This window comes from Silene latifolia, chromosome 5 (assembly GCF_048544455.1).
Source record: "Silene latifolia isolate original U9 population chromosome 5, ASM4854445v1, whole genome shotgun sequence".
Lineage (NCBI taxonomy): Eukaryota > Viridiplantae > Streptophyta > Magnoliopsida > Caryophyllales > Caryophyllaceae > Silene > Silene latifolia.
In genome coordinates, this window is record NC_133530.1 from 7,068,942 (window position 1) to 7,126,889 (window position 57,948).

The 57,948-nt window shown below is 40.5% G+C and overlaps 6 protein-coding genes and 1 non-coding gene across 7 annotated transcripts; 5 read left to right on the top strand and 2 right to left on the bottom strand.

The window, feature by feature from the left end:
* The first annotated feature begins 2,812 nt into the window (after nt 1-2,812).
* LOC141655851 (putative 3-beta-hydroxysteroid-Delta(8),Delta(7)-isomerase) lies at nt 2,813-4,446 on the top strand. Its single transcript, XM_074462876.1, has 5 exons — nt 2,813-3,011; nt 3,095-3,247; nt 3,509-3,655; nt 3,831-3,939; nt 4,014-4,446. Exons 2-5 carry the CDS (start codon nt 3,112-3,114, stop codon nt 4,276-4,278), a joined length of 657 nt encoding a protein of 218 aa, XP_074318977.1. The 5' UTR covers nt 2,813-3,011; nt 3,095-3,111; the 3' UTR covers nt 4,279-4,446.
* A 5,877-nt stretch (nt 4,447-10,323) lies between these two features.
* On the top strand, nt 10,324-13,916 carry LOC141656574 (xyloglucan galactosyltransferase XLT2-like). The gene is made up of 2 exons (XM_074463523.1): nt 10,324-10,982; nt 12,565-13,916. Exons 1-2 carry the CDS (start codon nt 10,501-10,503, stop codon nt 13,538-13,540), a joined length of 1,458 nt encoding a protein of 485 aa, XP_074319624.1. The 5' UTR covers nt 10,324-10,500; the 3' UTR covers nt 13,541-13,916.
* A 14,934-nt stretch (nt 13,917-28,850) lies between these two features.
* On the top strand, nt 28,851-34,159 carry LOC141656573 (DEAD-box ATP-dependent RNA helicase 7-like). Its single transcript, XM_074463522.1, has 14 exons — nt 28,851-29,589; nt 30,380-30,514; nt 30,628-30,768; nt 30,878-30,989; nt 31,265-31,335; nt 31,647-31,801; nt 31,892-32,003; nt 32,106-32,207; nt 32,317-32,377; nt 32,458-32,626; nt 32,712-32,808; nt 32,910-33,004; nt 33,351-33,484; nt 33,591-34,159. Exons 1-14 carry the CDS (start codon nt 29,059-29,061, stop codon nt 33,812-33,814), a joined length of 2,139 nt encoding a protein of 712 aa, XP_074319623.1. The 5' UTR covers nt 28,851-29,058; the 3' UTR covers nt 33,815-34,159.
* A 1,795-nt stretch (nt 34,160-35,954) lies between these two features.
* On the bottom strand, nt 35,955-40,238 carry LOC141656575 (mitochondrial metalloendopeptidase OMA1). Its single transcript, XM_074463524.1, has 3 exons — nt 38,919-40,238; nt 38,428-38,576; nt 35,955-36,456 (listed from the first exon to the last, which is right to left on the bottom strand). Exons 1-3 carry the CDS (start codon nt 39,864-39,866, stop codon nt 36,207-36,209), a joined length of 1,347 nt encoding a protein of 448 aa, XP_074319625.1. The 5' UTR covers nt 39,867-40,238; the 3' UTR covers nt 35,955-36,206.
* Nucleotides 40,239-44,466: 4,228 nt separating this feature from the next.
* LOC141655852 (3-ketoacyl-CoA synthase 5-like) lies at nt 44,467-46,178 on the bottom strand. Its single transcript, XM_074462877.1, has one exon. The coding sequence runs from the start codon at nt 46,131-46,133 to the stop codon at nt 44,673-44,675; it is 1,461 nt and encodes a 486-aa protein (XP_074318978.1). The 5' UTR covers nt 46,134-46,178; the 3' UTR covers nt 44,467-44,672.
* Nucleotides 46,179-47,984: 1,806 nt separating this feature from the next.
* Nucleotides 47,985-48,066, top strand: TRNAS-UGA (transfer RNA serine (anticodon UGA)). The gene has a single exon. It is a non-coding gene; the product is annotated as a tRNA-Ser (tRNA).
* A 3,931-nt stretch (nt 48,067-51,997) lies between these two features.
* Nucleotides 51,998-55,476, top strand: LOC141656576 (subtilisin-like protease SBT1.3). Its single transcript, XM_074463525.1, has 3 exons — nt 51,998-53,369; nt 53,797-54,249; nt 54,616-55,476. The coding sequence occupies exons 1-3, from the start codon at nt 52,145-52,147 to the stop codon at nt 55,287-55,289; spliced, it is 2,352 nt and encodes a 783-aa protein (XP_074319626.1). The 5' UTR covers nt 51,998-52,144; the 3' UTR covers nt 55,290-55,476.
* Nucleotides 55,477-57,948: the final 2,472 nt, after the last annotated feature.

Sequence of the window (57,948 nt, forward strand, 5' to 3'; positions counted from 1 at the left end):
CCATTGAACACATTTACATGCCCAATTAAATTTTCATCCTTGTCCATACTCAACCGATATAACCGCCGCTTCAAAAGCAACTTGTTGGTCAAACTCTTCGCCATGTAGAGTTTCTCCAACTTTTCCCCATATCACTGATGGAGAGTCGTCATCAAGAACACAGTTGATGACAGAATCCGAGATGCACAACCTAATATTACTTGCACACTTAGTGCAAACCTCTTCCCAATTGGCATCAGTCATCTTTTCCGTCTTACCGTCAACTCCTTTCAAGGCTCTAGCCAAGCCATGATGAACCAGGAGATACTTCATCCTTCTTTGCCAAAGGGTGAAACTACTTTGACCATCAAATTTTGGTACTACAAATTGAAACCCCATATTTGACATCCTTGCCAATTAAACCAGCCACCAGACCGAGCCCAGTGGCTCTGATACCACTGTTGAGAAATTAGCGCATATCTCCCACGCGCAACGGAAGCAACCAATCGACAAGTAAACCGTAAAAGTAAATAAATGTAAGCAATAATAAGACGAGACGATATTTTAGGGTCAAACCCAGGGCAAAACCTTCTAAAGCCGAAAGTAAAACTCACTAGCCAAATCGGCTAAAATCCACTATAATAATATAGTACCAGTACAACGTAACCGTCCCGAATTAATACCAATTCGAAACCCACAATAATGTAAGATAACAACCTCTAGCCCTCCAGTAATATTAGTTAATGCCACTAATATCACCCCTAGAGTAACCTCCTAAATTATTGTATAAAAACACCCGTTGTACTCCACCTCACCCTCAAACCCCGACTTTTTAGTCAATTTGTTTGATTATATTTTGTGAGATACATTTTTCCAAAGGATTTCAATCCTTTATATAGCATTGTGAAAAGACGTTAGATTTTATAATAATAAAATCACTTCTCACGTTACCCTTAAATGAATTAATCACATTCATATGTTTTATGCAATTGTAAAAACAAATTGAATCACATTCATTTAACTCACCTATGTTACATGTGCAACATTATTACATGTAACACTAGTTTTATCCCGTGCAAAAATTGCACGGTTTTGCTTATTAAACAATTGATATCATCATAATTTTACAAATAGATAAATATTCAAATTTAAATACATAAAATTATAGTCTAAAATACCAATTACGTACATGCAATTAGTGTAAAGATATAATGTAGGTGAAGAAGCTAATAACATTATAAATTTTGGAAATTTTCGTTATAAACTACGTCAGATATTATAAACTTTTGTCCCTTTCACCTATATAAGATGATATTGACCCGTTTTACACTTAGACGAATAAATTTTAAAGAAAACCAAACTACTAAAAACTCGTGTTATAAGTTCTTATTTAAGATAACCTTATTCAAAAACTTATAGGAAATAATGGGCTAAATAATTCGAAAATGCACATAAAATATCTTTTATCAATTTTTAAATTCATAGAATGTCTTTGATAACACAACCTCTCTATTTTGAACTAAAGACTAAAACTCCGGGTCAATATCCCAACACTATAACCCACTAATCTTACCGTGCCGCTTTGGCTTCCATTTTCTATCTTCAAAATCATAATAATTAATAAGAAAATCATATAGACAAATCTTACATAAAAAAGAAACCAAAAATCAGTCCTTAAATTTTCCTCAAAAAAAAAAAAAAAAAAAAAAAAAATCAGTCCTTAAATGAATACCTCAATATTTCGAAAGGATGACATTTACAAATTAAAATTAATTATGAAGATCGAGCTTTTAGTATCTTCAACTATTGATTTTTTAATCCTTACTTCTCCTTTTCATTGCATGCAATATTTTTATACGCTAAATTATTTTTTCGCTAATTTCAATTATTTTTCTAATTTTTTGTGGTTATTTATAATTGTTTATTTTTTTCTACTATTTTTTAGTTCAAATAGCATATGCATAATTTTTAACTGAAACTCCAATATTCAATGATATATGACCATCTTGTTGCTTATTTTTACCCTTCTTTTAATTATGATTCTACTAAAAAAATCTATAGAACTGAAAATATTTTCTAAATATTCTAGATTTTTTTTTGTGTATTACAATTTTTAAATAAGAACTATATTCGGTAATATCTTTTTGGTTTTTTACTCCATACTCTAGGAATCTAGTTCAATTTTATTTATGTATTTTTACATTATGATTATATATGAATATTTACTTCCATTTTTGTATTTTTTGGTTTAATTATTTTTTGGACTTATATTTTTTTTTAAAAACAGCCTGATAGTTATTTGTAACTATATTCAATTTGTAATTTTTTTATGTTCAGATTGTAGTTGTAAATAACTCCATATAATGCATATATTAATATATGGTTAACTTCATTTTTTTATGCACCGTAGAAATTGTTAATTGTTGAAGCTTTGAGAAAGAAATAAAGGCTTCCTACAAATAAGGATACCATGATGTGAAAGAGAAAAAAATGAATTTTCAATTCCTAAAATCAAGCAACCAATAAGAAACCTATAAATGCTTCAGCTTTTATAGAAAGAGGATTTTAATTAAAACCTTGTAATGGATGTTACCCAACAGGAAAGTGGTGTCGATGTCGATGTCGGATGTTATGGTGTGAATGACGAAGAAGGTAGTAGTGATGGTGTTTAAGATGGTGATGAGTGATGACTATGGGACCCACTGCCATCTGCATCAATTTTAACCGGCTTTATTGTGAGTTAAACTAAAGTTTAGAGTATTTTGAGAAGACGACTGATAGTTTGGAGTATTCTTGTTACATAACCCATAAATTAAAATAATGGAAGTAGTACGTAATAGAAAAGCATCCTGCACCCTCAACATCTTTCTGTTATAATTTCCATCTTGTATTCTTCTTTTTTGTTCCTCTACCATTTTCAACGTTCTCAAATTTTCTATTTTTCGATACTTTTTCAGACCTTCCTCCTGCTTATCACAGGTAGTCTGTTGGAAAAGTCGATCATCCTTGCCATTCATTCTTGAGTCTTGACAGTAAGTGAGGTCACTACCTTTCTCTCTTATCAACTTCCATTCCATTCCATTCTGTGACGGGTTCTAATTCTGATTTGTTGTAGGAAGTAGGAAGTGAACCATGGATGCTCACCCTTATGCTCCAAACGATCTAATCCTACCTGGTTTCATCCCAAATCTTCTTCCTCATACAACCATTCTGCTTCTTTGTGCTAGCGCCCCAGTCATCGTTGTCTCCCTCTCCTGGATCATCGCGGGTATTTGTTTTGGAATATTAACTTCTTCTACAAAAAATGTCCACTATTGGCTTACTTCACTATGACTTCGTAATTACTGTTAACTACTTAAGAACTAATGCTAGCGTGCTTTCAAGTGTCCGATCTGCAGCATCATTCTTAATCTAACTCGAAGAAATACAGTTGACAAACTGAACTAGACCAAAGCGATGATTTCAATTATGTTGGTGGGTGTTTAGTGTTTACTGGCCTAACCCATATTCGCTATATTCGCTACCTCAGGGTTGGTCTCAAAGACTACGAAAATGGAAAGGTTGCTAATATGTTGGTGGGTGTTTACTGGCCTAACCCATATAATTCTGGAGGGATACTTTGTTTTCTCTCCCGAATTCTTTAAGGATGAAACTGGAAATTACTTGGCTGAAATCTGTAAGTTTTTCACTGATTAAGTTCTTCAAGGATGATTCATGTCAGCTGACCCCAAATCATTTTGGGATTAAGGCTCTGATGTTGTTGTTGTTGTTGTAAGTGATTATCTCGATTTTGTACATTAATTTGGGTATTTTTCTGTCTCGTAAATTTGTGATATTTTGGGCTTGTGCAGGGAAAGAGTACAGCAAGGGTGATTCCAGATACGCTGCTAGGGATACTGCAACAGTCCTTATTGAAGGAATAACGGCGGTTGTAGAGGGTCCCGCCTCTCTATTAGCGGCGTAAGTTGGTTCATTATAGACCAGAGAAAACTGATAAGAGCTGCGGAATTTGATCTGATGGGCGATACTTGCAGGTACGGTATAGCAAGGCACAAGTCATACAGTGATGTACTCCAGTTAGCGGTTTCTCTGGGGCAACTCTACGGTTGTGTAATGTACTTAGGGACAGCGATTTTGGATGGGAATAAATTTGCAGCAAGTCGGTATTACTATTATGCATACTTCATTGGAGCAAATGCTTCTTGGGTAATCATACCTAGTCTCGTATCCATCCGTAGTTGGAAAAGGATTTGCCAATCGTCTAACAGCGATGCCAGAAACAAGCGAAAATCCCTTTGATTTAAGTTGTATTGTTTCATGTTCTGATATTTGCTTCAGTCTTATAAATTATAATCCTTTTTGTGATTAATAATTGGGATTGTGGTCGTATCAGTCGTACTCAGCTTGAAACCGACTAAACAAAATTGTAGCGGAGATTGTGATAATGCAATAACTTCATAATTGAATGCATTACTTGTGTAAGAATTGTGAATGATTAAATGTTTTTTGTGTATTCATATTGCATAGGATACAATGGTTTATATACTAATACAAGATACGGAATAAGGAAAGCGATGACCTAATTACAAGACAAAGAAGAAGGAAAGGAGATACAATTTCCTAAATACAATATACAAGATTATTTACGCAATATTATTTACTTGGAGAACAAGGAGACGATATATTATTGACACGCTCCCGCAAGACGGTCGGTCGAAGAGTAAGGCCAGTCTTGGATACGAGAGTGATAAAGCGAGAACGAGGAAGCGGCTTGGTAAGTGTATCAGCGAGTTGGTCAGAGCCATTTATATGTTGCACACGCAAAGAACCCTTCTGAACATGCTCGCGTACAAAATGAAATGACAGCGCTAGATGCTTCATACGGGAATGAAAAATCGGATTAGCGGAGTAATGAGTGGCTCCCAAGTTGTCACAATAGACAGTGGGAGTGACGGGTAGAGAAATACCAATTTCGGATAATAAGCCCCGAAGCCAAAGAATCTCAGCCGTGGCAGCAGAGACGGCCTTGAATTCAGCCTCAGTCGAGGAAAGCGAGATGGCACGTTGCTTCTTAGATGACCAAGAGACGGGGTTAGAACCAAGAAACAAAATGTAGCCACTAGTAGAAATGTAGTCACGAGTGTCACCTCCCCAATCAGCGTCACAAAAGGCATGTTTAACCAACGGAGAGGAACGAACGAGGTGTATACCAAGATTTAGTGTACCTTTTAAATATCGGAGTAAACGCTTGAGAGCAGTCCAATGAGGAGCAGTCGGGTGCGTGAGAAATTGCGCCAATTTGTTGACGGAATACGAGATGTCAGGACGGGTAAGAGACAAGTATTGAAGACTACCCACAATAGCACGATAAGTAGCTTCATCGACAACAGGCAAAGCAGGCTGCTTGGTGAGAACAAATTCAGCAGAGGCGTAGAAGCTGGCTTACAATCAGCCATATTGTAACGAGCCAAGAGATCAGAGACATACTTGGATTGGTTCAAGTGGAGACCATCACGAGTAGGGGTTACCTCAATACCCAGAAAGTAGGATAGTAAACCAAGATCCTTGAGCGAAAAACGAGCAGCGATATCAGAGGTAAATTTCGAAATAACAACGTCAGACGAACCTGTAACTATAATATCATCAACGTAAACGAGGACAAAGAGACATTCTGATGCGGAATTACGAATGAACAAAGACGAATCAGAAACCGAATTAGTAAAACCATAAGACAATAAATAAGAACGAAGCTCAGTGAACCAAGCCCTCGGTGCTTGTTTAAGACCGTAGATCGCTTTGGACAATTGACAAACATGGGTCGGGTGTTCAGGATCGATGAAACCGGGTGGCTGAACCATATAAACCATGCCAGTCAAGTTACCTTGCAAGAATGCGTTATTAATATCAATTTGACGGAGAGACCACCGTTTGGTGACGGCGAGACTAAGAATGAGACGAACGAAAGATGAGTTTGATAACCGGACTGAATGTCTCCGAATAATCAATCCCAGGACGTTGATTGAACCCTTTCGCAACTAAGCGGGCTTTATATTGCTTAATCGTACCATCCGAATTATACTTGATTCGAAATATCCATTTACATCCAATAACGTTTTGGGCCGTGGTATGTGGGACAAGAGACCAAGTTTTGTTTCGGGTAAGAGCAGCGTATTCATCGAGCATGGCTTGACGCCATTGAGGATCAATGAGCGCCTGTTTAACAGTGGTAAGGGTAATATATGGATTATGCGTTTGAGCAGTGGGGGCATAGCGAGGGTTGGGTTTAACTATGTTGTTAGATAGGCGGGTTCCATGACGAGAGGGAGTGGGAAAAGGTGGAGGCAGGGGAGGGGGAGTGGTAACAGGGGAGGGAGTTGTGGACGAGGAGGTCGCATAGCGGGGGTTGGGTTTGATGATGTTGTTGGACAGACGGGTACCATGGCGAGGTGGAGGGGGTGGTGGTGGGGGAGGTGGGGGTGGGGAAGGTGACGGGTGAACAGGGGATGAGGGAGTACGAGGAGTAGGGGAGGAGGTAGGGGATGTCGATGGTGAAGGGGAATCAGAGGGGGTAGAGGGTGTCGTGGTCGTGGTGTGGTTAGGGGTAGGATTAGGGAGAACAGGGAGTTGGAACGTGGTCCACTGGTTGGACGAAACAGAGGGAGAGGAGGAAGTTTTGAGGAGAGCATTGTAGGGGAAGTCAGTATCCACAAAGCGGACATGTCGAGAGGTGTATACTCGAGAGGTGAGAGGATCGAGACAAAAATAGGCGGATTGGGTGTTCGAGTAACCTAAGAAAACACAAGCTATAGAACGAGGTTCAAGTTTGTGTTTCGTGTACGGTCGTAACCACGGAAAGCAGAGACAACCAAAACTGTGTAGCTTTTGGTAATTAGGCTGTTGATGAAATAATTTGAAGTATGGGGATTCGTTTTGTAGGGTAGGCGTGGGAAGGCGATTTATGAGGTAGGCGGCAGTGGCGAGAGCATAAGGCCAGTATGTCGTGGGTAATTGGGCGTGAGAGAGGAGGGCAAGACCCGTTTCAACGATGTGTAAGTGGCGTCGTTCCGCGAACCCATTGTGTTCGGGAGTGTGCGGGGGAGAAGTAAGGTGAGTGACACCCGTGTCTAGGAGGGAAGGCGTAAGTTTCAGAAATTCTCCGCCATTGTCGGAGTAAAATTATTTAATTGGACGATTAAAATAGTTTTCAACAATGGCACAGAAGCGTTTGAATATTGTTTCAGTATCGGATTTCTTTTTGATTGGGTAAAGCCAAATATAATGGGTAAAGTGATCGACGAATAACACATAATACTTGTGAAGTTCGGTGGAGTGAATGGGGGCAGTCCAGACATCCGAAAAGATTAAGTCAAGAGGAGCATGAGAGACAAGAGTAGACGAATGGAACGGAAGCTTATGACTTTTATTAATTAAGCAAGGAGTACAATGCGGATAATCGGAAATATTAAATTTAAAACGAGAATTTAAAAGCTTGAGTGTGGCGGATGACGGATGTCCTAAGCGGTGATGCCAAGTGTTGGAGGAGACGGATGCGGTGTGAGCACGTGGGGTTGATGGTGTCCACTCGTATGCTCCGTTGTTAAGCGGGCCTTGAAGTAGAGTTAGTCCCGTTGTGCGTGCCTTTATAAGAAAAGAAGTTGGTGAGAAAACAGCGATAGCATCGTTATCGCGACAAAATTGATTGACAGAAAAAATATTTTTAGAAATACGGGGAACACAAAGTACATTATTGAAAATTAAGGAGGTGGAAGGATGAGGAGTAGTAAAAGAACCTATATGTGTGATTGGAAGAGACGAGCCATCACCGATGACCAAGTCATCGGGACCTTCATACGGATTGTGGAGAGCTAACGTGTTCAGGTCATGGGTAATGTGATGAGACGCGCCGGGGTCGACTGTCCAAGTGTGCGGGTCTGATGGTGAGGCATGACTGGCCGTGTTAGCATGGGGTGGGGGTGCACGGTATTGGCGGGTGGGAAAGACAACCATGGGAAAGTCAGCTTTCAATTTGCGACAGTCGGATGCAACATGACCTTTGATATCACAGTAGTGACATCGTCCTTTGTAGGGGGGTGGTTTGTAGTCGTTATTCGGGGGTGTGGATGGCGGGTAGGATGTTTTTGGTGGGTAAGTGGTAGGACGAGGTGAGTAGTTGGGACGGTTGTAGTTGGGACGGTTTTGGGCAACTTGGGCAGCGGGTGTAAAGTTAGTCGGGACAGAAACTTTGTTACGAACAGTTAGTTCGTGTTGGATAAGTTTTTCATGGAGGTCTTCAAATGAAATCGGGGTGTCACGAGCCTTAACGGATTCAATGACAGGGCCATAGAGGTCGTAGTTGAGTCCATCAAAGATAACAGTAAGGATATCTTCAATGTCCATGGGTCTATCAAGTTGGGCAATGTCGTCAGTGCAAGATTTAACGGCTTGCATGAACTCAGTAATGGTACCATCACCAAGTTTTAGGGTTTGAAGGCGAGCTTTGAGTTGTAGTTTGCGGCCTCGGGATTTGTTGGCAAAGGTACGGGATAGGGTGGTCCATGCTTCGTGGGAAGTTGTGGCATGGACGATGAGAGGGGCAACGGTGGAGGAGAGAGTGCCGGTTAGAGCACCTAGGATGAATTGGTCTTGGCGGTACCAAGTCGTATAGGCCGGGTTTGGTTTGGTTTCGATTTTGTCACCTTCTTTTAGAGGTGTCGTGGTGAGGGTTTGTGGAGGGGCAGGCAAGGTGCCATCAAGGTAGGGAAAGAGACAGTGGCCGTTCATGGTGGCTTTGATTTGGAAGCTCCATTGTTTGTAGGTGAGGGTGTCGGTGAGTTGAATGCAGTTTTGAAAGTTTATGACGGAGATGGGTTTGGACGGTTCATCGGGGTTGGGTATTTGAATGTTATTGGACGACATGGTGTTCGAAGCAAGGAGACGGATGGGACGATTCTTATGACTCTATTGATACCATGTAAGAATTGTGAATGATTGAATGTTTTTTGTGTATTCATATTGCATAGGATACAATGGTTTATATACTAATACAAGATACGGAATAAGGAAAGCGATGACCTAATTACAAGACAAAGAAGAAGGAAAGGAGATACAATTTCCTAAATACAATATACAAGATTATTTACGCAATATTATTTACTTGGAGAACAAGGAGACGATATATTATTGACAACTTGATCCTTGCATGAATGAAGGAGATTACATACCATGTTTAGGCTTTAGCTTACGTTTAAGGAGTAATTTCACCTGTAAAACAGATCGAACCTTACCAATACAAGAAGTTTGTTTTACACTCTATGCTTTTATTCACGAGTTAGTTTCAATCTTACAAGAGTTGCAAGTTGCAACAAATCAAATCATACCAAAAACAGAGTTTTCTTAGAAATCAACCCAGTAAACCTGAAACCAATACTGACAGCTTTTTGCCATCAAGTCTGTAATTTGTCAGTGAAAAGCTGTTTCCAGTAATATACTGTATCAATCACACGACAAGATTACCTATCAAAATCTATCATTATGATCATATAATTAGTTACTCATTAAATAAAAAACAAGTCAAATAGAGTAATATAAATGAAATAAAAGTAAAATATTTAAAAAATAAAAACTAACAAAAACACGTGTAGTAAATGTTATTTAACTCATTTTGATTTTAAGACTAATATATCCATCTTTAGAAAACCTGATAGTATGATAGTAAGGGTGTACTCAAAGTTGGCAATCGGGTCGGGTCAGGTCATATCGGGTCAGCCTATCCTTTCGGGTTCGAGTCGTGTCGTTTTGGGTCGAGTCTGGTTCAGATGACTAATTATCAACTCGTGTCGGTTTACGAGTCGTCAGAGGGTCGAGTCGAATCGGATCGATTTCCGTTTACAATATTCTTGATTTTGTCAAATCAGGTTCGATTGGATTTGGATCGAGTCACTCAAGTCGGCTCATGCTAACGGACTCAGTAGGTCTTGTTTCAGACCGCTGTTTCCTGTCTGAAATAAGACGGATAACATGTTGTCATTTTATAATAAAATAATGTTATTTTCTGATAACATGTGACCATTATTTTTCACATCATTTTCAGAGTAAAAAATAACTACTCTAGTTATAACATTTCGTGGATTAAATGGTTACATTTTCTTAAAAAAAGGCAACATTTTATCTATCTTATTTCAGACGGAAAAACAGCCCGTCTAAAATAAGAATTTGCGTTACTGACTCTACTACTCTACTCTAGGATGGTAGTTCTGTCTGAAATAAGAATTTGCGCTACTGACTCTACTACTCTACTCTAGGATGGTAAGTAACAATAGGGGGCGATAAGAATTAATACCCCCTACCATATGGAGAAGTAGACACGCGTCTATAAACCTCCTAAAATCCTGTACTTTATTTCATTTTCAGTTAAAACACCAGTACACCACCACCCCCCTCTTTTCTCTCTACCTTCCCCACTTTACTCTTCTCCCAATACTAATACTCCGGCAACAATCTCGCCATTAAAGCAATCTCCAAATGCCCCCATTTTCCAAACCACCATCATCATCCAATAATCCAAACACTACACATACACACTCAAATGATTACAATAATGCCATTACCAAAACCCTCACAAAACCATACTCATACATCACTCTCCACCCACGCACATCTCTACTACTACTACTACTCTCTATCCTCGCCTTCCATATCTCTCTCCTTCTCTCCCTCTCTCGCCACCCCCACCCGACACGGACCCGGTCCGCTGTTTCGGGCCTGATACCGGGTGGCGGGTGTGAGCTTGGGGAGTTCTATGTTTACAACCTTCCGGCGGAATTTAATGTTGGGGTTTTGAAGAATTGTGAGGAGTTGTCGCCGTGGGGGTCGCGCTGCTCTGCTTTGTCTAATGAAGGGTTTGGTCCGAAAGCGGTGGCGGTTGATGGGCTTGTTCCCGGGTCTCTGGCGGATACTTGGTATTGGACCGATCAATTCTCGTCTGAGGTCATTTTCCATAACAGGTGTGATTTTTCTGTACCGAGTTCTTTTTGTTTTTTCTACTTTAATTATGTCGGTGCGAAATTTGATGCGCACTTTACTCCGTTGTATGCGTATTGTTGGCTATCTTTACTTGCAAAATTACTAGGGATGGTACTCAATTACTCATCATTGTTATATTCGCCCTTGTGCCTCCAATTACCAGTAGTTAATTATATGAGATGGTCTTATAAGAATTACTCATTTATTGATAGTAATTGATAAATGAGATGTTTTTTAATACAAGAGACCCGTCTTATCATATAATTTGTGTTTCAGAAATAATTCCGACTCTATATCATTAACGGAGACTAAAGATGGGTCAAATACAATACCACATCTCTAATAGGACAAACAACAAGGGGGTGGGGGCAAAAAATGTCACAACTTTCAAGCTATTTGACCCGTCTTTAATTATAGACGGATATATCCGTCTATAGCAAGACTAGCTGAGAAACAAAATACCGGAAAATGGAGTGTATTTTCTAATACAATTGGTCTCCCTTGTGACGGGTTACCATTTGTGGCGGATATTTTGTGAGTTAAAATGGTAACAAAATGGGTTAGTGGAGAAAGGGGACTACATGAATAGTGTTGTAGAGAGAGAAAAAATGGGTACTTTGTGAGGTAAAATGTTATCCGTCACTCAAGAGTGACAGATATGTGCCGTCACAAACAAGAATTTGTGTTTCTAATAAGGGAATAATGAAAAATGGGAGATATTTTTGAACAGGTGGAGTATAAAGTGTGGTTCATACCCTAGAATAGTGAGGTTATAGAGAATTAGAGATGTTTCTTTTGATTGTCCACAGAAAAGGATGAATTGTAGTTCATGGAATCATTAAAGTAGTACTCCGTTCGACTCAACCGTTTTTTTTATTCTTTTGTGAGAAATATTTTACTCCCTTCGTACCAGACCAAAGGTAACCCTTACTATAAACGGACGTACCACACCAAAGGTAACATTCCTTATTTGGCCACAACATTACCAAGTTATCCTTATACACATTTGATATTTACACAAAATGTCATTCCATACTCCACCTATCAACCCACAATTAAACCCACAATTACATACCCCACCTATTTTTTCCATCTTTACCCTTACTTTTTCCACTTTTTCTTAAATACTCCAATTTTCCCTACGTTACCTTTGGTGTGGTACGGAGGGAGTATTAAAAACGTAAAGAATTTGTTGTACTTCCAATTTTTTTTGTAAACTCGTATTATATGAACTATGTAGTATTTTCAATACGTTTGAAATAGAGAAATTCCTATCTTACTCATAGATAGATCGAGTCAGGTGAGAGTGTGAGACGGATTTACATGGAATTGTAATTCCTAAATGATAACCAGGCTACTTTTGTCCATTCACATCAAATGATAACGTTTGGAAGTTGTTTCTAAATTGTAAGCATTGCGAAATTTAATGATAAATCAAAGTGAGTAAGTGACCACTTGTTTCACTGAATGCACGCCAAAATTTACATTCATGTCCAATTGAATGTTTCTGGTCCCATTTTGATAAAACTAATTAGTGATATAATTACAATATTTTTTTTCCAGACTGTTGCATCATAAATGTAGAACGGTGGAGCCAGAAAACGCGACAGCGTATTACATCCCATTTTACGCGGGTCTAGCAGTGGGGAAACACTTGTGGAACGGCTCAAGTGTCAAGGACAGAGACACTCACTGTGAAATGATGTTAAGGTTTTTAGATCAACTCCCTTACTTTAATCGGTCTAATGGTTGGGACCATTTTCTTGTCATGGGACGGATCACATGGGATTTTCGCCGTTCCAAGGATGAAGACTGGGGTTCAAAGTGCATATACATGCCTTCCATGCGTAACATCACACGCCTTTTAATCGAGAGAAATCCTTGGGACTATTTCGACGTTGGTGTGCCCTACCCTACTGGATTCCACCCTAATGCGGTTTCAGACGTGACAGCGTGGCAGGATTTTGTTAGGACACGTGAACGGCATTCGCTGTTCTGCTTTGCTGGTGCGACACGTGGCTTGTTCCCTAATGATTTCAGGGGGGTGTTGCTGAGTCAATGTAAGGATTCAGGCGGGTCGTGCAGAGTTGTTGACTGTGGTGGAACCCGGTGTGCTAATGGCACGTCGGAGATACTTGAAACGTTTCTTGACTCGGAATTCTGTCTTCAGCCTAGAGGGGACAGTTTTACCCGGCGGTCAATTTTTGACTGCATGATTGCAGGTTCAATTCCAGTGTTCTTTTGGAGACGGTCTGCTTATTTGCAGTACCAGTGGTTTTTACCTGGTGAGCCAGCGAGTTACTCTGTTTTTATTCACCGCAATGAGGTGAAAAACGGGACGTCTATTAAGAGTGTGCTTGAAAGGTATACTAAAGAGGAGGTGAAAACGATGAGGGAAAAGGTGGTGGAGTTTATTCCAAAACTAATTTATGCAAAACCTAATGAAGGGTTAGGAACCATGAAAGATGCTGTTGATATTGCCATTGACGGGGTTTTGAGAAGAATCAAGGATAAAAAGGAGAATGGTTACGATTGGTAACGACTTGGAAGGACTATATGCTTAGAATGATGGCTGTATAGGCGTATAGCAAGGTGGTGTTGATGGTTGATACCCGGCTATTACCAAAAGCAACACAAGAAAGTTCTTGTAAAGCGGTTTCTTTTACAAAATTTTAAAATCGCTTCTTATTTAAGATGCAAAACCGCCATATTGACGCCTAGATCGGTGTCAAATGTGGATTATCCTTACTTACTGCAGGCAAATTTATGGATGTATTCACTATTCATGCAATTGGAAGAGGTATAGTTAGGTCATGTTCGTCTGATCCCGTTATTCGTGTATATATATTATATGCTAGGAAGACATTCTGAGAATGTGAGGTGGATAATAAAATCTTATATACTGTATTCTTTCATTTTTAACACAAATTCTCATTTGTGACGGCACACAAGCAAGACGGCACACAAGGAAGACATTTTGAGAATGCAGTTCATTATCTGAACATGGACTGAATGAATGTTGTGGCTTTGTACTACTGTCATTTAGTATAGCAGTGATTGCTGTCGGTATTTGGGCACTCACTATCTACATCGCTGTGAATGATAGCTCAGTCTCATAGAGTAAGGTAATGCTTAGGGACCGCATTGTCAATCTGTCATAATGCGTTGTTTAACTGGTATTTATGTGCTACACTGCTGTTTCAGCCTCATTTATCCCCACTCACCTCTCATGGGTATTTTATGAGAGGAAATGGTATCCGTCACAAACTTGTGACGGATATCGCCGTCTTCAATGAGATTTTGTGTTTATGCACTATGAGATTTAAAAACATGTCTATTCTACAAAAATAAGGATGATAGGTGGAGCACAATGCAACTTCACACAAACGATAGATGATACGGATAGCGGATCTTAAAATAAAAAATAAAGGAGTTGAGGTTTGAATACCTATTTTTTGTTTATGGATGGATATTTATGATCTACCGTTGATAATTTATTAGTTAAATTATACGTGAACTTAAATAGTCTGCAGGGGCCGGACTCCTCCCGAGTCCCGACATAATCTAAGGTCCCTCCCGACATAGCTAGGAATTAGGATGATAGGTCTATGGCTCTACTGTGCTTCACCCATTCACAAAAAAAAGAGAACACAAATAATGAGTGTGAACGGTCTTGAGTTTTCTGTTAAAGTTGCGAGGAAATGAAAACGACTCTTTAATTTTTAGGGGGCGTTTGGTTCAATAGCATGGAATGAAATGAATTGGAATATGAATCCATAATGCCATAATGTTATGAGATTTTAAATCCATTTCCTCATAAACTTGTTTGGTTCATCTTAAAATTGTAGCTGTTTGGTTCATCTTAAAATTGTAGAAGGGAGGAATAGAGTTTGATACCAAAGGGTAAAGTTGAGTATGAGATTCTAGGGTTGGAACTTGGAATGGAGTTAGAATTCATTGGGTATCTAACTCCATTCCAAAAGACTCAAATCAAACATTGAAATAAAACAAATACATTCCAATCCATTCCAAGAGAGTCAACCAAACACCCCTTCAAAAAAAATAAACTTGTTATTTTAGGTTCAAAGTTGCATAAGCGTGCACAATAGTGTGCATGTAGTGCTGAGACAAATTCAGCAATGTTAAGGCGTGAAGCATATTAATTTGGATCCTCTTCATTTCTTTCTCTCTATTTTCTCTCTAATATGTACATATTTTAATATATTTTTTTATCCATTATTAAAGATAAATTTAACAAAAATAACCCAACGTTTGTTAAGTATTCCGAAAATAACCCAACCTTTTGATTTTAACAAGAATAATCCAACGTTTGCTTTTGTGTTACAGAATTGTCCCAACATTTTACTTATATTTCGAGAAATAATAATTTAATCATATATTCATCAATCCATTAACTTATTGACCATATATTTGCATAAGTAATTATATAAAATTATGAAAAAATTATTTAAGAACAATTTGAAGCATGGAAAAAAAATTGAAAAAATATTATACTGCTGTTCAAAATGCATAAATGATATGTTTAAAAAATTGTTTGTTTTCTCAAATCCACGGTTTAAAAAATCAAAAGTATTTCTCTCATAACTATTTCCACAAATTTAAAATCTATCTTATTTGTTATTTCTTTTCAAAAAAAATTATATATTTGTTTTATAATTTGTTCCGGGTGTGAATTCCGAACTAGGTTTGTTTACCACGCTAGCTTTGTCGAATAATGCCTCTTCTAGCCTTGACTGCTCTCCTCGGCCTCTCCTACAACAATGAGCAAACTGAGGGCTTGGCTTTGTGTCAAGCGTACTCACTCCGACGCTCAAGTCAGTGAACTTATTGTGATTAAGTAGTATGTAGCTTGATGACGTGTATTGTAGAGAGATGAGAGAGATAATACCAATTTAAGTGGTTCTTAGGTTAGATTCTGGATCCCCTCCTCAATGAGGATTGAGGAGTATTTATAGACTTTCACCTTTTGTCACGTAGTGGCCAAGTGGGCCAAGTGGCATAGCGGTGGAAAGATCGATCTACCCTCGGCCGAGGGACCTATGGCGGCCTGGCGAGCCTGGTTGACTCCATGCCGAGGGTTCTTGGATATGAGTACGCGGGTATGCCCCGGGCCGGTAGGTTGCCATCCGAGACCCAGGCGGGCAGCCGAAAGGCGCATCGGGTGGGATGTCTAAGTCATTGGCTTCTTTGTGGATATCTTTGACCTCGTTCAATATGTTGACTTGGTCGGCGGGCACGAGAATATGCCCCATCAATTTGCCCCCCGCCGTAGTCTATGCCGTGGTATGGGCTCCGATGTATCTTTGAGTGTATATTACGTGTTTAGCGAAAATTTCTCGCCCGGCCTTTTCTCCCTCGGCTTACTTACGTACGGGCCGTACCGTATCCCCCTCCACATGGATGTGTAATGGACATCAAATGTGGAAGAGAAGGTGCCGTGCCGGCGGACCCAAGGTTGAGAGTCTTAGGTGTATTTTTGATTGCCCCGGCCCGGTCTTTGCCGCCTAGCTTGGTTAGTCGTGTTGTCGGCGGAGAATAGATACTTTAGGAGTTTTTTGAGGAAGATGAATAGGCAAAGGGATATGAAGGGCGTGTTGAAGACGCAGTTCTTGTTGCTTTGATTGACATTCAACTGTTGCGTCGATTGACATTCCGTGTACGCATGCCTGACATGTGTCTCTTCGTTGATTGCCGACGCTTCATGGGCTGCGTTTTGATTGGTCCTCCTTTATGGGCCTTTGCCTATAAATACAGATCTCGAAGTGAAATTGGCTAATAATTTCATTCATTCTAAAAAATTTTCTTCTTTCCAAAATTCCAAGTCTTTCCCTCTTTTCCGATCTTCAGAATTTTTACGTCGGCGTAGCACTTTTCTTCAAGGTAAACCGAAAAACCTTTTCAACTTTTTGTTTTGTTTAAGTAATTGTTGTGAACCATGTCTTCTACTGATGCCGGTCCCAGTACCCGTGCGCCGGGGGGTTCCCCGTCGCGTTTTGATGAGGAGGAGGTGGTAGCCGCAATTCCGTTAAGGTCGAGGGGCCCTAGGTCTCCTTCCCCTGAAGTTGACCGCAGAGTTCTGGAGCAGTGGGAAGATGATGTCGATGATGAGGGAAGGAATCCTTCCGGTGCGGAGAGGCGGCAGTCTTGCATCATTACGATGTCTGCACCATCGGCCCCAATCGTGCTTGGACCGATGGGCTCGCCCGCTGCTCTGGCTCTGAATTTTTCGAAGAGCACTTCTTTTTTGGCGAGGGGTACAACATTGTTATCCCTGGAGAGGGTCAGGCCGTCTGTTGCCCTCCCCCGGGTCACATCGGCGTATATATGAGGCACTTGGAGTATGGTCTCCGGTTTCCTCTCAATATGTACGTCTCTTCCATAATTCAGGCGATGAACGTTGCAGCGGCGCAGCTTCACCCTTTGGCCGTTAGGACTATAGTCGGCTTCGTGTGGTCGTGTCGTCAAGCCGGGGGGTGATCCCAACGGTAAACTTATTCCGCCGAATTCATTTTCTTCGAATGAATGTTCAAGGTGGCCGGGGGTGGTATAGCGTCCAGACTGAGCCGGGCTATCTCACCGTGCCTAAGCTCACCTCTTGCAAGGGCTGGAAGGAACGGTGGGTGTATGTCGAGGTCCCAGATGATTATCCGTTGCCTCGGTCTTTTCAAAGACCACGTTAACTTGCGGTGCGAGAGCAAAGGGGAGCGTGAGAAGATGATCCCTAAGGGCAAGAATAAGATGGACGCCGGGAATGTCTATCTTAATGAGGACGAGAAGCAGGCACTGAAGCTTTTCGAGGTCGATGATGATGGGGCGCCGAAGGTTTGGTTGCCCCCGACGCAAGTCATCTTGATGGACGAGCCGCTTTGCTATGTCGGCCTCATACCGGCCCTAGCACAGGGTGAGTGGGGTCGGTGTGAGGCCCATTTCTGCTTTAATGTTTTTCGTTGTTTGTTTCTTGACATGTCCCTTTGTCTAAGTTTTACTTTGTTTCTTTTACAGAGCACTTTGGTCCCGTTCTGTCTGAGCAACTCCTCGAGAAGATGGGGCTGGACAAAGACGGAAACGTTAATGAGAAGAATCCGAAGGTCGATGTGCATGACCGCCGTCCGTCGCCTCTCGACCTCCGAAGGGCTTGGACGAGACGGCGGCCCAGGCCAAGGTAGCTGCTGCCTTGCCTCGCCGGGTCCGAAAAGCCAAGTCTACGGCGGCGACGGTGTCAACCTCAGTTCCGCCTCCACCAGAGGTGGAGGTCGTTGACATTGTCGACGGAGAGGATTCCGATGCTGAGGGATCTCCACTTAGGCGTAAGAGGAAAAGATCTACCCATGCCACCGATGCTTCTGCTTCCGTCGCTCATGTTAATGCCAGCGCCGAGGAAACGGGTCAACCGGCCAAGAAGAGCAAGCCCTCCGGTACAGGTCTAACTTGCGGCTCAGATTTAGCCGGCTCATTAGATATACCGATGACCGGCTCTCGGTATGTCCATGAACGTTGACGTGGACTCTTTGGTTGAATTTTTGTAGATCAACCGGCGCGATCTGTCCCAATTCGAGCGGCGAGTTGAGAAGAGGCCTATGCAGACGGCGGGAAAAAATGCCGACTCCGTACTCGCGTCGATATCCAACGACCGGCTCATAGCGGAGGGTACAAAGCTGAGCAAGAAGGTTGGGATTTGGTCCGAACTGGTCGGCTCTCGTATTAGGGAGCAAGAAAAGGCCTTGGCCGAGACGGGACCGTTGATAGAGCAGCTGAGGCTCGATGTTGTTGCCGCAAAGGGGGTGGCCGGGAAGGCTAAGCTTGACCTCCTTGCTGCACAAGCGCGGGTCGAGGAAACCGAGAAGCCGCTTGTCGGCCGAGAAGGCCAAGGTAGAGGTGCGGTCTCGCCGCCGCCAAGTTGAAGGAGGAACGGGACAGGTACAAGGGCGGCTACGACGTTGTTGTCGCCCAAAGGGAGGAGTCGAAAAGGGCGTATCGGCTCCAAGCGGAGTCGCATAGGGAGACTAGTGCTATCCTTGCCCAAAGGGAGAAGGATATTGAGACGCTTCAAAGCACGATTCTCCCTCGCATGTGTGCTCAGTATAGGGACCTGACCGAAGAAGCTTTCAGGGAGGTGATAGATGAGGTCTATCCGGATGGCTCCTTTCTGTGGACAAAATTTGACGAGCTGTTCGACGATAGGCTCGAGGCTAAAGAGAAGGCTGCGGCGGATAAGGCTGCCGAGGATGCGAGGGCCAAGAAGGAGGAGGAGGCGACCGCTGCAAAGGCGGCCCTTGCAGAGAAGACGAGGGCGGCCAAGGAGGAGTCCGCTAGACTGAAGGCAGCTGAGGATGCCAAGGCTGCTAAGAAAGATGCGGCGGATAAGGCGCCCGAGGATGCTAAGGCCGCCAAGAAAGCCGAGGATGCTAAGGTCGCCCAGATCGCATCTAAGCCGCTCACCGAGGGTAACGCCGCGATGGCGGTAAGGGCAAGCAGAACAGCATAGGGAGACGGGCGGTCGTCACCGAGCTCACCGGCGTCTCGGATAGCTTCACTATTCGGGGGCCAACTATTAAGCCTTTTCTCCCCTGCCATCCTTTTGGCGCTTCAAAGAACCAATCGAAACCTTTTGCTTTTTCTTTTCCTTGTATTTTGTAAGACCTTGGTAGGTAGAGTCTTGGCTTATCCCAAAGGGGACGGCCGTCGTCTGTGTTTCTCCTTCTTGTAACTCGTTATCTTTTTCTTAATGAGAATTTTGCTTGCTTTGCCTCCGGGCCGGGCCGAGGCATTTGGTCTATCCCTTCACTTGTCTTCTCGGCGTTAATTAATTGAGCGCTTTTCGTTTTTACCTTTGGCTTCAGCCGAGGCGATTTAGAATGCGTATCTCAACCGTGTTTAACGTCTTTAAACTCGGTCTTAATTTGCCGAGGCGATTGCGTTAATTAATTGAGCGCTTTTTCGTTTTTACCTTTGGCTTGGCCGAGGCGATTAGAATGCGTATCTGTTTGTGTTTAACGTCTTTAAACTCGGTCTTAATTTGCCGAGGCGATTGCGTTAATTAATTGAGCGCTTTTCGTTTTTACCTTCGGCTTGGCCGAGGCAGTTAGAATGCGTATCTCAACTGTGTTTAACGTCTTTAAGCTCGGTCTTAATTTGCCGAGGGCAGTCGCGTTTCACTCGTCTCTTCCCGGCTAGTTACCGGGGCAACGGAGTTTACGTTTTGACCGCCGTTGAACATATGTTAGCATATCGGCTCGTCCCCGTCACTCCGTTAAAGGCCGGGATGATCGAGGTTTTGGCTCTGTCTGCTGTGTACATATGTTAGTATGCCTTCTGATTGGGGTGGATTAACACTTTGATGAAAAACTTGGATGACTCCTCATTAGATATGAATATGTATTGGGGTGCCAACAATTGTTTTGGGCAACTCCGCTGTTATACAAAGTATTTTACGAGATTGTCGGTGTTCCAATGGCTCATCAAAGGTACATCTCCCATGTCCGTCGGCGGTATGTACCCGGCCTCATTTCTTCAACTACCTTGTAGGGACCCTCCCAGTTGGCCGTCAACTTGCCATGGATGTTTCCTTTGTTGGTGGCAGCTGACTTCCTTAGGACCAGATCTCCTACTTTTAAGTCCCTTTTGTGGACTTTTCGGTTGTAGGCCCTTTTCATTCGGCTCTGATATACTGCTAAGTTGAGGCGTGCCGCATCTCGGCTTTCTTCGACCAGGTCCAGGGAGGTTCTTAGGCCTTCCTCGTTTTCATCTGGGTTAAAAGTGGCCGTTCTGAACGTTGGCACCGTCGCTTCAATCGGCGGGGCGCCGGACCCGTAGACTAGGTGAAAAGGACTGCACCCGTTGCTTCTTTCTCCGTGGTCCGGAGGGACCATAGAACGCCGGGTAGCTCATCGGCCCATCTTCCCTTGAGGTCTTCAACCTGTCCTCTTCAAGCCGTTGAGAATCGTTTTTTATTGGCGCCTCACTTTGTCCGTTCGTTGCTGGGGGTGGCGTGACGGACGGAGGAGTATGCAAATTTGATGCCGAGTTCTTCCAACCAGCTCATTATTGTGTCACTCCAAAATTCTCGGCCATGGTCGAACACCATGACTTGGGGTAACCCAAAACGAGTTATGACATTTTCCCAGATCACCTTTCTTACGCCGCCGCAGATTTTCGCAGCACGCCACTCGGCCTCAACCCATTTGGTGAAGTAGTCGACGGCGACGATTAGGAACTTTCTTCCTCCGGATGCCGTTGGAAATGGCCCTAGTAGATCCATTCCCCCCGTGCAAAGGGAAGGGGATTAAGCACCGGTTGCGAGTCTCGGGAAGGTGCGTGTATCACGGAGCGTGCATCCGACGATTGTTGCATTTTTCTCGGTTTTGTTTCTCGGAATCTTCAAAGCATGGTGGGCAGAAGCCAGCGGCTCGGAGAGCTTTGTGGGCTAGTGTTCTTGCCCCATGTGATGACCACAGATGCCTTCGTGTATTTCGTCAAGATTAGCTCTGCATCGGTGGACCGACACACTTCAGAGTGGCCTTGTCACGGACCTCTCCCGTATAACTCTCCTTCGAATACCAAGTACCTTTGCGATCCTCTTTATCTTTTGTGAGAGGTTGCGGTCCTCCGGTAATTCATTTGACAGTTTATACCCCTTTATTGGAGTCATCCATGTCGTCTCGGTTTCCACGTCGCACACCATGCCGATGGTTTCGTCAATGCTTTTAGCGTTCTCGATGTCCACCAAAGACGGTTTGGTGATATTCTTTATGGTTAGGCGGCCGGCTTTGAGAGAGCGTCGGCCGGTTGTTCTCGGACTGGGATGTGTCGCATTTTGAATGACTTCAATTTTGAGGTCTCGGCTTTTACCTTTTCCAGGTATCTTACCATCCCATCGTCCCGAGCCTCGTACTCTCCTTCGTATTGGTTAGTTACCAAGAGAGAGTCTGTTTTCAAAATGATGTGTTACGCCCCGGCGGCTCGGCTAACTCAACTCCGGTTATCACCGCCTCATATTCGGATTCGTTGTTTGAGGTCGAGAAGGTAAACTTCAAAGCGTACTCGAACTCGTCCCCGTTTGGGCTGATGATAAGGATGCCGGCTCCCGAGCCGTTCGTTGTGGAGGATCCATCGGTATATACCTCCCACATGCCGGGACACGATTCTTCCTGATACGTGCACTCGGCCAAGAAGTCTGCGCGCGCCGCCCTTTTATCGAAGGCCTTGGTTTGTATTGAATGCCGAAGCCGGATAGCTCCACCGCCCATTTGATAAGTCCGCTCGATTGTTCGAATTTTTCCAGTGCTTTTTCCAACGGCCTGGTCGGTTAAGACCGTCATGGGATGTGCGTCGAAGTAGGGTTTCAACTTCCTTGCGGCAACAACCACGGCAAAGGCCGCTTTTTCAATCGCGGTAGTTTCTCTCGGCGGCAATGGTGTATGGCCGATAAAGTATATTGGGTCTCGCTTGCTTGTTTTCTTCTCGACGATTAAGATCGACCGTGGCCGAGGTTCTTGCTAAATATAGATATAGCGTTTCCCCAGCGTCGGTGCGGGACGGGGTCGGGAGAGTTTGCGGATGGGCCTTCGATTGTTTGAAAGCCGTGCTCTGTTCCTCCCAATGCCAGGTCTTTATTCCCTTTTAGCACTTTGAAGAATGGGGTGCTCTTGTCTACCGACCGAGAGATAAAACGGGCAAGGGCCGCCATCCTCCCGGTCAACATCATAACCTCTTTTCGATTCCTCGGCTCCGGCAGGTCTAGAATTGCTTGGACTTTCTCTGGATTGGCCTCAATTCCCCTGGCGCTAACAAGCACGCCTAGGAATTTGCCGGCCCGGACACCGAAGTTGCACTTTGTAGGGTTAAGCTTCATCTTGTATTTCCTTAGTGAACAAAATGTCTCGTGTAAATCGGCTAGGTGCTCGCCGTCGGACTTGCTCTTGACAATAGCATCGTCGACGTAAGCCTCAATGTTTCGCCCTTTTTGATTTTGGAACACTTTGTCCACCGGTCTTGTGTAGGTTGCGCCGGCGTTTTTCAAACCAAACGGCATCATCTTGTACATGTAGGTGCCGTGTATGGTGATGAATGCGCATTTAGGCATGTCTTCCTCTCGCCATGAATACCGATGGTATCCTGAAAAGGCGTCGAGCAGGCTCCAGATTGTGTAGCCTGCCGTTGCGTCTATTAAGCTATCTATCCGAGGCAAGGGGTAGCAATCTTTCGGGCATGCTTTATTAAGCTGCGTAAAATCAACACACATCCTCCACCCCCCCGATGACTTTTTAACCATTACAACATTAGCTAGCCATTCGGGGTATGTACAAGGGATGATAAAGCCTGCATCTAACAACTTATCAACCTCGGCCTTGATGGCATCTTCCTTTTCGGCCGAGGAGTTTCTCACCCTCCGCTTCACGGGCGGCGGCTGGGGAGTACGTTCACTTGTGAACGATGACTTCTCGGCTTACACTGGCATCTCGGCGGGCCGAGTACGCAAAGACGTCTTTGTTCCTTCTCGCCAGGGTCTAGGAGATCGGCCCTGAATTTTGGTTCCGGGCCGACACCGCGATCCACGGTGCCCGGGTCAATCTCTATCTGTTTCGGTCTCGGCCCCTTCGACCATGGCGACGTGGTTGGTGCTCATCGGTTCGTCCTCCTGTCTTAAGGATGGGTTCTTCCCTTTTTCCTCTTTCTTTGCCACTTTGAAGGATTGCATGTTGCATCCTCTGGCCGATATTTGGACGTTGACCACCTCGTCTTTTTCGTTCTTTGAGACGAGTTTATGAACCTCCCCGCGGTCCGAGACATACATCAGTGTCAGGGCCCGGATGGACATTACAGCATCGACCTCACTCAGGGTGACACGACCGATGAGAACGTTGTATGCGGATGAGCCGTCGATGACCACGAACTCGGACATCACATTCTTGGCCGCGTCGGACTGGCCGAACATCACCGGTAACTTGATAGACCCCAGGGGGACCAAGCCTGCCCCGGAGAAGCTGTACAATGGGTTGGTGCATGGGCTAAGGTCCGCAATTTTCAGGCCGAGCCCCAGAAAGCACTCCCTGAACATGATGTTCGTGTAAGCACCCGTGTCAATCGGGCATCTCATTACCAGGTGGTTAGCTATGTCTAAGTGGACTACGAGCGGGTCGCTATGTGGGGCGATGACTCCTTCGTAGTCCTTCTTCCCAATAGTTATGTTCGGGATGTTGGAAGCGCGGGCCGCTGTAGTGGGCACGAAGTTGACGGCCTGATACAGTTCGTTCAGGTGCCGCTTGTGCCCGTGAGCGGATCCGCCGTTCTCGTTTCCCCCGATGACAACATGAATTGTTCCTATTCGTTGAAAGACGGATTTTTTATCTGAGCCACCGGTGTTAGTCTTTTGGCCTCCGGCAACATATTTGCCGAGGCTCCCTTTTCGGATCAGCTCTTCAATGGCATTCTTCAAATGCCGGCAGTCGTTGGTTAAGTGACCTGGGTGTGGCGTGGTACTCACGAGTACGAGGCTCGTGTCACCGTCCCCCTAGGTTTGGGGGCCTTTCCCACTCGCCCCTCGTTTTCGCTCGGGGAGAAGACCTCGGCGGCCGATACGACCGGGGGTGTGATCTTTGTACTTCTTATGGTAGTACGGACGAACTCCCCGGCGTCACTGGGTTCGCTTCTGGCGGGCTGTCGGTCCGTGACCTATTATTGTCACGGCGCCCCTCATCCGGCTTGTCCTCCTGGTGGCTCTTTCTTTCGAGTGCCGGCCTCGCCGTGGCCTATCCATATTTTGTGATAGTCTTCGACCTTAATGGCACGGGTCGGCCAATTTCTGGCGGACTCAAGGCTCGAGCCACCGCACTTGATGAGCTCGTTTTTCAAGTCCCCTCCGGGGAGGCCTTTCATCGTGCGAAGGCCGCTAATCCGCATTGTTCGGCTCCCTAATCTGGCCGAACCCCGGCATCGAACCTCTTCACATAGCTTCGGAGTGACTCGCCTCCCTCCCGCTCGATGGTCGGGAGATCCGATGTCTCAACGGCTCTCCTTTTATTGGTAGAGTCTTGGGCAAAAACGCGTCTCTTAGGTCGGAATAGGAGTATACCGACCCATCGGGTAGCCCCTTGTACCGGCTTTGCGCCATTCCAACCAAGGTCGTTGGGAAAACTCGGCACGGACCTCGTCGGGTTGCTCCCACACCGACATGTGAGACTCGAAAGCCTCGGCATGATCGGTTGGGTCGCCCTCTCCTTTGTATGATATAGGCGGTAGCTTTAGCTTTGGCGGCACCTGGGTCTCTAGGACGAGGCACCGAGGGGCTGTCGACCACGTGTCTAATGACACGCGGCGATCGCTCCTCGCATCCCTAGTCCGGCCCCTCTCCCCGTGGCGGGAAGGGCTTCTTCTCCGACTCTGGTGAGTCGGACTCCTTCTTCGACTCTGGTGAGTCGGACTCCTTCTCCGACTCTGGTGAGTCGGACTCCTTTCGCTCGTCTGGGGCATGCCTCGTGGGCGTCGCGGCGACATCGTCCTTCCGCGAGTGCGGGAAGGGCTTAGTTCTACCACCGACACTGGGCTCCCCGGCGTCTTGGTAGGCTCGGCCTCTCTTAGTGCTTCGTTCAGGTTTCTCGGAGTCACCTTTTGGGCCCTAGCCTCTCGGACGGGTCCCGCCGCTCTTGTCGGTGTGACAAAGTGTGAGCTTGTGCGGCCGACAATCAGTCCAGGAGCGCCCACTTTCTTTGCATCAACCACACGCCCATGACGGTGACTGGTCGGCGGGCGGCGGCAGATCTCGGCATTATTGGCATCCCGAACTCCGGTTGAATTATCCATTTGGTGGAGGGCCGCACAACCTGCATGTGGACGGTATCCTCGGGTGGAGGGGCTCTTGATTTACGAACACCTCTTGTTCTTTTGACATCTTCTTAGCTTTTTGGGTGGGTTTTTTTTTTTTTTTTTTTTTTTTTGTTTGGGAATGACTAGCTTCTAGTATCTGAGATCCCCACAGACGGCGCCAATTGTTCCGGGTGTGAATTCCGAACTAGGTTTGTTTACCACGCTAGCTTTGTCGAATAATGCCTCTTCTAGCCTTGACTGCTCTCCTCGGCCTCTCCTACAACAATGAGCAAACTGAGGGCTTGGCTTTGTGCCAAGCGTACTCACTCCGACGCTCAAGTCAGTGAACTTATTGTGATTAAGTAGTATGTAGCTTGATGACGTGTATTGTAGAGAGATGAGAGAGATAATACCAATTTAAGTGGTTCTTAGGTTAGATTCTGGATCCCCCCCTCAATGAGGATTGAGGAGTATTTATAGACTTTCACCTTTTGTCACGTAGTGGCCAAGTGGGCCAAGTGGCATAGCAGGTGGAAAGACTGATCTACCCTCGGCCGAGGGACCTATGGCAGGCCGGCGAGCCCGGTTGACTCCATGCCGAGGGTTCTTGGATATGAGTACGCGGGTATGTGCCGGTACCGGGTAGGTTGCCATCCGAGACCAGTGGCCGGCAGAAAGGGCATCGAGTTTGGGATGTCTAAGTCATTGGCTTGCTGTGGATATCTTTGACCTCGTTCAATATGTTGACTTGGTCAGCGGGCACAGAATATGCCCCATCATAATTAATTTTCCATTGACAAACTAAAGAAATTATAATTTTTCCATTTTTTTTGGTTATGACTTTTTTTATATATGATATCACAAAATAGACTTTAAAGATTTATGAAACTATTTTACAAATATCATTAATCAATATTTGGTAGAAATTTGTTTAGTTGAGATTTCGGGATATTTATGTGACAAAAATACAAAGGTTGGATTATTATTGTTTAAGTTAAAAGGTCGGGTTATTTTTTGAAGACTTATCAAAGGTTGGGTTATTTTTGTTAAATTCGCCTTTATTAAAACATTATTTTTATGAAACGATTACAATCATCAAATTATTATAAGATTGATCTGGACCGTTTAAAAGAAATAGAGGTTCATTCTTTTAAGGAAATGAAGAGAATCCAGACCGGAAGCGGATGGGGATGATTCAATTTCATGATAAGCGTGATGTCTTATTTTAGTTACGCTTATTGGCTTGGAGATAGAGGTAGATCATGGGATGGGCTCATGCAGGCTTGGCCCGGACTAAGAGAAAAAATACAGCCCATTATTGTGAGCTGAGCTGGGTCGAACCAAATATGAGGTCCAAATCTGTGAGCCCAAGTCCCTAAGCCTAACCAGGTGGGCTAGATCGAACTTTTGGGCTCAAACGGATATTTCAGACCCTAAAGATTAGGACTTACCGAATGAGATAAATAGCTAAATATTATCCATTAGTTCGATAGTGCTTTAAATACACGTATAGTTTATAAATTTTAATACGGAGTTTGTTGTATGTTTACACTCTCTTTTATGTCTCAACTAGTTCTTGTACTCGTGACATTCAGAGGACGTTTATGCGCAGTTTTATGTTTAACGAGAATGTATAACTTTGTCAAGGAAAAGATGGTTTTTAAAATGTCGTCTTTGTTTATTTAATTTATTGAAAATAGAGCAACTAAATAGTCATATGCGCACAGGGACTTTATCGTTCATACCCAAGTCGGTCAATAAGTAGATTATACATCTGATGTACTACCGCCAATTGTGCAGTTTCTGAGCATTATAATAAAGTTTTCGCGTTTTGTTTTAAAAATTACTCCCTCCATTCAACTTTTATCACCCATTTCAATATAATACCCTTCACATATAATAGAGAAATGAGGTGATAATTGTTGAATGGAGGGAGTATGAGCTTTTAGTATAAAGTTTATGAGTTCATTAACTTAAACATTAAGCTTTAAAAATTACAATATATAACTCAAAAACGTTACATATAAACTTAGTTCAATTTGAGTTTGAACGATAAAAAATTCAAATGAAACTTGTACACTTTAAAACTCAGAAAAAGTACACATAAACTCAATAACAAATGAGGTCTGATATAATACAATCTGATGTATATTTCTATTTCTCTAAGTTGTTACTTGTTACTGCACACATTGACTTTACCCCCAACACATTTTTTTTTATTACGGAAAAGAACTATAACAAGGCTTGCCAGTTGCCACAACAACTTGAATATGATGCGCTTCAACGACTTTTTTTTTTTTTTTTAGGTTATTTTAGTTCAACCAATTTTAGTCTAAAGAAAATAGCGCCTTCACCCCTTTAATTTGTTAATCCATTAGAGAATGGTGCTGTTATTCATTTTCAACATGTTGCTTCGAAATCATCGACAATATTTAATGAGCTTCGAACACAAATTCTCACCAAAATATCTCTCTAGAGTAACACAAATACTATCTTACAACCAGTTGTATATTAGCATTGTACAACCGTCTCAAAGTTGTTGAGTTCTTTACACAAAGTTGTCGAGCTATTTTATAAGTTATTGAGCTATTTTAAAAAGTTATTGAGTTTAATAATTATTCCTCTTAAGCTCAATAACTTTGTATTGTAACTCGACAATTTTATTAGTAAAGCTCGATAACTTTATAACAAAACTCGACAACATTGAAAAGGTTGTACATAAACTACGTACAACCAGTTGTATAATCTACTAATTGCTAGAGTAATGGGCATCTCAAAGACCAGTTAGTCCTGCTTGTAACGGGTTAATCCCGTCACAAGCTTGTGATCTTTCACAAAAAGGGAGAGGGAATAAGGTGAGGCACCCCATATACTTCTCACTCACCTCCCACAAGCTTGCGACGGATAACTCCGTCACAAACGAGAATTTGTGCTCAAAAGACAAGTAGACAACAAAAAGCATATGCCTAAAATACAGACTTTCGAACCAAAATATCTAGATTGGCCACATAGGGTTTCTATAATCCAACGGCTAAGATACACTCTACCCTTTCAAAACCCACCATTAAAACCACTCCATAAACCCTAATTTCATTCCTCCCTCCCTCTTTTTCCACCTGCAATTAGAATTAGAGAGAGAAAGCTCGAATTTTAACGCCTAAATCTCTTCCTTTCTCTCTCTATTCTATTTACGCAGGAGAAAATTCCGCCCCCTTTTCTCTCTTTTACCTCCATATGCCTTCATTACCTATCTCCGATTCAATGGTCTCAGAAACCCTAATTTCCCCCAAATCCAACAAAAAATCCAAGATTTCCGATGATGTTGTTGAAACCCTTAAAACCCTAGATTCCGCCGATCTTAAGAAGAAATCGAAAAAGGACAAAAAGGGTTCTTCAGAGAAGTCTTCAGAGAAGAAGGATAAGGATAAGAAGAAGAAGAAGCGTAAAGTTGAGGAATTGGAGGAAGAAGAAGAGGGAAATGGGAGTGATTCCACAAATTCGGAGATTGTTGAACCGAATGGGAATAATGGTAATGGGAATTTGATGAATAAGAAGGTAAAATTCATGGATGTTGATGATGAGGAGGAAGAGGAGGTTGAAGAGGAAGAAGATGATCCGAATTCGCTTGAGAAGTTTCGGATATCGAAACCTTTGAAGGATGCTTTGATTTCTAAAGGGATTAAAGCTTTGTTTCCTATTCAAGCTATGACCTTTAATGCTGTTCTTGACGGGGCTGATTTAGTCGGTCGTGCTAGAACTGGTCAGGTGAGTAATTAGATTGTTTTTCGCCTTTTCGGGTTTTTATGAATTTCATGTTTTGATTGATTGTTGAGCTTGTGATGATTTGATTCGTTTTCGGTTTTATGGCATTGTGAAAAGATTGTAAAATTTCATCTGAGATTGTCTTGAGCTTAAGACGGCCTCTTTCCAGGTTATGTAGTTCATTAGAGATAGTTTTGTGTTGATTTAATTCGGTTTTGTCTTGAGCTTAAGACGGCCTCTTTCCTGGTTACGTAGTTCATTAGTGATAGTTATAATAACTTTCTCTTCCTGCCCACTATATTTCACTCAAAGGTGGTAGCTTTTGTGGTGTTTTATTGAATTTGTGAGTTAAAAATCTAATGTAAGACCATCTTGAGGTTAAGACGGCCGCTTTCCAGGTTTCATAGTTCAGTAGTGATGGTTATAGTTTTAACTATCTTATAAACTTAAGACGGTCTTAAGAAAGACTAGCTCAAGCGTAAACAGTCTCATCACTCTCACATAAGACTTAACAAAATGGATTACTGATCTAGTTGTGTGTATGCAATGGTCTCACACAGACTATGTGTAGGTTATATGTTACACAACGCCCAAACCAATTGGCTGTTTTGAGTTCTGGAGCCTCGGGTATCTATAGGTTATTTGATTTGATATTTAATTGGAGGAGGATTATGTAATATGACACATGATAGGCTTGTGGGAGGTTGATAACTGCGCTTCTTCGTCTAGAAGTCGTATATGTCTATCTTTTATCAGAGCTGACTTGCCTTAATTATTGTTTGTTATTATACAGGGCAAGACACTTGCATTTGTGCTGCCAATACTCGAGTCTTTGGTGAATGGATGCACTAAAGCCAGGAGGAGGAGTGGCTATGGGAAGTCACCAAGTGTTTTGGTACTTTTACCTACCAGAGAGTTAGCAACTCAGGTACTGCATTTATATGCTTCCCTTCTCCGTTGTTTTCTATATCAGGGAGTCCTATTGAAGCTTTTGTCCTCTCTATTTTTGTATTCTGGTTACTTATTCATCTGCCTATGCAGGTATTTGCCGACTTTCAACTTTATGGGGGTGCTGTGGGCCTTCAAGCGTGTTGTGTGTACGGTGGAGCACCCATGCATTCTCAGATTAACAGCTTAAAAAGAGGCGTTGACATTGTAATTGGAACACCTGGTCGTGTAAAGGTATTGCATGGAATGTTTTATGATTGTAATTTTGGTTTGTTCTATATCTGAATTTATCATGCTTCTGAACTCCTAATACTTTCTGGATGCCTGTGGAATATGTTTACAGGATCTATTAGAGAGGGAGGTTCTTAACTTGGGCTCTTTACTCTTTCGAGTTCTCGATGAAGCTGATGAAATGCTGAAAATGGGATTTGTTGATGATGTTGAACTAATTTTAGGTATGTTCTATGGCATTAATTTTGTAGATGCGTTAACATTTTAAACAGAGTTACATTCAAGCAGTTTTGTCTCTTGTTGCATGTTATCTTATTTGCTTTCACATGTTTCGGTGGAAATAGCTGTTACCGTTATTTATTCTCAGTACTATTGTAGTCAACTACATCTCCGTTTGGGCTTTCTGCCCATCCTTCTGTTGTAGACATGTGGTTGATTTTTATTATCCAAAGTAAAATTTCTTGTATTTCTCTGACAAGTTTTATTACATGCGTTGCAGGAAAGGTGGACGACGTTAAGAAGGTTCAGACATTACTGTTTAGTGCAACCTTGCCTGCTTGGGTGAAGCAGGTTGGTATTCTTGATTGTCTGTTTATTTGCGAATTTTCTTCAACAACAACAAAGACTTAATCCCAAAATAGTTTGGGGTCAGCTAGCATGAATCATCATCTGAATCCGTTTAGGTTTGAGTCAGCTAATACGGTCAAAGGTGAACAAACTAAGTAAAAGAAAATAGATAAATGACAAATGAAACGAGTGTGTAAAAAATTAATCAAGGTTGGGGACTTTTACCTAGTTTGGTTGTGTCTGCTGGATAAATTCTTCTGAGTCTGGAACTTTGTTGTTTCTAAAATAACAAAGGTTTATTTTTTGTTGTCAAGCTCTCCACCAAGTTTCTAAAATCAGACAAGAAAACTGTGGATCTTGTAAGTGATCAGAAAATGAAGGCCAGCACCAGTGTTAGGCACATTGCCATGCCTTGTTCTGCTTCTGCTAGGCCTGAGCTCATCCCTGACATCATCCGCTGCTATAGTAGGTTTGTATCCTATTCTCGCTCTGTTGTTTCTCCATTTGTATTTGCATGTTGTTGAGTAGCTATAATTACTCTGTTCCCATGATTATATAGTGGAGGACGCACAATAATCTTCACTGAGACAAAAGAATCTGCTTCCCAGCTTGCGTCATCACTACCTGGTGCTCGAGCTTTGCACGGTGACATACAACAGTCACAACGTGAGGTAAATTAATAGTTCATCAACGCGAGGATTGATTTTTTAGCAGCCTGTTTCATTTGTTGGAATGTTGTGATATTCATTAAACTTTTTTCTGCTAAATTTTAGGTCACACTTTCTGGGTTCAGATCTGGAAAGTTTTTGACACTGGTTGCCACAAATGTAGCAGCAAGAGGTCTAGATATCAATGACGTGCAGTTGATCATCCAAGTGAGTAACGATGTTCATTTATACACAATTTATTCTCTTAAAACTCATTGAGCTGGTTCCTTAGAACATCTGATTGTATCTTCTCTTTTTCATTAATTTCTGGAAACAGTGTGAACCTCCCCGTGATGTTGAAGCCTACATCCATCGATCAGGCCGGACAGGCAGAGCAGGTACGGAATAAGCATTGCAATGTTGTAAGTTTGACTTAATATATTAATTTCAATTTACAAATCAGCTTAATTGTATTCAGGAAATACTGGAGTTGCTGTGTTGCTTTTTGATCCAAAAAAGTCCGGTGTCAATAAAATTGAGAGGGAATCAGGTGTTAAGTTTGAGCATTTACCGGCACCTCAACCCGCTGATGTTGCTCAGGCAGCTGGTGTGGAAGCAGCAACATCTATACTCCAAATTTCTGATAGGTATTAAGTTTGAATGTTAAATCTTAAATTTTAACAATGATTGTTTTATCTCTTTATTCACTGCTTTTTATTGCAAAAAATTCAGTGTAATTCCAGCTTTCAAGAAGTCTGCTGAGGAACTTTTGAGTACTTCTGGTCTATCCGCTGTTGACCTGCTAGCAAAAGCACTCGCTAAGGCTGCTGTAAGTCACTAACTCCTTTTTCAAATTGATTCTGAATATTATAGTGTAGTACTTCCTTAGTATCTTGATGACACATTTTTTTTGGTCGTCTCGTTTGACAGGGCTACAAAGACATAAAGGAAAGATCACTTCTCACTGGCATGGAGGGTTTTGTGACTGTACACCTCGAGGCAGGGCGACCAATCTATACACCAACGTAAGTTGATAAAAGCAACTTTCGGTTCAATTCAGTTCTGATTGTGAACCCTTTCTTATACAAAATAGTTCAATCTGTCTTTGGGTTGACGAAGAGTATATGTGAAATTGTGAATATGGTAGCTTGACACCTTTTTCCTGTTTCTCTTAATTGTTTCTTTCACCGTCTTTTTTTGTTTGCTATTCACTCATTTTTCCTCATGCAATACCTTTGTTGTGGGTTGGATTCTCTTCTCTTAATTTCTCCGTCATTTTTTTTCTATTTTATTTCGTCAATGCCCAATTTTACATTTGCATATGCTATGTGCCATATCCTGAATGTAACATCTGTTCAAATTCTTGCGCAGGTTTGCATTTGGTATGCTTAGGAAGGTTTTACCCGAGGACAAAGTAGAGTCTGTGCAGGGGCTAGGGATCACTGCAGATCAGACTGGTGCTGTTTTTGACGTTCCAGTCAATGATTTGGAAACCTTCCTTGTTGGTATGTCTATTTGAACTTGACTCGACTCGATTTCATGTCGAATTCTAGCTTACAAGCTACAAATGTACAAAATGCCTTACTAAATCTCTCAATTTATGTCTGACAGCTGGTCGGAAAAATGCTGATCAAATGAGTCTTGAGGTGGTTAAAACCTTGCCTCGTTTACAAGAAAGAGAGCCTAGAGGAAGGTTCGGTAATAATAGAGGTGGTGGAGGTGGTGGTTTCTCCCGTGGTGGAGGTGGTGGTGGTAGATTTGGAAGAGGGGGTGGCGGGTTCTCTCGAGGTGGTGGTGGTGGCGGCTTTAGAAACAATGGATACAATAGGAGGTAGAGGTCGCGGTTAGCATGTATACTCAGATCTCGAAATTTCTCTTGCGCAAGCTGCAAAAAGTTTTGATAATGAAGAAAATATGCCACCATCTATAATATTCTCCCTACTTGGTTTTTCTTTTTCTTTTTTATTTATTATTTCCGTTTTTTTTTTGTTTCGACTCCTATTTTATTGGCTAATGAACAAATGCCATATCATAGGTGAAAAATTTTGGTCATAAATTGATCTTTGTAGTAGTGAACTTGGTGCTTTTTTCTATCTTCTTCGAACTGAAATCTGAAACTAGTGTTTTACGGAGTATGAACTTTTTCCGATAATAGAATGCAGAATTAACTTTTAAGCTTCCACTGTTCTTAGCTACCATCTAAACAGTAACAGGGCTATATATTAAGAGAGCTGATTTTCATCGTCGAGGTTTTAGTAACTATCGCCGATGTTTTCAGTCCAAAAGATGATAATGCCATTTGCACATTTACACTCATTTCTCTCTCTAAACAATTTTCTCTCAAATTCTACTAAAACAAATCCTATTTCGATCTCCCATCTGCATTAAACTAATAAAAAATTGTTAGAAATTAACGCACATCGACTAGAAAATTTAAAAACTTAAAAAATTTTAAAAAATTGGCAAATAAACGTAATAATACGGTTTTTTTTAAAAAAATGAACTAGGTATGGACTAAATGTTGAGATTCAACAATCGATCATGTGGAGACTCAACGTTCGACCATGGACGAATGTTGAATCCCAACGTGTAACCATGGTGCCACGTTGAGTTTCAATGTTTGGCCATGATGAATTTCAACGTGGCACCATGGTTACACGTTGAATTCCGACGTTAGCCCATGGTAGCCACGTTGATATTCAACGTTTCACCATGGTATCCACGTTGAGTTCCAACTAGAGTTGGCATAAAGGGTCGCGGGCTGGTGGGCGGCACCAGGCACGACTGACCCGGCCCGAAGAATAGCCTGTTGATCATTTATTAAACAAAAATTACTCTAATATTTAATAAAATATATATTTAAACCATTAATCGTCATACGAAAATGATCGTGCCTTGAGCGGGCCGCGGCGTAGGTTTGGATCAGTGGGCCTGACACGGCACGGCCCGAGGAGCCCAATATCCGTGCCCGGGCCGACCAATTTTGGAGGAAGACACTACGGGTCGGCGCGCGGGCCGGCCCAGTACAGCCCATTGCCTACTCTAGTTCCAACGTTGTTCCATGGCCAGCCAACCCAACAATCCTTCGACAAACCCAATCGAAAATGAAATACATCAATTAAATTAAATAACCAAATCCGAGTCATATAATTGATTAACAACAAGGGAAAAATACAATTACAAACAATTTATTTTCAAAGTTTAACTTCAATTACTATACTATTTTTTTTAAAAAAATAAACTCACTAACCTAAGACGTTTGGTGGCAAGTGGTGGCGACGGCGTGTTGGTGGTGACGTAGTGGTGGCGGTACCGGCGTGGCAATGGTGGTGGAAGAGGGAGAAAAAGTATTGTAGATCAGATGTACTACTTCACACTTAATGAGTTTTTGTGTATTTTTTTGAGTTCTATAGAGTTTATAAATTACTCGTATAATTTAGTTTTATGAAATCAAAAATCAAATTTTTCTGAACTTATATGTAATTTTTTTGAGTTATAATGTAACTTTTTAAGATTAATGTTCAAGTAAATAAACTCAAAAACTTTATAATAAAAACTCAAAATTTATAAATTAAAACTCAAAAACTTTATCTTAATGCTTAAAAACTATACCATTTAATGTACTATATCAGATGTATAATCCATTTACTGGTGGAAGAGGTGGTGGTTATTTTTTGAGGTTTTTTGAATTAGAGCGAATTTGTGCTTGTTAGTGAGTTGATAGGGGTAGACTCGTCTTTTTTACTAAAAACGTCGACGATAGTTACTAAAACGTCGACGATATTTACAAACCGGGTATAATAAGTACTCATACTAAATTAGTGAGGTTTCGGCTTTGTTCTTATGCCACACAACTTTATTACACAATTATATGAATAAAAATTTGGTATCAAGTCTCAAGGTATGTTAGATGACAATTAAAAGCGCGCCCGATGTTGCTAGATTGCATCGGATGTAACTTGCTACGACAAAAAATTTAGTGAAAAATAGGATGGGGTAAGCAACCGGGATTGCTTCTATTCTATTTTCACAAGCCACACCATTTCGAACATAAAACTTGAGGTCAGAAGAGTAAACAATGGGCAGAAAAGGGGAACCAACAACTAAACTCGATTCAACAATACAACGATTTCAAATTCCATAAGACCACAACTATCGACAATTAGGTAGACCCACAGCTTGAGTCGTCAACTTTGTAACTTGAGCCAAAAGCTGAGCTTGACTCGACTACAGAAATCCTTCAATTTCGTGTCCACCTATGGCCTCCCGATATAGACCAAGGGCTTCCGTCATGACCTGGGCGCGTGCCAAAAGCTGAGCTCTTGTTTTTCCAGATGGATGAGTTGAAAGATAGTCTCGTAAACTTGATTCCCCAGAAAGCTGTCCGAGTTTCTCGTACACTTTCGGAGCAACTCTTGGATCATACCCGGCAGAAGCCGTTAGAAGCAACCCTATGTAATCTGCTTCTATCTCCATCCTACATTTTGAATGTCGTGTAATTAGCCCGACACATAATAACCTGTGTTACTCAGACTCGGCAGAGAAGTGTCGTATCCGACGCGTATCGGAGTGTCGGACACGTGATTCTAAAATTGAAGCGACACGGGGATACGGTCAAATAAGTGTCTTGACTATTTTAAAGACACCGATACGACACGTCATTCTTTATTTTTTCTATAAATATATTATAATAATATATATAATGTTGAGAAATAACAAAAAAATATAGTCTGTACAATCAATCTAGTAAAGGAGTAAATGTGAGGAAAGATAAAACATATTAAAATATTACAATTAATGATAACAGCTGTCATTCAACAACTTTCCACACTTACTTTTTTAAAAATGAAACCCTAAACCTATCCTATTTGCCTTTCATTAGCCGCAATACCCAAAAGTTCCTCCATCTCTCTCTCTCTCTCTCTCTCTTTTCCCGCTACTCCTCCTCACACCCAATCAATCAATCATCACTGTGCAAAGTGTCGAGAGTCGTGTCGAACACTGAAGTATCCCAGGCGTGTCAGGTGTCGTATTAGCTGCCGTGTCGTGTCGACACTCGACACTCCACCTACCTAAGGTGTCGGAGCTACACTGATAATAACTGAGTGAAAGTTGAGATGTACATTAAATAATAGGGAGTTTATTTATTGAGATGTTACGAAAAACTACCAATCAAATAATACGATATGTCTCTCACTATTTTCGGTGTGAGACCGTCTCTAAGAACACAATACAAGTTGTGCATTGATGTAACAGATCTCACAGACCAGGGTATAAACTCGGTTACTAATAAAGATCTCTCAAGTTTAAGCACAAACAGGCAAACAACGGCACAACGCACCATAGATGTGGAGATATAGCAAAAGATCAATAGGAATCGTAGCTGCACTAAGAAGTCTAAACAATCATACGATATCATGACCGCACAGCATGAGGGAAAGCAAAGTAGAGTATCGTTTAAGAAACACTAGTAAGATGAGAAACAAAGATTTAGCACAATGTTCATAGAAAAACACAGTAATCATCTTGAAAACACACACACGCGTGCGTGCGCACACACACAGACACGAGGCAGCTAGGCAGAACTATTCAGATTAATAGAGAAACTGGCAGTGTTTGCACATAAGGCATCAAACCATCTAAACAAATAAGACAGTCTAGAATATGGATAATGTCCCTCCTTCCAACGCTTTAAGATCTCTGCGGGAGAGCAAGCAAGAAAAGGCTAGTCCAAGGGGTGAAAGCATCAAGGCCCCTTCCTATTTTCTTGCCCACCTTTCCGTCTGAATGCAAAACATTACCCAATACCTCGAGGAGTACAACAAATATCAGTAACTCCAGTAAGAAAAGTCATTTGTATGTAGTCTTACTTGTGTTAAGGACACAAATCACACAGTTTCCACGTAACTCTTAATAAAAAATGTCATCAAGAAATACATCGAATGTTTGGCTCACTACCACTTCACAGATAAAAGCACACTAGTCAATTAAGTGAGTTATAACGTTCTATATCATCATTATCTGAGACCAAACAATAACGATTTAGGCTCCACCAGATATTGACACCTTTTCACCTACTATTCTTCTGAAATTTCAACTTCCAGAAAGAGTAATCCAGCCCTCGCTCTCTCTTAAGTCTTACCCGATTATCAAAACTGTGTATTACTCGAGGGATCAAAACAGCTACTCCGTATTAGTTAAAATCAACTTCTCCAATAGAAGATTCATCTAAAAGACTGAGCAACATTGTACCCAACTACCAACATTTTTCATGCTATATGCCTACATTCTATTCTTTTTGAACGCTGCATAACAGATACGAAGTATTACCAATATAACACGACTGGACCAGTGCTGTATTTTCAATCAGAAACACATATTATGAAATTAAAAGAACTTTAATGGCATGTTATGTATCCTGAGAGAGATACTAGTGTGGAAGACGTACTTGCGTGAGAAAGGAAGCCTTAGGAGAAGGGTTGACATTGCATTAACAAGATCAGGCGTGATGAATTGATAAAGGACCAGGTGCAATATTGCAAACCACATGTTTCTTGTAATCTGCTCAGCAGAATGTCGAGCTATAGCATGACCAACCTGTATTCAAAGTACGCATAAAACCATTAAAACATCATATCCACAACACAGCTTACCCTTTATCCTAACAAAATCACTTTACGTCTTTACTCCAAGTGACGAAGCTCACAAGGTCTCATGTTTAAGACAGTTTAAGCGTGTCGGATGTATAAAGTCTTATCCTGCTGTTGCTTCACAGTACAGGAAGTGCAGCCAACTTGATGAACCATTTTGTTATATTCCATCACGTTTCAAAGCCAAAGATTAGCGAGCATTGGCTCCATTCGAAATGAAGAACTTTAACATTATTTCACTAACACAAAAAAAAAATTGCTTTTTTGACAAAATCAAACCAGTATATACCTCATGTCCAATGATAGTAGCAACCTCAGCATCCGTCTTAAAATTATTAAGCAATCCAGTAAACACAACAATCTTCCCACCAGGCATACAAAAAGCATTGACAACCGGCTCATTAACCACCAAAACCTCCCACTTCATCCCTTCCAAATGCGCGGTACTCACTTTAGCACCACTCTTCCCACCTTCCTTCCTACTATCCTTAACCCAACTATCATCCAAGACCTCATCCTGCTTACGCCAATCCCCATCCACTCCTCCCTCAGGCGCCCCGCTCAATGCCTTCAAAGTCTCCTCACCTCCATCAATCTCAACCCTTCCAACACTTTCCGAAGCGTACCCGGGATCACTCCAAACCCTCTCATGACTCAACCCTCTTTGCAATGCCTCAATTATATCCTTAGCTATCAACCTAACCCTAACACTTTCAGGGTGAATTGCAGGTAATATTTTACCCTTAAATGATTTTTTCATCTCATTAAATTGATGTTCACCAATTTGTCTCTCAAGTGATCTTGATAATAACACAAAATGCTTTCTTTTTGTGTAAGGGATAACCTCAGAATTACCAAAATATACAGTAATTCCTGCACCAGTGCCTAAAACAATTATAATAAACATATTTCTAGGGTTTTGAATCCACTTTTTATACCCTCTTGGCTTAAAATGATAAACTTGGTTTCTATCAACATAATAATTTCTCCTAAAAACACCAGAAAATAAGCTATTTTGATTCAATTTAATCCCATTACTATTACTAAACCCTAATTTTGAAGAAATTGAAGGAGACCCAAAAACACTAAAAGATTTATGCTTATTATTACAACAAGAAGAAGAATTATTGGGATTAATTCTAGGGTTAGGGGGATGAATTGGGTTTCTGGGAATTAACTTGGAAGACGAGTTTTTGAATGAATTGTAAACAAACCTTGATCTTTGGTACCAACTCATGATTTTTTAAAAGAAAGATGCAATCTTTGATGTAAGAATGCAATAATTGATGGAAAAGATGTTACCTTTGATTGAAATTCTTTGATTTAAGGATTATTTAGAAACTGGGTACACAAAAAAAATGTGATTTTTTTTTGTGGGGTGAATTTTTTTAGGGATTGTTCATAATTGGGTTAGGAAAAAGGGTGTTTTTTTCTTGAATTAAAGTTTGTCAATGTCTATAATAGTGAAATTAATTTGAATCTAGGTTTAAATAAGAAGCGTCCGGAAGATTGAAGATTTTGAAGCATATGTAGAAGTGGTGGAAGAAAGGAGAACGCTCAGATTTCTGCTTTCGTATGGTATGATGTATGAGTTGTTTAGTTGTTGCAAAACATGAGTTGTGTGCAAAACTTGTGTCCTTCTCTACTTTGGCCCCTTTCCTTTTGGAGTTAACTTGTAGCTTATTTTTTTTAATTTGAGGGGAAAAGCCTAAAGACTTACTGCATTAATGAAAGATAAAAAATAACAACAATGTTCGCAATTGGAGGAAGATCATCCGACAACTCGACTCTACCAAGAACCCTAGGTGTAATATGCGCTAAAGAATGTGCTACGCTATTGTTCTCACGACAAGTATAAGACCAAGAAATAATAGTAAAGAAATTACATAACTCAAAAATATCAGCTAAAACTAAATGCAAAATGCTCCTTCCCGCGGCTTTCCTTTTCAGCTCCTCGATGACAAACAAGCAGTCACTTTCCACCACAATTCTAGAATGGCCCTTCCGCTTCGCTTCCCAAACACCTTCAAGAATTGCAACCGCCTCCGCCACCCGTGGATCCCAAACCTGTTCCTGCATAACCGAGACCCCCCCCCCCCACAGCACCGAACCTTTCTCATCCCGACATACCATACCTAGACTCACCCCAACTCCCTCCTTAACCCCCGCATCAACATTCACTTTCACCATCCCTTCCTACGGTGCACTCCATCCCCTCTTTGCCGGTAGCTCCTCTCGTCTCCCATTCCCTTCCCTCGGCTTAGGCATAAAAAAACCGCCCCCCTCAATCTCTTCCCGGACCTTCGTAGCACGCCTGATAACCCGGTAAAGATCCGCCACCATCGACTCAAAAATCACTTTGTTCCAGTGCTCCCACAAAGCCCAACACCCTACCATAAATAAAGCATGCTCCCGGCACCCAAACTCCCTCCAACGTGCTTCCACCCAGTCCCGCACTCCTCCACCTCTCTCCCCTTCCTCATCCTCCAAACCCAGCCCCTCCTAAACCCTTTTAGCTATCGGACAGTCACGAAATAAATGTAGACTTGACTCTAAACAAGAATTACAACAACATAAAGAAGTCTCACCTCGAACTCGGGACGCAATGTTTGCACTCGTTGCCAAAGCCTCGCTGCACAGTTGCCAAAAGAAGAGCTTCACTCGGGGCTATACCGGGACTTTCCAGAGCCTATTCCACAACCACTCCTCCTTCTCCCACTCCGACGCTCCACCCATCTCCAACGCCTCCCTATCCCCTACTAGCCGACGATACGCCGATTTAACTGAGTACAACCCATCCTTCTCCGCCACCCAATACCACTCATCACGAGGCCTATTCGCACTCACACGAATATTACTAATGCGGTCTCGCTCGAAAGGCAAGAACAACGAATGCAGCAAAACCTACCGCCACCTCCCACATTCGGTTCTAAAAGATTAGCATCCAACATATTCTCGTACCCCTGGAGATAAGATACGTCCCGTTTGCGACCCGGGCAGCCACGCATCATACCATACCTTCGTTGTAAGACCATCCCCAATCCGTCTACGCCACCCACTTTCCAAGGCCTTCTTAGCTTCCAAAATGCCCCTCCACGTATAGCTCGGACAATTCCCCAAAGTAGCAAACATAACATCACTCCCCGGGTAATATTTCGCCCGCATCAACCTCGACCAAAGCCCCTCAGTTTCCGTCATTAGTCGTCATACTTGTTTCCCCAACAAAGCGAGATTAAACATGTGAAAATCCTGAAACCCCATACCACCCAATCCCTTTGGTCGACATAGCTGCTTCCACGCTACCCACGAGATCCCTCTCTTCCCCTCCTCACGACCCACCAAAACCGAGTTATCATCGATCTAAGCTCGTCGCAAAAATTAATGGGAATTTTAAAAATACTCATAACATAGGTAGGGAGTGAATTGACCACTGCCTTTAAAAGAACCTCCTTACCAGCCCTAGACAAAATTTTAAGTCTATTTAATTAAGTTCAATTCAGTTTATTTTAAATCATTAATTTAGTAGTTTCGTTTTTTTAGATTTAATTTCAGCTTATTTAGTTTAATTCAAATTAGATCTTGCTTATTTATTTATAAATTAACTTTTACTTCGGTTCAATTCAGCTCTTTTTAGCCAAAAGGAACAAGGTTTTACTTCAGTTCAGTTCAGCTCCATTAAATTCAATTTTGTTTAGTTCAGTTCCATTAACTTCAATTCAATTTAGTTCAACTTTTTTTGGAAAAAAAAAGCAAGATCTTTGTCCCATTTAACTTTAGTTACGATCCTCTTTATTTTCTTTTTTCTTCATTATTTTTTTAGTAGCCCGGATGTAATTTTTAAACAATTTAACATTGGGACAGGCAAGGGAAGAAGAGGTAGAGGTTAACTAACACTTCGTATAGTTAACTAACACTTTGTATATTATAAGAATCTATTAGAGAAAATGAAGAGAATCCCGGCTCTTTTAACATGGGACTTTTTGACTTTTGGAGCTTGTGTTAGACAATAATTAAGTATAGGCTCTTTTAATTGTGCACAAATTCTTATTTTAGATCGCAAGATTTGTCTGAAATAATAAGACGGATACCATTTCCTCTCACAAAATACCCATTTAGGGAGTGAGTGGGAAAGCACATGGGGATGTCCCACCACCAATGTGATTTCCACTTGTGAGAGGTCTTATTGTTTCAGACGGATCTTGCGGTCTGAAGCAAGACGGACTATTGATTGTGGTCTAGGCATACTTGTTAGAGGAGATTGCGGTCATTTGAAAATGTTTTATTCTCTCGGTTCCGATCATTTGTTATCCTTTGGTTTTGGCACAAAGACCAAGGAAAGAGGAGATGACCAATTACTAAATGACATGTGGACCAAATTGAGTGTGAATGACCAAATTGTTCATCAAATGCAATCCTAAAATAGAAAGGACAACAATTGATTGAAACACCCCCAAAATGGAAAATGACAACAAATGACTGAGATAGAGGGAGTACTATGATATCTACGTTATACAATTGTACAATACACGTACTCTATTTTATTTTATATGGGGAAAAATTATATAATTTTTTTGAATAATGTGTAATATTTATATAATTTTATCTTGATAACGTCATATGTTCTATTACGATAACAGACATATTTGCACGTATTTCTTATTGAAAGGAGAAAAATATCATGTAATCAAAATGAAAATACATGTTATATATATACATTGTGGTAATCACACTTATTAGTCAGGCTAACTACTACTACTACAAAATAGGTCGATCTTATTGATAAGTTGTGTCCTTCGTAATGATCATTAATTAAGGACTCGTATTAACCATTACATTAAGGTTTGTGGTTAGGTTATAATTGAAACTAGTATAAATCCCGCGCAGACGCGGTTTTTTAGATAGGGACATTAGAGAATTTAACAATTATCTAATTATATTTAACTTATTTTAACTCCATTTGAAATTTTAGTATAGAATAAAACTTAATATTAGTAATGATTTATATTAAGAGATAGAAAAAAAGAAGGTTCAACGCTGTTACCGTATATACAATTGCTGAAGCTATTTTGTCTGTATCTTTGTTGTAATAAATATACTTATGTATATATTAAATAAAAAAAAATAAAAAAAAATAACCAAAATTTAAATGTTCACGTTGTATATAGTAGAAATAGATAGTATTAAATTATAAAGTGTAAAAAAAAAATTATTCGGAATTTTTTCGTTTTAGAAGTAAAAACAATATATGAATGCTCTTATCTTGTAGTAGGTTAGTTATTGTATGTAATTAATCAGTATTGGCCCAGTTGTAGACATATAAATGCGTAAATGGAATAGAATTATATGGAATTAAGCAGTTTGGCCCAATTGTAGATAAAATATAATGAAGCCCAAATATAGAATATTCATTTAGGCGGGAAAATATTAGAGCTTTCTTATTCTTTTAGTTTAGTGGGGATTGGCCCAGTTGTAGACATATAAATGTGTAAATGGAATAGAATTATATGGAATTAAGCAGTTTGACCCAATTGTAGATAAAATATTATGAAGCCCAAATATAGAATATTCATTTAGGCGGAAAAATATTAGAGCTTTCTTATTCTTTTAGTTTAGTGGGGATGATTATCTCACACGGACTTCTTCTAGGTTGGAGCAATTTCACTTTGTTTTCTATGCTTTCAATAATACACACTTCAATTTCTCCAAAGCATACTATTGCTCTCATGTCACAAGATTATAAGACTCTAAAACGACGACTCTCAAGACATTTCACAAATGACAAAGAGGATGACAATTTTCTTTCACACAATTATCTAACTATAAGATCAATCTAAATATCTAATAACCCGGAAAATTAAATTCGCAATATGACATGAAAATTACCCGAATACAATTTGAATAAAACACTTTTTCTTGTTGCAAACTGTAAAGATAAGAGTGATTATGATGCTGGCGTGGTTTGAACCTATATCGTAAATACCATATCTCTTGAGTCTTGAATCTATCAACTAAACTAATTGACATATGCAAATACACGGGAGTTTCAATTATCGCATGCGGAAAATGGGTACCGATCGATGCAATTACCCCATGGGCCCTTCTTGGACTCTTTCATAATGGGCCTAATACATTCTAAGACAACACTTGTACATTTAGGCCCACTACCCATACCAAGCATCCAAACATTCTCCCCTTTCTTAACTCTTTCTTTAGCCTCTAAATAAGCCAACTCATACCACAAGGAAGAAGAGGATTGATTCCCAAACCTATGCAATGTACTCAAAGCTGCCTCCATATCCTTCTCTCCTAACCTCAACCCTTTCCCAATCTCCCTAATCACGGGACGACCCGATACCGGCAAGCAGAAATGTCGAATTATAGTCTTAAAATTCGGAACATAAATCTCACTTGACTTGTTCACATACTTTTTCCTAACAATGGACATAACAAATTTTAACTTCTCCAAAGTAGGCAACATTTTAGATCCGAGACCAGTCAGCTGGGCTCGGATCATATCAGAAGCGACATCTAATATATCTTTCTTAAGGGTCACCCCGGTGAACCCTTTAGAGTCCTCTTCTCTAAAGGCCGACTTATAGGCCTTATCTTCAAAGGCCCATTGGGCCCTTGAACTATAAACAAGCCGGTATTTCGACACATTTTTGGCCTTTTTCCGGTTCGATAACATAATTCCGGCCCCACCCATTCGAAATAGGCAATTAAGGATCAATTTGGGACGTTCATTACCTTGGTACCACCCCATAGTTAAGATTTCTGTGCTTAAAATGACAACATTGCATTCTTTATGGACCTTAAGCAAGTTTTGGGCTAGGCCCAAAGAAATCATACTAGCACTACAGCCCATACCAGATAGATTAAAGGTCTTAATATTGGGCCTAAGTTTGAATTTATTAACAATAATAGAGGTTAAAGATGGTGAAGGACAAAGCCCACTACAATTAACTATAAGAACATCAATGTCACAAGGTGTAACATTACACCTTAAGAGAAGATCTTCCATTATAGGAAAAAGGACCATTTCACCCTCATCAATGGAGTTTTCATGGGTAGGTCTTGGAGGAAGGTAATGCAAAGATGTTGGAAGGTAAGTTTCCGGGCCTTGGCCCGAAGAAGTTAGGATCTTTGACATGAACTCAACACTTTCCTTGTCAAAGTAATCCACCAAAATATTCATGTGTTCTATGAATGATGAATGTGGTATCCTACAATGATTCGGAGGCCGATAACACGAGAAATCGACAACGTAAATCTCATTAGAGTTTTGGGTTAGTTTGAGTGTTAAAATTGAAAGGAAACATATTATGGGAATAATATGAAAATATAGGTCATATTTCATGAGAATGAGACATGATTCAAGCAATGAAAGTAGTAAAATGGGTAGAAACGTGAATAGGTCTAATATTGGTAACCTAGGAAAAACTTTTATGGGTGATTTTTGGCTTAAAGAAATAGGGTCATGCCTAAGTTTTGAAGCAAACTCCATTGAAAATAAAAATAAAAAACGAAGAGTAAAAATACAAGAGTTGAGTTTATGTGATGGTAATGTATGTAGGTTATGAGAAGGGATATTATGGTGTTTAAATAAGAGGTGATATGTTTTGAGTAATTTGGTCAACACAAATTCTCTTTTAAGACAGGCACATCCGTCTTAGCTCTTAATATTTAAACGGGTCAAATATTGCACATAAAACAAAAATAAAATGCATTGATATTAATTAAAGACTTGTCTCATCTATGCAAGTGGACTGTTATTTAACCCGTTTTATTATTATCCGTCCTAAGGATGGAAGACCTACAAGTTGGTCAATGCGACAATGCATTTACTATAGAGGGTAAGTTGGTAGGGATGTATAATAATGCAGTAATATTTAATTGTACAAGTGTTTAAAATTATTACGTACGTATATCTGAGGAATTTATTAAAATAATTAAATGGTATAGAGTCTATACAACTATGCCATATATGATTGCCTGATTGGTATATGCATATGTATATATATTAGTGGATAAAAGTAGTTACTAAGGGTCACAACAATGGTGGAGTTTAAAACAATTTACAGGAGACCGAGGTTCAAGTTTCATCAAGAATAATCTCTTGGTCTATTTATAACTAGAGATTTGAGTCTATGCCTTCTAGACTTCGAAAATGTTACCCTCGAATGGCTTTGAGGATTTATCCAATGTACACCAGCTTCTACAATTATTTTGGGTATGAAAAATGAGTGAACATTTATTTGCTCACTCGGATCATTTGTTTCCTTAATTTGTAGTAGTAGTAAATGGCTTACGGCTACCAAATCAAATCAATCTCGACACCTCTAAATAGACTCTTACTTTTATCCAGTATTTAATACCCGTGCTACGTACATCTTCGCAAATCATTTGGCAACTTACGTGAATGTGTGTATTAATATTTCAAGATGAAGTCATTTTGAAATTCTATTCCATCATTTGTTTTATATTTTTTGGTGTGAACCGGGGTGTCCACCGTCGACAACAGTGTATAATCCTCTCGCCGCGCGTGCTCTCACGAAGAGGTAAACGGCTGGCCAAAGAGTTTGTTCCATTCTCATGGGCAGGGATCGAACCCCTAACCTCATGGTTAAGGAATGAGGTGAGCAACCACCACACCAAACACATTTGGTTATCATTTGTTTTATATTCATATATGCAACTATACATATACGGTTGGAGAGAAACGGATGGATATAATGTCTTTATTAGTCAAGTATTCCATATATAAAGTAATCAGTCTACCGTTCTAATCATTGTTTATTTTTGCTAAATACTCCGTAAAAAAACAAAAAAACAGTAGGTCTTTTAAGAGACGTCTCCCACTAATTTAGTGGGAGACATAATAGGAGAAAAAAATATTCAGTGTATCCCTCACCTCGTCATGTGAGAGGTCTCTCAATAACGCTATTGAAAGACCGCCTTTTCGGAATTTTTGTGATAAAAAATACATTTGAGATTAAATAAAAGTAAACAAATTATTAGAAAAAGGAAATATATAACAGGATACTAGAAGAAGGGACTATTATGTATAAAACATTTCTTAAATAATACTCCATACATGATCAAATCACTTTTAGTAAATGGCGTAGATCGCTTCCAATAATTAAATGACCGTCAAATTTAAATATTCATCGGACATACTTATGAGCAGTAACAATTTAAAAATCATCACGAAGATGGTCACTTAATATCCTAATAGTCTAATACGGAGTATTAGCTCAGTAATAGAAGGTACGAAGAACATTTTCCAGTAAGTGGAGGTTAAAAACAAAGAACCTTCAGCTTCTAATAAAACACAGGATCGACATTTAACACAGTTGTCGATATGTCCGAGTGGTTAAGGAGACAGACTTGAAATCTGTTGGGCTTCGCCCGCGCAGGTTCGAACCCTGCTGTCGACGATTTTTTAAATCCATTTTATAATCAATATTTAAGATCCCATAATCTCATAGTGTGTGTAACTTTGTGGAATATCTTGGAATTTCACACAAAATTTATGGAGTTATTTTGTCGTAATGAGAATGTTTTTTCGATTTTTATGGTTTACTTATTCGTATAAACTTTCCATAGCATAAGTAAGGTTTAATATTTCTAACCTATGTTTTCTATTTATCCCTGGCTCACTTTGTTAGTACTCCTTTTGTTCTAGTTATTTAGTTGTTTTTGTTTTTTTTTTTTAAATCAAAGGAAAACAAATAATTGAGACGGGGAGTATGTAAAACCTAACATGTTATATAGGATTGGCTTAATCATGAGTTAGCTCAATTACAATGATCCCAACCTAAAAATTACTCGTAGTTATTAATTTAATTTTGATAATTAGGTAGTTTATAATGAGATCCCACATATTTAAATTAATAGGTCTATCATTATTGTAAAGTATGGTCTTTCTTACACAATACACCACAAGGCGATCTTGAAGAGCTTATGCTTCATACAAAAAAAAATGTCTTTATATAGTGGTGAATCGGGATTGATCAAGGCTTTGATGTCCACAGCCACATCGATGATTCTTTTAAGTACTGAATGGGTCAACTGTTGCTTGGTACTTAAGGAGCTTCATTAATTGTTGTATGAGACTATTTCATACATAAGATTAATCCAATTAAATTTCTTAATAAAAATATTTAATTATATTTTGTTGTAATAATAAATTGATAACTTAAATATTTAAATATGTTACGATTAAAATATATCTTGAAGTGTAAGATAAAAATAAAAAGTTTGATTTCAAAAAAAAAAAAGTTTAAAATGGACTATTTTATTTTGGTCCGTGTTATAGTATTGTTGTTTAAGGAGCTCTCATAATTTGGGCTGATTGATATTCGAAAGCTAAAGCCCGAAATCAATTTCTTGCAAATTATATCTAGAAGACTTAGGCTATATTTGGCAAGATATTTCAGGTACCTGATTTGACTAAGCAACTTGATTTGACTAATATTTCAGGTAGTTGTTTTACCTAATGCTGTTTGGTAAAGTCATTTCAGGTACCTGAAATGAAAAGCTACTTCATGTAGCTTTTTAAAGTTCCAGATAGCTGAAATGTTCTACTTTACATATTTACCCTTTATTTAAATTAATTTATTATAATTATTAATGTCCTTTTATGTCATTTTACAAAAAATCAGTTACGTTTTCAGTTAGTTTTACCAAACACTTTATAATTAATCAGCTACCTTATCAGTTTCCAATTTTCAGCTAACTTTTCAGGTACCTTTTTAATTTCAGTCAACTTATCAGGTTTTAGGTACCTTTTCAGGTTTTAGGTACCTTTTCAGGTTTCAGGTACCTTTTCAGCCAGTTTTACCAAACAGAGCCTTAATGCCTAACACCATCCATTATATCAAACTAAGGGTGAGCATCGGTCAAAAATCGGACAAGACCAGATCAAAGATTCAAAACATAAATTTTGTGGGCCAAGACTAGATCTAAAAGCTTTGGCATTAGACTGGATAAAAACTGAAATATTTAGTCTACTCCAGTCAAAGACCTAAATGGACCGAAAACTAAGATTTGTTGTCACTAATACTATGAACTAATTAAATTTTATTTCACCAAATCAAACGTGATAAATAATCAAATTATCATTTGATTTAAATAATTGATAGTGATGGGGCAAAGATATTTCGCACATTGTGATCGAAATCAACATATTGAAGCAAGATCAAAGATATCCACAAAGAAGTCAACGACTTAGACGGCCCCTAAGACAACTTGCACTGTCATTGTCTCTTGTGCCTCACTGGGACAACTAGCAGTAGGGGCACATATCCGCGAACTCATATCCAAGACCCCTCGGCGGCGAGTCAACAGGGCCCGCCGGCCTGCCATGGGTCCCTCGGCCGAGGGTAGATCAGTCTTTCCACCTGCTAGCCACTTGGCCACTACGTGACAAAAGGTGAAAGTCTATAAATACTCCTCAACCCTCATTGAGGAAAGGATCCACAATTTAACCTAAGAATCACTATTCATCTGGTAATATCTTCCTTATCTCTCTCTACAAAATATACTTCGCCAAGTAACAACAACTTCTCTCTTTAAGTTTACTGACTTGAGCGTCGGAGTGAGAGTTCGCTCGGCCCAAAGCGAGCCCCTCGGTTTGTTCATCGTTTCAGGAGACCGAAAGGAGGATTCAATCAAGGACGTCATTCTACAAGCACGGGTGGTAACAAATAACTGCTCTGGAATTACACCCGGAACAGATAGTATTGAGTTTGAATGTAAAATTATCCAACTATTTCATAAAATTATTCTTGTTGTTGTTGTTGAAATTTATATATGTGTTATTATTTATCATATTTATTTATTATTATTATTATTATGATGATGATTATTATTAATATTAATATTATTAATATATTTATTACTATTATATTATATTATATTATTATTATGATTTCAGTTTTATTCTATTTAATTCAATTTAGAATAAATGTATTAAATTCAGTTCAATTTAATTCAGAGTAATTCAATTTAGCAAATTTAAGGGTAAAGAAACATCGCAAATTCTTGTTTCAGACGGACCATTTTGGTCTGAAATAATAAGACGAGATTTTGTGATCATTTTATGGTCAAATGTAACCACAATGGTTTGGTCAGTGTTACAGCTTATGGTAACTTGTTTTCCAGGAGTGGTCACATTTGGTTGTCAACTGGTAACAAAATCCCGTCTTATTATTTCAGACCAAAATGGTCCGTCTGAAGGAAGACCAACCGAAGAAACATAGCTTTAGAAGTTTTGTACTATGAAAATTTGGAGCATTGAGCCCATATTGAACGTTGAACAAAGTGCAGTGGAGTGGAGCCGAGTTTCAATCAGTCACTTAATTGCTTGAAAATATCTGGTGTTTTATAGAGTAAAACAATTGGGCCTAATTACTCTGTTTGCGGTGCTCAGACGTCTCTGACTTCTCTTTCATTCATCCTGTGATCATAGGGTCCATTTCTTCAATTTCTATTTAGTACAATCGTACCATAACCCCACCTCCATTTAAATTCAATAACTCCCGGCAGTATCCGTCTTAAGATAAATCGGGCTAAATATGATCCCATTTAAGGTGATGATAAGATGAGACATTTTGCAATCAGCTCGAGCTCGACTCCGTCAAAGCTCAGTCGATAGTTTAACGAATCAAGCCGAGTTAATAATGGCTCGAGTCGAAAAGCTCGCGAGCGGTTTGAATTTGTGTGATAAAATAAAAACTTTGCTTTTATTTTTACAAAAGTATTTATCAGGATTTAGGATGGTATCTTTGTATAAAACCATATCAAATGTATTAATTGATTTACTCAATATTTTTTATATTTATTCTTGAATCCTGTTATTTAAACTATTAAAAGAAGAAAAAACGATAACTTAATAACTATATATAGGCTCAAATTAAGCTCGGACTTGACTAGGGATCGGGTTAAAACTCACGAGCATGTTAATACCTAGACACTAGTAAAAAAACGTGTCTCATCTAATCCAACTAGGGTGTTACAGAGTATAATTTAACCCTCTTTAATCTTGAAATCTAAAATCCTTTTTTTTTCCTAGCATAATTCCAACACACATTCGGTTCAGTTTAGTTCAGCTTCATTCAATTTATTTCAATTCAACTTAATAAGCTTATCTTTATAATTTTATATCATTCAATTTAATTAGCTCAACTCAACTCAGATCAGATCAGATCAGTTCATTTCAATTCAATTCACCTCGATTAACTTTTGAATATTTTAATACTCTATAATATTTCCGCTCAAGAAGTACTCTTACCTAGACAAAGGAATCAGAGCTACATGAAATATCATGCACACCAATTAACTTCTACGGTTCCACCACCTTATTTTCCAATTACCATTTTTTAGCATTCATATCATATCAACCACCTCTTTTATTACACACTTACCTTTCTTACTCTTCTTCTATATATTTTCATACCAAAAAAAAAAAACACTTAAACAAAACCAACAAAATTTAGGATAATATAATCTAAAATGTTGTCAAAAAAATGCATTTTTGCAATTTTTGCAACATTTTTTATGCTAAAATGTTGCTTAGTTTTGTCAATTGAGGCAACTAAAAAAACATACATTGTTCAAATGGATAATTCAGCAATGCCAATGGTGTTTACTAATCACTTTGATTGGTACTTTTCAAAGCTTGATTCAGTATTACAACAAAGTAATGACATTAACAATGAAAACAATGTTGTTGAAGATAGGATTCTTTACACTTATCAAAATGCATTTCACGGGCTTGCGGCCCAACTAACCGATGATGAGGCTTCTAGGTTGGGCCGGGATCATGGTGTTTTGGGCGTGTTTCCTGAGGAAGTTTACAAGTTACACACTACTAGGAGTCCAATGTTCCTGGGGTTGGACCGAGACGAGGTTATTGTCGATCAGGCCCGGGCCCAAGCCCAGGCCTTGCACCACGACGTGATCGTCGGGGTGCTGGATACTGGGATCTGGCCTGAGAGCCAGAGTTTTAATGACACTGGGCTAGGCCCGGTGCCAACCCGTTGGAAGGGGGTTTGTGAGTCGGGCAGGGGTTTCGACCCCGCCCGACATTGTAATAAGAAGATAATTGGGGCGAGAATGTTCTATAAAGGGTACGAGGCGGCCTCGGGTAAAATAGGCGGTGACTTGGAATACAAGTCACCGAGGGACAGCGACGGTCACGGCACACATACTGCCGGGACCGTCGCTGGATCCCCAGTGCGCGGTGCAAGCTTACTTGGCTACGCGCCGGGCATTGCCCGGGGCATGGCCCCGGGCGCCCGAGTTGCCGCATACAAGGTGTGCTGGACTGGAGGATGCTTCAGTTCAGATATCTTGTCTGCAGTTGACAGGGCAGTAGAGGACGGAGTCGACGTCCTCTCGATTTCCCTTGGAGGCGGAGTGTCATCATACTTTAGAGACAGTTTATCCGTGGCAACATTTGGTGCGATGGAAAAAGGGGTGTTTGTTTCGTGCTCGGCCGGGAATAGCGGTCCAGAGCCGGTTAGTCTAACCAATGTCGCACCCTGGGTTGCGACGATTGGAGCAAGTACATTGGACCGGAATTTTCCAGCAGTTGTTATGCTTGCAAATGGGAAAGATATTATTGGAGTGTCAATTTACAAAGGGAGTATGAATTTGTCAGCTAAGAAATTTTATCCTGTTGTTTATTTGGGGAGTAACTCCTCTAGTCCTGATCCTGCTTCATTGTGCTTGGAAGGTTAGTAACTATATTCGTCTCTCTGTCATTTGTGCAACGATGTTTACATATAGAAAATGAGATGGCACCACTATGTTTAAGTGTGTGAGTTCAGAAATTTTATGGTATAACTCGACTTCTTTAAAACAAAACTCGAAAACTTTATTATATAGCTCGGGTTCTAGAGCATACAACTGGGTACAACTGGTTGTAGGATCTATTAACTGAAGAAAATAGTAGTGCCTAAATATAGAAATGGGACAGTGAGAAGGAGCAATCAATTTAAAGGAGTTATGGCCTTAGGAGTAGTTGGAATATTGGCTGTTAATTAACTGTGATGACCTGTCTGACTGTCGTCGAAATTATGTTAAAATTAATTTAATTTGATTTCATAAAAATTGAATGTGGTCCAGTTGAGTACTAATTTGTCATTTCGATTGTTGAAAAGGTACACTTGATCGTCACAAAGTCGAAGGTAAAATTGTAATATGTGACCGCGGGATTAGCCCACGTGTACAGAAAGGTCAGGTGGTGAAACAAGCCGGTGGGGTAGGCATGATTCTATCCAATACAGCCGCTAATGGCGAGGAGTTAGTGGCCGACTGCCACCTTCTCCCGGCTGTGGCAGTTGGAGAAAAGGAAGGCAATATGATTAAGCAATATGCATTGACTGGCAGGAATCCTTCAGCAACATTGTCGTTCCAAGGTACTAAAGTTGGTGTGAGACCGTCTCCTATTGTGGCGGCATTTTCCTCTAGAGGGCCTAATTTGTTGAGCTTAGAAATCCTTAAACCCGATATGGTGGCCCCTGGTGTGAACATCCTCGCTGCGTGGACTGGTAATGCTGGTCCCTCTGGTGTGCTAGCTGATCACCGGAAGGTCAAATTTAACATACTCTCAGGTATGTTAAGCAATTTTTGAACACAATTATATATTCTTGAGTAAGACCATCTTAACATACAATCGTAACTTGAGTAATAATTCAAATTTTTTTTTTTTTTTTGGATGACGAGGGGGTTGAATTCCCCGGGACCAAGCATTCCCGCACCACCACATGGACCATGTAAGCCATCCCCTTCAGGGGCTGCAGTGGCCAATGCAAGTGATCATCCGAACCCGGGACCTCTCAACTCCTGCATTTCTGCAAGATTCAGGGTTTAACCCGGCTACCACTGGACTAACACCACTTGGTTATAATAGTTCAGTTGTTATTTAAGGTTTGGGCCGGAAGGTCTGATGCTTACTAATCAGAAAAACATGGTCTCAGGTACATCAATGTCATGTCCTCATGTCAGTGGAGTGGCCGCCTTGATCAAGGCAAGGCACCCGAACTGGAGTCCAGCAGTGATAAAATCGGCTTTGATGACAACAGCCTACATCCATAATAACGCGCAAATGCTATTGACAGACGCAGCCACTGGGTCCGCATCTAGCCCATATGACCATGGTGCAGGTCACATAAACCCAGTGCGCGCCCTGGACCCCGGTCTAGTCTACGACATTTCTGCTCAAGAGTACTTTGATTTCCTCTGTACCCAATACATAACCACTGCACAACTCAAGGTGTTCTCAAAGGGTACTAACATGGGTTGCCGAGACAAGTTGGCTAATCCCGGGGACTTGAACTATCCGGCTCTATCAGTTGTGTTCCCTCAGGACGTCAACGTTACTAGCATGACCCTCCGAAGGACGGTCATGAATGTCGGACAACCCGTGTCAAATTATCATGTGAGGTTCACCCCATTTAGGGGAGCTAAGATCTTAATTGAACCAAATGTGTTGAGTTTCACTAGGAAGTATCAGAAGTTGTCTTATAAGGTGACGATTAAGACGATTTCGAGACAGGTTGCACCGGAAGCCGGGTACTTGGTGTGGAAGGATGGTGTTCATAGAGTTAGGAGTCCTGTGATTTTGACATGGTTACCTCCATTTCCATTTTAAGTATTGGAGCATGGTGGATAAATGGGATAGAATTGGAGCAAATAAAGGTGTTTTCTGTAATTCTGTTGCAAGGATTAGAGTTAGGCTCATCCTTTTTTTTTTATTATTATTTTTTTTTTTAATTCTATTATTTAATGTGTAATTTTGGTTTATTTTAGATGAGATATGTTTTTATTGATTTTGGAAATTAACAGGCATGTAGGATCTATGAGTCGTTTTTCTGATTTTTTTTTTTGTAGGGCAATGAATTCGAGATGGTGTTCACGAAAGTTCATGGGGTAGATGTTAAAAATACTCGTGTAATACTGGTTTTAGATTATTTCGTCTAAACATAATTAATTCGTCTTCTGCTCCGATCCTTCCTCATGTGATCCGACATTCACCTTGGCATACACATATCTTTCACTTTCATCTTTTAAGTGAGAGTGTGAAACATTATTTCATAAGGTAAAAAATAAAAATTAACAAATTATATCGACTTGAGTAACATAAAAGAATTTTTAAGGTAGTTCGATCTCATCGATTTTCATTTAGAGTTCACCCGAATCAGAGTTTATTTGAACCCGAATTCACACGGCCGTGCTACAAACGGTAGGACACAATAAACAAAATTATGAAAATAAGAGACGACGACGGTGCAGCCTTTAAGCAAATTGGCCCAAATTGCGGACTAATAATTCAATCATTCATTCAATGGGGTCTCAATTCAATTCAAGAGACATATAGGTCGTCACTCTGCCATTGCGGTTTATTAATTTAATCAGTGGACATCAAAAGGTTGAGTGACGATAATCACAAATTCTCATTTGTGACGGATATAATATCTGTCCCAACCTTGTGACGGGTCAAATAAAACTCATTTGCATAAATAAAGACAAGTCTTTTATAATTCTCTAAACACCTTTACTTTTGTCTTTTCTAATGATGTGAGTGGTACTTGACCCGTCACAGGTTTGTACGGATAGAGACTTATTGGACGATAATTTCATTCGTAATATCACGTGAACATTTATAACTGCTTGATGAGCAGCTGCCAGGATGAATGCACTTGATGAGGGTACTTTGTAGTCAGCGGTGACTCGGCTGACTATCATTGTACAAATATACGGTGGTAGCACGGGGGCTGAGGGTGTTTGCCCCACGTCTTCAGTGAAAACTGAAAATTTTAGTTTTTTTCCCTGAAATTTATATTATGTCATAATTCTGTTTGTTAAGAAACAGTTTAAGTCTTAACCAAAAGATTAAAACGATGGTTAGAGTTTTAAGATTGAATTTGTACTGTAACACGCCCTTCACATGTATGCAACCTGACTTGATTGACCCGACACGAAAAGGCTGACCCGAGACCCCAAATTGACCCGAGCTAGATCGGCCGAATGTGACCCGGAAAAACCGAATTGACCCGACCCGATCCGAACATGATCCGAGCTTTCTTGCCAGTAACTAACCCGACCCGATCCGAAACCACCCAATCCGAAAATGACTCGACAACGCATAACTCTAATAGAATCGAAAAGACTTGAAATGACTTTTTCTCTCTTATTCATTGACTCCAAAATTACCCGCCCGAAATAACTCGACCCGCTTAACCCGAGCAACAAACCCGAAAAAGACCCGAAAATCAGTGAAAGACCCAAACTGATCCGACCCAAACCCGACCTGATTAACCCGTTTGTCAGGTCTACCCGTGACCTTTTACTCACATAGCCTGATATCATCTACTCCGTAGAAGAGTTTAATAGCTTAAGATTGGAGTTCCGAGATCGATTTTTTTAAGTAATTCATCGGTAAAGACGTCCTTACTAACTCACTCTCGTTTCACCCTACGACTCTACTAGTCAAAAGTAGAACGAGAAATGGTGACCACTGTGCACGATTTTATTCTCTGAAAAAGTTGGAACCTAAACATGAAGAAGACCATAGAAGTGTCAAACAATAATGGGCAAGTGTCAAGTGAAGAAGAAATCCTGGTTAAGTGTTAGTTTTCGCACTCACGAGTCACGCCTATTGTGCAGTGTGCCTTTATTTGCGTCTTTTTATTTGTCTTCTACTCAATTTCGAAAGTTCTATTAATTCACTGTTTCAACTTTGACCCATTTTTAGGCTTCACTTCTACGTGTATCACAACTTATCAAAGTTATTAAGATGTGATGTGATTCTACGTAGTGGCAGCAATCACTAACACGACCCGGACACGAAGTTAGCGGGTTAGGATCAAGACGTTGTGATCTATTTAAGTAATTGGGTTGACACAACACGACACGAAACTTAAATGGGTCGGGTTATAGTTGATGTCTTTTGACACGAACCCGACACGAATAACCCGTTTATTTAAAATTGTCTAATATATTTGGCTTGCGTCAATAATTCAACAAAACAATTTAAAATTAGCATTTTCATTATCATTTTTTGAATAATAGCGTTATAAAAGGTAATTTATTGTATTAGTTTATTGAATTAAACGGATTAATTGGGTTAAAAATGACTTGTTTAAAGATAATTGGTTACAGACCTATAAATTATACTATTACTCTTTCGTCAACGCTTAAATTTTTCGCCCAGTATATAGCCCTGTTCTTCTGGATTGAAACTTATAGGATCTGAACTGAACTAAACTTATAAGATCTCGAATCGAATCGAATCGAATCAACTTATAGGA

What these genes read in the sequence shown, in the direction of transcription:
- LOC141655851 (XM_074462876.1), top strand. Translation starts at nt 3,112, where the DNA reads ATGGATGCTCACCCTTATGCTCCAAACGATCTAATCCTACCTGGTTTC. An exon ending in CCTCTCCTGGATCATCGCGG is followed by an intron (nt 3,248 to 3,508) that starts GTATTTGTTTTG and finishes TCGCTACCTCAG; the next exon opens with GGTTGGTCTCAAAGACTACG. An exon ending in AAATTACTTGGCTGAAATCT is followed by an intron (nt 3,656 to 3,830) that starts GTAAGTTTTTCA and finishes GGGCTTGTGCAG; the next exon opens with GGAAAGAGTACAGCAAGGGT.
- LOC141656574 (XM_074463523.1), top strand. Translation starts at nt 10,501, where the DNA reads ATGCCCCCATTTTCCAAACCACCATCATCATCCAATAATCCAAACACT. An exon ending in GAGGTCATTTTCCATAACAG is followed by an intron (nt 10,983 to 12,564) that starts GTGTGATTTTTC and finishes TTTTTTTTCCAG; the next exon opens with ACTGTTGCATCATAAATGTA.
- LOC141656573 (XM_074463522.1), top strand. Translation starts at nt 29,059, where the DNA reads ATGCCTTCATTACCTATCTCCGATTCAATGGTCTCAGAAACCCTAATT. An exon ending in TACAACAGTCACAACGTGAG is followed by an intron (nt 32,004 to 32,105) that starts GTAAATTAATAG and finishes GCTAAATTTTAG; the next exon opens with GTCACACTTTCTGGGTTCAG. An exon ending in ACGTGCAGTTGATCATCCAA is followed by an intron (nt 32,208 to 32,316) that starts GTGAGTAACGAT and finishes TTCTGGAAACAG; the next exon opens with TGTGAACCTCCCCGTGATGT.
- LOC141656575 (XM_074463524.1), bottom strand. Translation starts at nt 39,866, where the DNA reads ATGAGTTGGTACCAAAGATCAAGGTTTGTTTACAATTCATTCAAAAAC. An exon ending in CTACTATCATTGGACATGAG is followed by an intron (nt 38,577 to 38,918) that starts GTATATACTGGT and finishes CTTTGAATACAG; the next exon opens with GTTGGTCATGCTATAGCTCG. An exon ending in AGGCTTCCTTTCTCACGCAA is followed by an intron (nt 36,457 to 38,427) that starts GTACGTCTTCCA and finishes TTCAAAATGTAG; the next exon opens with GATGGAGATAGAAGCAGATT.
- LOC141655852 (XM_074462877.1), bottom strand. Translation starts at nt 46,133, where the DNA reads ATGGAGTTTGCTTCAAAACTTAGGCATGACCCTATTTCTTTAAGCCAA.
- LOC141656576 (XM_074463525.1), top strand. Translation starts at nt 52,145, where the DNA reads ATGTTGTCAAAAAAATGCATTTTTGCAATTTTTGCAACATTTTTTATG. An exon ending in TGCTTCATTGTGCTTGGAAG is followed by an intron (nt 53,370 to 53,796) that starts GTTAGTAACTAT and finishes ATTGTTGAAAAG; the next exon opens with GTACACTTGATCGTCACAAA. An exon ending in CAAATTTAACATACTCTCAG is followed by an intron (nt 54,250 to 54,615) that starts GTATGTTAAGCA and finishes ACATGGTCTCAG; the next exon opens with GTACATCAATGTCATGTCCT.